The sequence below is a fragment of the Pavona decussata genome, unplaced genomic scaffold, assembly GCF_977016875.1.
Source record: "Pavona decussata unplaced genomic scaffold, jaPavDecu1.1 SCAFFOLD_12, whole genome shotgun sequence".
In the NCBI taxonomy this organism is placed as follows: Eukaryota; Metazoa; Cnidaria; class Anthozoa; order Scleractinia; family Agariciidae; genus Pavona; species Pavona decussata.
This window is the reverse complement of record NW_028145435.1, coordinates 1137432-1208705: the sequence shown is the minus strand read 5'-3', so window position 1 is coordinate 1208705 and position 71274 is coordinate 1137432. Positions and strand designations below refer to the sequence as shown.

The window sequence follows — 71274 nt, the reverse complement described above, 5'->3', positions numbered from 1 at the left end:
TCAACCAATCGTTCAAATAACCAAGCTCGACTCGTCAGAGTAAACAAGGTAAACAAGCAGCCATATCGTAGCTGCAAACACAACTTATTAATGACCAATTTATGCTGGCAATAATTATTGTTGCATCTGCATTTTCGTGCTCAAGGCGCGGAAAGAAGTTTCAAGATTCTCTAATAGGGAATTTTACGGAAATGATAAAGATTTCCACGATATACCGGGAACTTCTCGGTTATATAAATTATTGTGAGCATCAGTCACTTTTGTTAATAGTAAACAATTTAAATTTTATTCACACGGCGTCTGCGGCAAGTTTACAGAAAGTCGTACGTCCGATTCTACAAGGCGAATAAAGATGGTTTAACCAGCAAAAAAGTATTCTGTTGAAGCCCGTGTGTTGAAGGCACAATTTGTGGAAACGATTTCCACGATGTGTCGGTTGCAGTTACTGCGAGTGTATTTGTCAGCTTTTTGGTATAAGACTTTCACAGGCTGGCGCGTGCTTTATTTACATGTCGCTCTTAACACGTTTGTAAAAACGTCATCTCCACACATAAAGATGACTGAACAAGCAAAATTCCCTTCTTTTGAGCGCACAGATTGTGAAAAAGCATCAAGGCATTTCTTGGCTGTAATTCTTTTTGCACGCGAGGTCTAGCGAGGGTTCGAGTTATCACCGAGTCGACTGTAGTCGACCTCTTTTTTTAGTCGTCTGAAGTGCTTAGAAGCATCTTCCAAAATTGACGAGGCCAGTTGAACTTCTTCTTGGTTTTCGGAACTGTTTACATAGCCAAGTCGTTGAAGTGACTGCCTTGTGTAGGGGCTAGTGATGAGAGAAGCAACGACAGCAACCTTTTTCCTTAGACTGCGTGGAAGACTTTTTTTGTGGCATCGATAGCTCGTTTACGTGCTGTTCGGCTCTCAAATGCTTCTCAAACATTAGGTGAAACAGGAATGCTTGTGGACAATGTCTTTTTTTTTCTCGTTTTCATGCTCTCTGATGTGCCTTATAAAGCCACCAATTCGGTTTTGGAACTTCGCTTCCGCCGCTTTGTTCATCATCGATACGTGGCCGCTTTCTCCTTCGTTGTTCTTTTCTCTCCTAAAATCTTATCCTTGTTCTTCAAGTAGAATCGTGCATTTCTCTCTTTTTTCTTTTGTTTTTTTCCTCTCAAGCAATTCACTCAGTCGTTCAGCTCCAGTTTTTCCCATGTTGAATATTCCAAGGCAAGGTAACAAATACACATGTATGCGAACTCGAGGTATAATATTTATTTTTCTCAGCTAAGAACCCACGCTTATGTATTGTTGCACCTCTACTAGTTCACTGGTGCACCGTTCAGTGCACTGGTGCACTTCAATTGGCATGTGGTGCACTTTCAAGATGGCTGTGTTGAATATTTCAAATTCTTTATTTCTTGTGTCGTAAAGGGAAGACCATGAAAAGCTTTTAAGAGGAAGGGAAACTCCGTTTAACATGCAATACGGAAATATATTTTCCCTTGGCTTTTCAACTAAACTGTGTGCTACGAGAAATGAATAGTGATTATGCGTCCGCCATATTGGGCAAAGGTAAGTCATCATGTACACATTAATAACTTTACAGAAACTCTTGCTGAAGCTGAACAGAGATGGAAAGAAAAGTTTTTCTCATGTGCAAGTCGAAATGAGAAAACAACTGATGAAATATTTGCTGAAAGATGTTTGGGGCAACAACTTTTCGAACTGGACAGTGTAAATGTTACGTTCAAGAGTTCGAAGGACATAATTTCGCAACTTTATTTCTTACTATTGCCATTTAGTGTTCCACAAATGTTGCTGATATGTCAAAAACAGTATAATAATTGTACTTTCCTCGCACTGTTATTCAAACTGTTGTGCACATTGTTATATTAAAGGTGAAAAGTATGTCTTAATTCAAACGACTCTTGTACTGTAACTGAACACCATACGCATAGCCAGTAAGCATCCTTCAGATTGACAGAAGCCTTAGTAGTTAGGGTGGTGAATATAGCCCTGGGCCAATCAGAGAGCAGTATTTGGGGTTGAACAGAGTCCTCGACCAACCAGATGGTTTTAGCAGTGGGTTTTAAAGATGGCGGACCCCCGTTGGGTGTGGTCGTTGTTTTTTTTGGGAGACACACCCCGTGACACATGAAACGGAGCCATTTTTGGTAATGCAATCACGCTTTTATTGAAAAAATAGGAAAAAAGGTTACATTTTTAATTCTTCAATTTCTTTGTAGTAAACATAAGGAAAAAAAGGTTACATTGCTGTTTGTTGCGAATGGTCGTGCACTAAACACCCTTGACCACCTTCGAAAATGTGACAGACACAGGTGGGACTTGGAGGTTCGTAGTTTTCTATAATGTTTTCAAAGTCCACCCCCGAGGAATAGCCGTAAGGGTATGAAATAAATGTGGCTGGATTTACAACACGTTTGTCGAAAACTAACCCATATTTTCTCGTGCGTGGGATCACACGTAGTTCCTTTGTTGTGGGGTGACGGGTGAAGAAGTAGGGGTTGATTACGTCAACTCTGTGCCCCTCTTCTTGAGGGTTGGTGATTTCTTGGATTACGTTTTCTTTTAGAATCGGATAATTTAGCTGAGCCGATCCTCTCATGGTGCTCAATGTGAAACCACGCACTTTGCATTCCTGTTTGCCACTCGCCGTCTCATAACCATAATTCTTCGGTCCTCCAGAGGAGAAATCGATTATGTAATCGTCTGCTTCTAGCTGGTTGGTCAGGTCTCCTAGGTAATCTCCGATGGCCAATTTGGGTTCTGAGGGGTGTTGACGGTAGATTACGTAGTCGGTGTCGAAGTACATGACTTGTGAACCGAGGGATTTTAAGTACGAGTAGAGTTTTAACCTCGCGTGACATGTGGTGAAGGATGCGACAAAGATGTTGGTTTTGCCGTTTTCCAATGATTCATCTTCGGACGATTTGAAGACTACTTCAGTCGATCTTCATTGCAAATACGCACCGAGGTGATGTTTACGAGGGGGTTGAGGATGAGACTGTAGAGCTCTTCAGGAGATGTCACGACCTGAGTTGACGCTTTGTTTAGGTTTTCAGCAAATTTACCTCAGAAGGAATTCAACATCAGTTTGGCTGTGGCTTTGCGGCCAGGGTTTTTAGTGATGAGGTCGGGATCGAGGTCAATGCCTTCGCGAACGGTGTAGTTGGCCACGTAAAGTCGTTTTTGTTGATCGGTTGTTGCCCAGGCTGGATAGCCGCTCGATTCTGTTTTTATTTTGAGCCACGTGTTGACATAGTCTTTGAAAAGACCAGCTCTTTGTTGACTGTCTGGAAAATGCCATATCTCGTGGATTTTGCGCACGATGTAGCCTTGAGATATGGCTTCCATCAGTTCGGGGGTGCACCATGTTCCCGTCAGTTGTCGTTCTTCTACACTGTGTTTACACACGAATGATCTTTTCAGAAGAGTCTTCCCCATTTCTGTCTCGACACAAGTACGGCATAGGGGGAAGGTGAGTTTACCCCCCTGTCGTAGCGGCAGGACGGGGTGGAAGAGTTCGTAGGGCGGGAGGATGGTGACTTTGGCGATGCCGAAATAGTCGCTGATGTTTGCGTTTTCGAGTCCTGCAGTGAGGATGGGTGGGTGGTCAGTGAGATAAACTTGGTACTTGTTTACCCACGGGTATAACGAAGTGACATCTTGGTAGTGAATTTTTTCACCTTCTTCGACATGGTGGTGTTGTTGTACTGCATTGGTTCTCCCCCCGAAGAAAGCATCTCTTGGGTTCAATGGGGTGGTGAATTGCTTGTTTTTTAGGAATGCTTGAATGGCTGGAACGTTTTGGGTTAGCTTTTTCCACCCACACTCCCACATGGTGACGAGATGGTAGCCAGCAACTTGAATCTTTTCTTCTTTCTTTTTGGTTGCCACGTAGGCATCATGAAAGGAGAGCTCAGGACGTTTTTTGCTGCACGAGTGACGGTTGTCGGGGAAACAGAAACGACAACCATGGAAGAAACACCCATTGAATTCATAGACCGTGTTGGTGGTGATGTCAAACCCGTCAACGAGATAGCCAGCGATACGGTATTCACCTCCATTGTATGCATGGCGTATTCGATCTGCGTTGGCTCCGACGGAGTGGGCACCTAATTCTTCATTTTTCCACGCCAACCATTGACAAGCTTGAAAGGACTGGAGAGTTTGACAACCTTTCCACCCACGGGGCGGTTCAATAGCGATGGTGTTGGGTTGTAGCCATTTCTTGCGCCAGTAGCGGTTGCAGGCCGAGGCGATGGTGATGCATTTTTCTATGGGGTCAAAGTCGGCTTGCTGTTTGAATTCGGCAATGAATGTGCGACATCCTGCTTTGAGAAGTTTCACATCTGAGGCACAGTAGGCTTTCATTTCTTCGACCAGATTGAAATGATAATTGTTGGCTACTTTGTTGGCATGCCAGCGTAAGAAGTCGTCACGTTTTTTGGGTGACATCCCTTTCGGATCGTAAAATGAAACGTCAGGCATGACACCTTCATAGGCTTGATTTTCTATCTTGTTGAAAAGATGGGGAAAGTAGCCCTTGTGGAGTTCGGTCATTCCAAAGGTGGTGGGAAAGGCTGACAGCGGGAATGGAAGAAAACAGAGGGAGTCTTTGAAGGTCAATCTGTCAGATTGGAACGAGAAGATTTTGACCCCAAGGACGACCTGTCTCTCGACTTCACGATGATTGTCATATCAATGTTTTAGCAAAAACATGCCATCGTAACCTTTGAGGTTGTGGAAAAAAATGATCACATTTCTGTCAACCCCTTCTGAGTCGACAGCTAAATCTTCCATTGCTCTGAAAAAGTCGGCAGTACAATCAGGCCCATACAGGAGGTGACATTCGTCTGATTCGTTCGTTTCATAGCCTAGTAGAATGGGGGTCTGGACACCATCACGGTCGGTGACCGACTCGTAATCTGCAAAAACCAACAGGGGAGGTTCGCGCTCAATTACTACATAGCCATCGTCGTTTTCTTCTTCCATTACCACGTGATGTTCTTCCACCTCGCTTGCTGGTATCTTTTTTGTCTTGGGAAAATCATCTTTGGGAACGATTTGGATGTGACACACATGTTCCTCAATATTGACATGTTTTTCACAGATACTGCATTCAGCCCACCCACATTTGTGTTTGCGTCCTTTGGGTCGACCGTTGGGTTTGTAGATGATGGTGTAGGTTTTGCAACACGATGGACAGACAGTTGATTTGCTTTTTCTTTACGTGGTTGGCGAGACGATGATCTCCGAAGAATTTGCGCTGACAGATGTCACAGCGAATGGTTGGCACAGGGAAGGAACCGTTGGGGGAGATTTCTTTTGCATATAGAAAATCTTCACACCCATCAGAGCTGTAACAACTTCGACATAGTTGCTTGTCACACGGGTGGTGTGGATAATCTTCCGTGTTGTAACCTTTATTGCAATGGTGGCAAAAGTAGTTACGATTGAGAAAAGCACCATAAGAAGTGCACCCATCGAAATGATCTCCATCTTGAATTAATAGAATGCGTTTTCTACACTCGACCGGACCGGCATTAATAACCATGTGAGGACGTCCCACTTTCAACACTTTGATTTGGTAATCGACCAAAAAATCTTGAAATTTGACGATGTCTTCCAATGAACACGGCCCTTCAGCCACACCCGCATCAGCGTGGAGTTGTTTGGCTAGGGTTTTCTGGATGGGTCGCCCTTCTCTCAACTGGCGGTAACTGACTTCGGGAAAGATTCCATCCTGCTCATCCACCCACGTTTTCATGGTTACGATGGCACGTGCACAACACAAATCATCTTTGTTTTTTACGGTGATACGGCTGCGTTTGGTGATTTCACGAACGGCTGCTTTTATTGGATCGTATTTGCATTTACCTCTACCGGCAGGTGGCATACGAATGGTGGTGACATCCATACTGAAATCCCCATCAGGGTCAAACGATTGGTTGGAATTGAGCTGCCTTGCCAACTGTTGCAGATAGGTGTTGAATCGGTCACTACTTTCCTCTGCTTCTTGAACAGTGAACTGGGCTGATTGAAAACAATGATTATTGGCAGCTGAAAAAGCATCAGATTGTAATGTAAAATGGATGCGATCGATGGGTGAGAGTGATTCATTGGCGATGGCATGGCGCAAGGCCCGGTGAATGGCGTCAGTTAATTCTCTACCAAGATCATCTCCTCTAACGGGATCACGCAATTGACGCGAAATAGCACGAAAATGATGTCGTTCGACAATGTTACGCCACCCTCTAGGCTGTTGAACTTGTAAATTGAAATGGAAGAGACCCTGTGCAGCTCCACCTTGCTGAATCGGTTGACCACCCGTTATATCGACGTCATGACACCATTCATCATCCTCACCCGACCACACACAGTCATCGTCACAAGCGGTCAAGAGATCATCGTCATCATCATCGTCGGACCAAACATATCCACCATCTTGCTGGGTCATGGTTGAGATGAGACTTTTTTGGTTTGACGGTCTGAATATATAGTATTTTTTCCCGCGCTTTTTAAAAAAATTAGAGGGGAGGGAATACCCCCCATCCCCCCACAAGTCAGACCCAGGCTTACTCAACCGTTTGTTCCTATATAAAGAGGGAAGGAATTCTGGTAACGACCAACTATAACATGGCTTCCACCAAGAAGAGAGTTGCAGAAGAAGTGAGTGAGGACGTGAAAAAAGTCAAACCGGAGTTTGCCTGGGACTTGCTACCCGAGAAAGTTCGACAAAATATTCTTGGTATTGACCGATCTACTAAAAAACGACCCAACGTGTTTAAGGATCCTGTCGATTTGACAATGTATGACGACAAGATTAATGCACTTCGAAATGGTGTGGATTCGTATTGGTTTTGGTTGCCAGATGAAATGCAAGAACGGATTTTGGATTGTAGGGCACGTGTGAAACATAAGGAACTTTTTTCAGTTGTACTTAGGGATTTGATGTCCTTTGGAGCCTGTTCGTGTTCAAATAACATCAATTGTAAGGAACACCATGCCAGAAGTGTGTTGATTAATTGGCGTTACAAGGTGAGCTTTGGAAATTTTAATAACATTTATTAAATTTTTTGGTTCTGAAATAAATTAATTTTCAAAAATTGTAGGTTCCTTTTGCTGATGAAAGACTATTACCTCGGACCCCATTGTGGAGAAAGCGTGGAACATTAACCATGAGTTTGCGGTGGTCGGAATTTGTTTCGAAAGAGAGATCGAGGGAGAGTGTGAGGGAGATGATGAAGTGTTGGTGGTCAGAAACATATTATCAGGGATGGAATGGTAAAACATGGGATTTGTGGACACCTTGCGGTAGACCAAATAGATTTCATACAGATTTTGTTTTAAATCATCTGGTAGCCGTTGCCAATGATCGTTATAACATTTTTTTTTAGGTACCTCCTCCCCAGATAGTCCGGATATTGAACAACTTTTGTCGGTGTTTTTTAGATTGAGAGAATGTTCAGAAACCAGAGGGACGTTCGTATTGCTATAAAGAAAATTGGTGGATTTGATAGACAATCTTATTCACAAAAGTGGTGGGAGGAAACTCTTGCGTTATCTGAGAGTAACAGCCACGAAGAAAGAGAGAAAATCATCTACCTCTTTAATCTGAGGAAAAAAATGGAAGAGCAATTTGGATTGACAGTGAATCGATGCTTGTGCTGTAAAAAGAAAAGACAAAAACTTTTTAGACCGCCAAAGAAATGTTGTAAGCCTAAATTTAATCTCACTTGTACTCCTTTAGCTGCAAGAGGTTGGTACGATCGAGAGGAGGATAGTTTTTTAGATGAAGGTTTAAAACGTGTATATTTAGATGGAAGTTAAAAATAAAATTTTTTGAAATTTTTGTTGTAGATTGATATTCAATGGTATCAGGAAGCTAAAGATAGTCGCATATCGTCAAGAGCGTTTGCAGGGACAGAATGTGTGGAGAGAAATAACGATAGATATGATGATTATGATTATTATTTTGATAGCGACTACGACAGCGATGATGATGAATTAGATCATATCTGGGTTGAATTATCAAATATTTGGACTGATATAACCAAATGTCTGTGTTGCGGAAATGTGGATTTTTAGACTTTTTTTTTTTTTTTTAGGTGAGGGAAATACTTTTGTATTTTTTACCAAATGGTGCTGATCGTCGTTTTTATGGAGGTCTTATTAGTGCTTTAAGACGAGGAAATCGTTTGAGAACAAAACAGATTGTGTGGTGTGGTCAAAGGAGAAGATCTCGTTTATTGTCTTGTTGGGATAGGGAATGTAGTTTTGATGGGGTGGTGTCTACTTCAGAATGGACGGTCGTATGTCCTTGTTGTTTAAGAGAGTCATTTATATGTTTTAACAATTTTTTATAGATCAGTGGTTTATATGCAGATGGAATTGATTTGGATCAGAAATTGAATTTTGCGAGAGTTTTTGCTGGAAAAGTGCGTGGATTTAATTTGATGCTTCGTTGGTTTTCAACAGCTGATTGGGCAACCGAGTGGTTTTAGTTAGAGGAGAGAGATAGGGTGGTTGAAATAGATGACATTTTAGAGTGTATGTTTGTCAATCCGAGATGTAGTTGCTGTAATTTATATTCATCTGGACGGTGTTTTTTATAAGGTTGAAGTCAGAGAGGATTATTGACTGTCCCTTGGTAGAATCACTAGCGGACGTGAAATGGCAGACGAATTACTTACGGAAGCGTATTATTGGAAGATTGTGGATGAAATCTGCGAACCAACTTATCAAACACGCATGCAAAGACGTTTTGACGACATTTTAGATTCGGATGCATATTTGATTGAAAACAGAAATAGTTTGTGGAGTTGTGGTAACGCATCGATTTTCTTTTAGACGTATTATCTGCAGAAGATAGGAATTAAAAAATCATCACCGGTGGATGAGGGACGGATGAGAGGAGCGAGAAAAGCATCTCACCAGTTTTACATGAAACTACCCAAAGGAGAAAAAACACAAAAATGGATTGATCTTGAAAAGGAATTTAAAGATATTTATCAGAAAAAACATCTAGACCTAATTACCAACGAATTAGTGGAGTAACGTAGTTTTTTTTTTTTAGACCCACTACCTCCAACATATAGGAACTTTAGAGCAAACCCAGGTGGATGAGGGGCGTGTGAGAGGAGGGGCAAAAGCATTTGACCATTTTTTAAAGACATTGCCAAGAGGATATAAAAAACGAAAATGGTTAGATCTTGAAAAGGAATTTATAGATATTAAGTATCAAAGCCACCTCGAGCAACTTGGCCAACAATTTTTGACGTTGGCGCCTATTTAAAATAGTGATTTTTTTATTTTGAAAGGTTTGGGAGATGAAACGATACTACGAGTTTGTCAGTTCTTCATCACTAGCTTATCCTATCATCCCCAAAACTCTTAGTTTGAGGGTGATGGGAGGTCATGAGTCATTTTGGAAAAGTTACGAGGCAATGTGGCATCAAGGTCAAGAATATGAAAATTTTCTGGAATTGCAGGCCGAATTAGGAGAAATGTACTTAAAAATAATGGAAAGTGTGCCGTGTTTTTGTCGAAGGTATCGTTATTATGTTCATTCTCAATTTGTAAAAAATTGAGGTTGTTTTGGACTTGTATTGTAGGTAGAGCATCACAAAGGATTTGGACTGTTGGACAATTCACGGAGAGTGGGCTGTAGACGTCAAATTGAAAAAATGTTCAATTATATTGTGGCGGAGACGACCGACTGTCGATCATATCATCGATATTTTATGTTAAGATGTGAATCAGGGAGAAGGCAAACTTTCAATCGGTCGTATTAAAGGGTTTTGTAAAGCTGCGAGTAAAGTGTATTTTTATATCAGAGACACATATGAACCTTATACACGATATGTAGCATTGTGTGAAGAGATGTCTAACATCAATCGTTTAATCGAACCTCTTTGTTGATTTTTAGGTGAAGGTCATCATTCTCTACGATAAAAAAAAAAGGACGACGAAAAAAACACCGATCGATCGCAAGATTGCTCGCGGCGGGGCTGATGCAATCGATAGACAAATTAGATTGATGAGTTTAGAACGGGGGAGTGAACGTTACCTGAAAATCCGCGATGAGGTGTTTGCTATATACAAAGATGTAATGGTAGAATGTGATTTTTGTAAATCTTTATTATCACGTTAAAAATAAAAAGCTGTTTTACAAATTGAGTTTTTGTTTGGCTGACATGATATGTTTTACAAGTTTCTCAGTCAATGTCTTTTTTCCTGGGAATGCCTTAATACTATCCACCATCTTTTTGTCTGCTACATGTTTATCCTTCAATGATTTGGCCTGACTGTAATTGATGTCGTGTTGTTTTGCCACTCGATCCAACCTGTTGATGCCGGGATCCCCACGTGCTAACCTTTTTTCGAGGTGGGTGCCTGGTCCAGCATATTGGTAGCCGGGTATGTGAAATTCAACCCCCGTCTTTGAAATCATCTTCTGAATGTCAAATCCTCCTCCATGTTGTTTATTGACGGCTCGTCGGCTTTTTGCCTTTGCTTTTCCTTTTTGAACGCCTCGGCCTGTCCGTTTCTTCCCATTCTTCTTGGATGTGGTGGCGCTGTTTCTTTTTCCCCTCGTACCAATCGGTCCACCCGCTTTCGGTTTTCGTTTTCGGCTCATCGTCGCCCGAAGAATCAAAGGTGGGAGATCCTTGGTGTTTACCACCCGTAAGGTAACTGGCTGCCCCTTTCAAGGCACCCTTTTTTAAGGCTTGTTTGAACCCTCCTTTCTTTTTGGGTGGTGTGGGAGGTGCCGGTCCGCCCGGTGGTGCCGACGCTGGTCTCTTGGGTCTTTTGATAGCTGGGACGGGGATTTTAGATGGAACCGTCGGTGTGGGGGGTAATTTACGTTTTGGAGGGCTGTTCGCATTCTTTTCCACCATCTTTAAAATTTTTTTCAAAGTGTTCTCAATGGGTGAATTCAACATAGCATCTTGATCGTCGTCCATCTGTTGAACATTACTCGAAGGAGCTGACGAACCAGTATGAATGCGACGGGTAAGCTTTCGTAGCTGCTTTGCACGTGGTTTCGTCATTGTTAAAGCCATTGAATCGGGAATAGACGCATCCTGAAGGATCAGTTGACGCTCGGCTGCTACTCTCCCCGCCTTGTTGAGGAGAGCACTTTCGGTGATCTTTCCTTTGAATTGCCCCACCAATTTGTCGTATTCTTTGGTGGGCACCATCATGATTTCTTTAGCCATAATGCTTTTCCAAAAGTGTTTCGTAACAGCGTTGCCAGTAGTTCACTTTTTGTTCTAAATCCTCGACTCGTTTGTGCCAACTCGTGTGTACTCGACGACACTTTTCACACCTGTCTTCGACCGCCCCTTTCTGGGCCAGTAGGTGAAGAGATTGACATTCTACACAGAGTTGACCATATTTTAAAGCTTGATATTCCTTGAGTAACTCCTGGTATGACTTTTGCCAAAAATGACTTCTGCGTTTGTCTGCATCACATGCTAGGTTTTGTCTTTGAAGTTGATCGACGAGTCTGCGCTGTCCAAGTTTGCGGAGCGCATTTTTATGACGTTTGAGTTTCACCCTAGTCTTTTCCTTGATGGGAATGTGTCTCTTCAATAGGTTCAACGACATTTCACTCAACGCGTTGATTTGATCAGCGTTGGTATGTTGGATCAGAGCTTCTCGTTTGTGGCGTGTGGCCGAGTTTAGCACCTTCTGCAGGAAAGGCCGTTGTCGTTTCAAGGTCTTCATGATGTTAAAAATGTTTCTTTTTCAATCCTCTATCTGTTTTATACGTTTGAAGGGTGATCCCACACCTTTCGCCGTCTCAAATAACGAAAACACAGTATCTCTTGACTGGGGGATGTTGCGAAGCAAGCTTAACAGGGTGGTGCGTTTGTTCAGCGATCTGGCCTTGTGTTTAAGAAGATCCACAACGGGTATCTTCCCCCACGGTAACCTCCAGAAAAGACTTCTCAGGGTTGCCTTGTTGTTGAGGATGGCTTTCATAGGAGGATGACGCTTTCTTTTCTTGGATGCTTTTTTTTTCTTGGAAGTCTTTTTTCTCGGACGTCTTTTTAACTCCGCCGTAGCGTGGCCTGTTAAATTCTTTTTCTAATTGTTGGGCAGTCCCCATAAAATGTTTTTGTCCCGCAGTAAGACCTTGCGAACCATCATCCTGAAGAGGTGGATCGTTTTGTGGGGGTGTTGTCAACGTGGCAAAACTGACTCGTCTGGACATCGTGCGTCAAATGAAGAGAAAGTGTATTTACCTTCTCCTTTTGTCCATTTTTTTCAAGGCTTTTGAAACCCCATAACTTGCTCCTGCACTAGCTGCTCCCATTGCACCAGCTTTCAAAAGCGCCAATCCTGCCGGAATGGCTGCGGCGAGTAAAGGGATGGCACCCCCTTTCTGACCTCTCTTCTTTGTCCTTTTCTGGGTCCTTTTCTTTGTCCTTTTCTGGGTCCTTTTCTGACGCCCCATGATGGTGTAAATGGTCCAAATGATAAATGGCGAGTTCTCTTATACTATGTGGTAGTTGTCGTTGATTCCTTTCAGGCCGCAGTAATAAAGCTAGGAGCCGGACCAGACAAAAACATGGAAGCGCCTGCGGCAATTTTGTCAGTCAATGTGGGTTTGCGTCTATACAGTGCTCCCCCTTTCTGTTTTCTTGGTCTTTTTGCTCGCCTTTTTGTACTTTTTGTCCGCCTTTTCGTCTGTCCGCTCTTTTTTTTCCTTATCGTTACTAGGTGCGCACACTGGTTGATCTGCGACTGACGACTGGTCTACCCCCATCTTTAAAGGTGGTGGTGATGGTGTTGGTAGTTGTTACACTGGCAATATGACGTCCGAGTGCTTCTTGAGAATGACGCGTGGTTTCCATTTCCAACTGACGTTGCAATTCTTGCTGATTCATGCGATGGGACAGGCGGTTGTTTCTACGTGTTCGTCCATTAGGTCATGCTCTCGATGTGGATGCTGCACCAACCACTCTCGGTGTGGATGCTGCACCAACCGTCCGTCTTCGTCGGGTGGTGGTGGTTCGACGGCGGGGTTGTTTGCCTACAGACGTGGTACGAGAGATGGTACGGGAAGAAACGGAAGGTAATCTTTTTCCCGCTGAGACCGCCGGTCGTTTTCCTGCCGCTTCCGCACGACGACGTTCATTGTTTCTTGCGTCCGTTACTGTTCTCGTAACCGTCGGTGTCGTTGCAACACCCACACCTGAGGAGCTTGGTGCTGTAACTGTCTGTTGAGAAGGAGGAGGAGGAGCAGCGGGTGGGTTTCACACACCTACTCCAGAAGGTCCGGGTAGGGGTGAGCGACGACTCGTTCCAGTTGTATTACCAACCCCAACACCCCCCAAATCGATATCTGTCAAACTTGTAAAATCACCAAAATTCACTCCATCAAAGTCATCATCCTGATCCGAGGCCATTCTGTCCAAATCTTTTGTGAAAAATTTTCAAAAAAAACTTTTCACTGTCGCTACTAAGGTGTTTGGCCAGCGTGAGTGCAGACAGATCCACTGAATGAAATTTGTCAGTGAGGACTTCATCTTTAAAAGACTTCACCACATCAGTGACTTCCTCAAACGTACGACACTGGACCACTTGCTCTAACGCTAGACGAAGATACTTGTTGGGGTCTCCCCACTTTTGAATAAATCGACACAACTCCAAAAAAGTGGCAAACTGAGCATCTCCCATCGTCTCCAGACAATTTGTCTTGGCGATATGATCGGCCAACTTCATCACTTTATCAAAATGGTGGCGGTTTCCACCCTTTACCCACATTTCTTCCACTTCTCTGAGGGAGGGAGCGTTGTAGGCAGCATACTCGAGTTCATCATAACGGGGTGCATCCATCATTTGCAACTTTGGACCCCACTGCCAAAGGATGTCCTTGCAAAGAACTTTGAAAATTTCAAAACGTTTACCCAACCTTGTCTGTCTTGGCATGTTCATGGTTGTCATCTTTGTGTAAATGGTACTCCTGACGGTGGAGGTGGTTTTTATATGGGTGATGTGGCGGATGGCGACCAATCACCAAACGTTGAATGACCTTCACCAAAAGCAGACAAAAACAAAACAAAGTTTCCCACAGAGTTCTCTTTTTCGAAAAAAGCAGTAACTGGACCAGTTTCTTCGAAAGCATCTTGAAGGATATTGGTGTCGCCACACGGTTTTCTAGTCAATTTTATACATGCGGGTGTGTCCCTCTTTATCCAATATGTAACTCACCAATGGTTTCTCATCATCAGAGCTGGGGTGGAGGTCCAAAACGAGATAACCATAAGGTCGTTTTGTAGCGATTTTGAATGCATCCATGGCGTTTCTGAAATTATCGGGAAATGCTTGTAACATGATGGCACGCACCCCCGTCTTGTCTCTTGGGTTCTTGAAAATCACCACATAATGAGCGTTGCGGCTAATGGTTTTAGAATACTTTCCACCGGGGAACAAATCTTGACACAGGTAGATGGTTGTGATGTTACGGTGGTGTGAATGTCTGGTGAATATATCCACCACCGCCTTGTCATCCCCTGCTTCAGCCATCATATCATCCATCACCAAAATTCCACCCTTTGGAAACCATTTGTCGAGGTCTGATTCCTTGGAAACTCCTTTATGAAAAACCACCCCTTTCTTTTTCATGGAGTCAAATAAGGGTTGATAAGAACCATAACAATAATGGATAGTGGAAGGTTTTTCGGTGAAAAGGTGTAGGTTGTTGGTGACCAATTCTTGAACCAACCTTGTTTTACCAGACCCAGAAGGTCCAGCCACCATGATGTTGGTTGGTGAATTAAACTTGAACGGTGTATTTGACATGACTGAACTTCACACAATGAGTTAACACCATTTCAAGCAACAATTTTATTGAGTTTGTCTCGATTACCATACATTTCACTACAAGTAAAAGCGGCATCTAAAATTAAAGTATGTAAAAAAATCAGACAAAACTAGACAACTCGATAAAACATCAGTCACTTTATGAGATGTCTAACTCCTCCTTTAGAACGAGACGTCCCTTGAACAATTCGTTGTGGGGTGGGCCCGTCTACAACATCAGTCAGGGTGGCTTGTTTCTGCCAGCGTCGTTCCTTCTTGATGAGGTCTACCACAAACTGTCCCGCTTTCATATCGTTTAAGACATAATTACTCGTGAATCGTTTTTCAAACTGTTCCATGGTCTGATTTTGTGATTTGGCCACCAAAAACATGAGTAATCACCACAACTCTGATCATAGAAGGATTGTACACTCTTTTTATTGCGTGTCAACCTGGTGAATTGATCCAACCATTCGACCAGAGGGTCTGTAGTTTCATACAGTTCCAAGTCGAGGGCAAAACTATCAAAAAGTTCACACGTGTTGCGGTCAATCCACACACCCAACCAATGTCTCCCAGCCATGTCGGACGGGTTGGTGTTGACAATGAATCCGCGAGGATGTTTGACTGTCGAGGGGTTTGGAAGTGCGTCACAAGCATAAGTACCACCAAAGAATGATGCCAGTGTGGGGTGGTGAAATGCCAGTTGGTCCAGTTGGTCTGTATTCAAAATGACTTTTTCCATGTCTTTTTTCTTCAGCGGACAGTGGGAGTGTCATACAGGTTGTACAAAACTGCTCTATTGCTGTCAATCTCCAACAAGCCCTCAAACTCTCCGTACACCACCACTGTTACGTTTGTACCAGGATTTCCTCCAAATCTCAACACGTAGCGAAGCTCTCCGCTCAGCTTGGGGTTCAGCACAGAACTGTGCAAAAATCCGTTGGCCGTGTTATCAAATGCATACAAGGTGCAGCTCTTGCCTTGTCCCCATTCTTCAGGCTGAAGCATGTTGCTCTTTCCTTTCTTCATACAGCCGGTGGCTTCCAGGAAGCGTGAATACCCTAGTATATCTTTTGTTGCATTGTCGCGAACCAATTCCAACGGTTGATATGGATAACCCTCTCCGCGGACCAGCTGGTGGATGGAGGACAAGTTGAACTTTCGGAATGCAAATGGTTGAGCACCATACCCCCCATTGAATCCATCAGAGGCAACCAACCCAATCACTACCATGTGGGGAATTCTACTGTTGAATGGGTTGTTAATCTCCAACGTCCTGTCGTTCTGGCCCAAAACGTAAGTTCTTATCTCACCTCTCACAGTAGGGTAAGACACTGGGGTCCGTCCATTTTGCTTCAGGGCCAATTCTCTTTCTATGGAGGGTTTTAGGGCTACTGTGCACAGCATAAACTTAACTTTGATATCTTCTGAAGTGAGTCTCAGGGCAGTGGCACCAGTATGACGCATCACAAAAAGCTAGGATTGTGGAAAGCGATCCTGAATGTCATGGGAACTTGAGGTACCAACAGTTTGGACATGTTAAAAACGTCATTGTGAGGTTTGAAAATGTAGGTCTTCTTCACCGCTCTGATCGTGCCAAGTTCCTTTCGGTAATCACTTATGTAGTCCTTGTGTTTTTGTGGGAGTGCCGTGTAATTGGTATGAGGACCAGCTGCATCCATCTGATTTGCAGTCAAGGTTAGAGGAATGTCCAGACCGTTGATCCATCCTTCTTGCTTCAGCAATGTTTTTCCATCTTCAGGATCATAATGCATCACTTTCTCAAAAAAAGCCTGGTAAGGGTAAGTGTCTGTTTGGGGGCTGATGAGTGTGTCTCCCAGGCTCACGTTAAATTGTTTGATCATGGTGTGACACATCTGGTTAGTCGGTAGTAGTGTCGACGTGGCATAGGCATCCAAATCGGTCCCGTCAGCTTTTTTCAATTCCAGCTCGATTTCAAAATGACTCCGACTCAAATCACAATATCCCGATTGAGCTTCCACCCGAATGTCCACTGGGTTGATACCGGTGGTAAACGGTTGGATGGGGATCAACTTTCTGTTCAACAGGCTGACATCAGTGGAAGGAATGGAAAACAAATCCAACATGGCATTCCTGACGGGTCTAGACCCTGCAATAGGTGTAGCAACACTCATCTTCTTTTTTGCGTGCGTCTTCGACGGTTTCCTTTACCAACTGATGACTTTCTACCAACACCTCCTCCTTTTTGCTTTTTCGCCAAGCGTTCTCTCAAATATTTCGCCAATTCTGCACCTGGGGGTTCTGGCAAACCATAAAATATCGAACCTCCTCGTTGGGTGTGATTGGGACGCCTCGAATAGACACGCGGCCTACTCGCCAAAAATATCATTGCTTTTCCTTCTGGTCTTGGCATGAAGACTGTCCAAAGATTCGACTGCCTTCCTTTTCACAACCTTTTTCACACCCGAAGCGGCTCCACTCTTTGCTCCCTCTATTGCCCCTGAAATGCTCGGCAAACCCCATCGTCCACCTCTTTTAAACCCTTTCTTGGCTCCAGCCTTGGCACCACTCACAGCCCCCTCTTTAACATCGTCCAAAAAGTCCGTAAAAAGTCAGCTTAATCCTCCAGCACCGGATTGACTCACTGTAACGACAGGAGTGTGATAACGGGTGAGACCGCTTCCAATCATGGCGAGATATGACCCCTTTACTTGGTTGTAACCCCCATTTATTGTATTGGTCTTTCTGTGTGGCAATGTAGCGAACTCTCCAGACAACGTGCCGAGGTCCATCTCTACCACTTCCACTGTATTGGTCCTCATGGGAAACCATTGATAATGTGTCGGCTCCACCAATTGGCGTGAGTCGTGTTTTTCATGCTCTATAAAAATTTCCCGCAACACTTAATGTTTTTGCTCCCCCATGAGACTCGATTGTACCAAACTACTGTAGACAAGTAAGGAGCGGTCCTTGATGGTGGTGGCGCGGGTAAAAGCCTCGTTGATTCCCGTGAAGTGCCAATCATATTTTCTGCTAAACACGACCATTCCACCCGCCACTGTGATCACCTGACTCCCGTTTCCAAATTCGCTCGCCATTGATCGGTGAAAACCCCGAAAGTTATCTCTTTCAAGCACATTGAACAGTGTGCAATTTGGGCCCAATTTGTAATATGAATTGCCTATATCTATCAGAAACCCCATCTTCAGACACAGCTGTAGATTCAGCTGTTCACAGATGTAGCTGTTCACACCACTTCCGCTTCGTGAATAAAAATGTAACTCGGCTTTATTATTTTGCATTTCGACATCCAGCCTTGGTGAAAAATCCTCATACGCTCTTATTTCACCTGTCACACCCGGTAACAGGGCAATCAAGTTGATTTCATAGTCAATCAATGCTTGAACTTGACCTGACAGTCTCTGGAAAAATCCCATTCCAGTTTCAATGGGACCTCCCGCAAAAAAATCACCAGCAGTCACGGATTTCGTCTTATAGGTGATACTATCTTTCTGTGGCATCTGGCAAACTCCGAATTTAATGTTGAAAATTTCGTCATCGGCTGTCAAACCAAAACTCTCCACTCCAAAATGTTGGTTTGGTGTTGAAGCAGAAATCAAGGCAACTTCAAAGCGTTGAGTAGGGGGTAGTTGGATGGGTTCCTTTAGACATACTTTAAATTTGCTGTTGGTGTTATGTGGAAAGTCGTTGGTCGGATCACTTATCAGCGTCATCTGCATGTTGTTGGCTTCATTCATTTTTTCTTCTTTTCGCTAACCAAAGATACGATGTCTTTCTTGTCCACCCAACTGTCGTACTTTTGCGGCCAACCCTTCCAACGGATAAACGCTTTGTTTCCTCGCCGTCTCAGAATTTTCTCCACGCGAAACAAGTTGTCGTCCCGGACATAAACTTTCTGAAGATCTTCTTCGTAAAACGTTCCTTTAATAGGTGTGCCATCCCATTCCACAACCTTGTAAGTGTTCACCGGACCAGGCTCCACACATTCCACCAAAAACACCTCTTCTGTCCAACCTGGCAAATAACTTTTTTTGAACTGGCGAAACTTTTGGTTAAGTCGAACACGATCGCCTTTTCTGAATTTGGCCTTGTTCCGTTTGCCGTTGACGTACGCACCGTAAAGTCGATTCCACACTTCGGCGGTGTTACTCCCATCAACTTTCTTCGGTGAAGTCCCTATGCTGCGGTGATACGTTTTATTGTAACCATTCATGAGAGCAGGGACGGCCTTGACAAAGGACAGGGTGTTGTAAGTCGTAAAATAACGATACAAACGTTGCTTGAAAGTACGGTTGAATCGTTCGACGACACTTGCTTTGGTATCACTGGCCGTGGAAAAGTGGTGGATGTTGTGCTTTTTTAACATCTCTCGAAACATGCCATTGTAAAACTCTTTACCGTCGTCGGTCTGTAACTTTTTGGGTGTCCTGTGACCTTTCAAGATGTTGGGAAATGCCTCGGTGACCGCTTTACCCGTCTTAGATTTCAACGGTGCCACCCAAGCAAACTTCGAAAAGACATCGATGACACACAAGAAATACTTGATACCCCGATTCCATCGTGACAATGTTTGCACTTCCACTAAATCCGCTGCCCACTGTTCATCTGGTTCAAACACTATCACCGGTTTCGTGGGAAAGCATCTTCTTACCGGTTTGTGAAGTATATAGCCCAGATCGTGTTTCAAAACCGCACGGGCCCTTTTAACCGACACTCCCTGAGCTTTCGCAAAGCGTTCAACCCCTCCAAGACTACCAGGTTGAGAAGGGTTGCCATATTTCAATTTCAGTTCAAGACTGCTGATGCGAGCCTTCCTCACCCGTCCTCGTTTTTTATGAGTTGGTTTTCTCATCGAGCTTCAAATACCTCCACATTCAGACACCTAGACTCCAAAAAATGAGTTGTCCTAACAGGTAGTGGTCTAATAAAACACACTCGATTCAGTCATGGCTTTTATTTTTTCATAAAAACATCTAAATACTTTCAACAATAAATTTTTTTTTCAAAAACAATATTAAAAGTGTTAACCATCACAAAGGTGGCTTTTCAGTTCGTTCTCATTATCAAATATTTGTCCGCATTCAAGAGAGAGTCCGGCAGCCATTCTCTTCACCCACTGCTCTCTCTTGCGTTCCTCTCGTCTAAGCTTCCATTTTTCAATACCGCGGTCGATGTCCAACACCACTTTCTCTGTATCCTTTTTTTTCTCCATCGCGGTGGTAAATCGTTCGGACTCCAAAAACTCATCCAACGTTTCAATCTTGGTCTTCCAATACTTCACTGCATCAACTCTCCAAGTACTTGTTATTATACACACGTTTGCGCAACCATCCAAACCCCCACACAAACAGCCACGGGTTGGAGTTGGCTCCCCTGTTCTCAGGAGGTGGTGGAATCTCTTTGGGAGGTGGAGGGGGAGGATTTTTAAGCACCTCTTCATCATCTTGCAGCACCTTGGTGACATATTTATCATATGAGGTCAACACCCAGTTCTTATATTTAAACAAATTCATCAGAGTGTCGTCAAACAGATATTTTAGCTCCATCGTGCCACCCGGTGTCATTAGACGTGATCCGACAACAGCACTCTTTGGCACCAACAAAGGTTTCGAATCCCCCATCGGTACAAATCGAAAAGGGCTGGTGGCTGGGGGGGCGTACTCGACTTCTTCTGGATCCAATCGAAACCACTTTTCTTCCTCCAAATCATAAAAGAATAGTTCTTTCCACTCGTCTGTCTCCCTGTGTTTTCGGTTATGATGAACAGTCATTTGCACCGTCCAACCGGTACCCCCTAAAACGGTACCAACACAGACCCCCCTGTCAAATTTTCCAAAAGCACACACAGTTTCAGCATCCTTAATGATGTCATAATTTCGACAAAGTAGCTTCGCTGTGTGAGTGGGTTCTTCATGGGGGACTTGAGTGATGCATCGCGGTATGTTGCAGTGGAGTGACCTCCCGGCTTCTATCCCGGCTTCACCTTACAGGTAAGTCTCGTTTAATTATTAAATTCTATCTCGTCCCCAGTCCTAGTCACTCCGTAGTCACATGAGACTTCAAAGCCCTGCAGTCGCAAGTAGTGAGCGGAGTATAACCCACACGTGTTATGGTGGTCAAAGTTTAATGTAAACAACAATAGAAGTCCTTATGTACACACAAAGGATACACTATACAACCTGAATCTCGTTTCGGCTATATGATTCTAGGATAACATGTCCATAATTGTCACTCAGAGGTAGCTTGTTATAAAATTTTGCAAAGGTAGAGGCATTGGTCCAGCCAGCGGCTTTGAGTACCTGTGCTAGGCTAAGACCAGCCTTGTTAACAGAGTATGACGTTGAAGCAGCTCGTGTGCTGTGTGTCGCAAAGGAAGTTACAGTTATGCCAGCATTAGCGAGGGTCGATTTGACCCACCTTGCGACAGTGTCTTTGCTGACAGCCCTATGAGGTTTTCGAAAACTGATTAAGAGTTTCGATTCAGCCTTATCTCGAAGTGGTTCTGTTATGGATATATATTGTCTTATTGTCTCAACAACACAAAGGCTTTTGTCCTGATACGCTACAAGTTCAAGGTAATGTCTGCATTAGGCTAAGGTCTAATTTGTGGAGCGTTTGGCATCGCTGTCCTGTGAGAATTGCGAGTAGGGTCGCCAGTTTCAAGGAAAGCTGTTTCAGGTCCAGAGAAGTGACTGGAGCTAGAGTCTTAAGGTGTGACAGCACCTTCTCAACCTCCCAAATGTGAGTGTACTTGGGGAGTGCTGGCTTGAGTTGAAAAACACCTCTGATGAATCGACAGACAAGTGGATGTTCTCCGAAGCTGACGTTGTCGTTAATTTCCATCACTGCTGATAACGCTGATGGCGCTGTGTTGATGGCGCTATACCCGAGGCCTGAGTTGAATAAGGAAGTAAGGAATTCTATGCCATCTTGGATGGTAGCTTCTGAGGGGGAAATTTTGTTTTTCCCACAGAAGAGCTCCCATTTTCCAAGGAAGGTTTTTTGACTGCTTAAGTGTCCCTTGCCGCCAAGATGCCATGATGACGTCCTGTGCTGCCGTGGATACTCCGGTGTTGTTTAACTGTTTCCGGATAAGTGGCACACTAGTAAGCGTAGTCGAGCATAGAGGGGATGCCGCAATCTGGGGTCTCTGGGAAGAGTCAGTAGGTCCTTTCGTGGCGTTAGCTCTATTGGTTTTTGGCGTAGCATGTTCATGGCCTTGGGGTACCATGATTGGGTTGGCCAGTTGGGCAGGACAAATATCCCCTCCCCATTGTCTGCTATTATTTTCTTGAGTACTGCTGGTATGATGCCAAAAGGTGGGAAGGCATAGAATCTTAAATTATGCCAGTTGATAGTGAATGCGTCAATTGCTTCTGCTGTGGGGTCACGCTTGAACGAGCAATAGCGCGGGAATTGGTGGTTGACCCTAGATGCAAACAGGTCAATTTCTGGGAGAAAATGTAAGTGCTCTAAGGCAGTTTGGAGGGATATGGGGTCTAGTTTCCACTCAGCGGGCCCCGCTGTTTTCCGAGATTCATAATCAGCGACAATGTTCTTTTTCCCTGGGATGTGTGCTGCACTGATCCAGATGCCCCGTGGTATGCACCATTCCCAAATTTCTTTTGTGAGTGTGTGACATAAGTCTGAGTGGCTAGTGCCCATGTGATTGATTGCAGAGACAGCTGTTGTGTTATTGACCATGAGCTGTACATGCTCCTCCTTAGAGTTTTTGGCAAATGTCTTTAGGGCAAAAACGGCGGCTAGTAGTTCTAAATAGTTTATATGGTTCTGCGTTTCCCTTGCCGACCAGGTGCCCCCTGTCGAAATATCGCTACAAACTATTCCCCAGCCGATGTGGGAAGCGTCACTGGTTATAATAAGGGTGGGCGGTGGGTGTGAGATTTGATTAAACGATGATAAGATGTTATTCACCCACCAGTTCAGCTCGTCCTTAGCATGCTGAGAAAGGGTCATAGATCTATCAAATCTCCCTTTATTTACACGTAGAGCGATCGTTTTATCTTTCTCTAAGGCCCTGTAGAACAGGGGCCCGTGCATTACCCCAGGGAATGTAGAAACAATTTTCCCAATCACCTGTGCCACCTCTCTGATACTGTATTTTTCCCTTTCTAACAGGGCTTGGCAGTCCTGTTGGACTGATGTGGCTTTTTCAACAGTCAAGCAAATGGTCATAGTGACTGTGTTGATAAAAAACCCGAAAACGATCAATACCTGAGAAGGGATAAACACTGACTTATCAGGATGAATAACAAACCCTAATGGGTCTAGTTGGGAGATGGTATCATTTACATTATGGACACAATTGGTGTAGGTTTTGCCTTGGAGGATAAGGTCATCAATATAATTAGGTGATATGTGACCCAATCTATGAAGAGCCGTCATAGGCGGTTTCATTATCTTTGTAAATTTTCTAGCACAACATGACAACCCATTTGGTAAGCAGGTGAATTGATAAAGGCGACCACGCCACAGGAATCTAAGGTATTTCCGATCATCTCGCGCGACAGGGACGGAGTAATAGGCGTCTTTTAAGTCCAGAGAGGCTAGGAAGCAATCTTTCTCAATGAGATTGAGGACAGTTTTAAGCGTATCCATTTTAAAATGCTGGTATGGAATACACTTGTTAAATTGTTTAAGATTTAGTATAATGCGATAACTGCCGTCTTTTTTTGGCCGAGTAAAGATACTGGATAAAATTTCACCAGTGCAGTAAGTCGCGGGTTCAAGTACCCCCTTTGAGAACATCTTACTTATCTCAGTGTCAATTGCAGCCATGTGTGGAATGTTGTTTTTGAGACCAGGCAAGTGTTGTTCAGGTGCATAAGCACAAGGTATGTGGACACCAGAGATGTCCCCTAAGATTTCCTTATCAGTAGTTAATTGCTTCCAAGCCTCAATGGAATTTCCTAATCCACCGGCTTGATAAACTTCACAGCGCCAGTGATAATATTCTCTTAAGCTCGGAACAAAATCTTCAAATTTGCTTACCGTTTGCTTAATTCGTGCGAGCTCTGCAAACACTTCTTGTTGCTGTCCTTCCAGGGCCAGTGTTGTTGTTTTTTCCGGTGGAATGGGCGTTGGCCCCTCCCTAAAAAAGGGCGGGAATTGTCTCTCATCTTGTGAGTTGAGTCGAGCTAATTAAAGTGGCCATAACGGCCCGCAGTTCTGGGCTGAGGTTTGGTGGTAGAGCTTAGCTTCCTCGCAAGTTTGCTTGCATCCTGAGCGTCACGGGCTCTGTTCTCTGCGCAATAAGGAGAGCTCATTGGCAGCATGACCAAGCAACCCTACGGCATCAATGTTATGTGTAACCAATGCTTTTTTGACAGAATCTGTTAGACCAGAGGTTGTTTTCAAAATTGAGTCACCCGATTGAAGGATGGCAATAGTCGCTCTTTGTAGTGATTGTTGTATGTTTGTTATGTGCAGGTCTGTGCTCCTTTTGTGGGCTTTCATTTGCACCCAGATTTCTGGGTTAACACGGGGAATTATCATTGCCGTGCAGTTTGCAGGAGTCAGGTGTTTCGAGATTAGCTCTTTGAGCTTATCTGGCGCCATCTTGCGGCCCCATCGCTTGTTTGCTATTCTTGGTTTTCACCCACGTGACCTCCGCCTTGACGATGGTTGCTATCCGCCATGTTGGTGCCCAAACAAACGCGCTCAATAGATACATCACAGTGAGAAAGAAAGCGTGGCAATGGTGCTTTGCATTGTTTTTGGTTGTGGAAGTCGAAGTGACCGAGATAAAGGGATTGGATATTATCGAATACCTTCAGTGGCAACCAACAAAGGAGAATTTGAAGAAGAACTGACTACAGAGCGGAGAGAAAAATGGATAAAAGCGATCAGTCGCGGAGACACGGCTTCGAAAAAGGTGCTCACAAGCGAACGGGTATGTGGCAAGCATTTTGTTTCTGGGAAGCCAGCTCTTTCCTGGGATAAGCACAACGTTGATTGGGTGCCCACATTGCAACTGGGCAAGAAAAATTATAGTCCTCAATTAGACCATGAAGCGAACGCAGAGAGAGCTGAAAGGGCAAAGAAACGACAGAAACTTGCGGTCGAACGACAAGAACGCGAAGTGGCAGAGAAACGTCGAAAGCTCCTAGAAAGCAGCCTTCCTTCTATTCCTGTTGCTCAGATCGACTTTAGTCAGCCAAGTACTTCGACAGAAGAAGAGGGAAATCGAAACGAAGGGAATGAGGAGGCTTTTTCTTCTGATCTGGCGGCCATAGCAATTAGCGAAGGTGAAGAAATCGAACCGGAAACTGTTAAAGTCGACGCCGAGTGCCAAACCACCGAGTTTGACTACATGTTTCAAACAACTAAATATCAAGCCCCAAATAAGGATTTCTTTGACACTGACAATAAAATTCGCTTTTACACTGGGTTACCGTCTATGGAAGTACTAATGGTTGTTTTCGAGCACGTCTCCCCACATGTTACACGACAAACACAGTCGCTCAGCAGATTTCAAGAGTTCATCATTGTACTTATGAAACTAAGATTAAATGTACCGTTGCAGGATCTTGCATACCGGTTTGTTGTGTCAGTGTCAACAATTTCCAGAATATTTTCCCACTGGATTCTTTTGATGGACACAAGGTTATTTCCCTTTGTGTACTGGCCAGACAGGGACCAACTGTGGAGAAGAATGCCACAGTGCTTCCAGTATGCATTCGGAAAGAAAACAACTGTTGTGATCGACTGCTTTGAAGTGTTTATTGAGAAACCTTCAAACTTGCTAGCCAGGGCACAGACATTTTCAAGTTACAAACATCATAACACAATCAAAATTCTTGTAGGCATAACACCACAAGGAACTATTTCATTTGTGTCTGAAGCCTGGGGAGGTCGTGTCTCAGACAAATTTTTAACTGAGAACTGTGGCTTCCTGGACAAACTGATTCCTGGAGACATGGTGATGGCGGATCGAGGATTCACCATCACTGAGAGTGTTGGACTGAGAAATGCTAAACTAGTTATACCAGCTTTCACAAAGGGCAAATCTCAGCTCAACCCAGTGGATGTGGAGCAGACAAGAGGCATTGCGAATGTGCGGATTCATGTTGAACGTGTTATTGGACTGCTTCGACGGAAGTTCACTATACTGGAAGGCACCTTGCCAACTGACTTTCTAATATGTAGTCATGAAAACTCTGACAGGCATACTGCATTGGTGGATCATATGATAAGAGTTTGTGCAGCTCTTGTTAATTTTTGTCCTCCAATTGTACCATTTGATTAGATCAACTTCACATTTATATACCTTAACCCTTTCACTCCCAAGAGTGCCAAATATCAAAATGCAAGAAAATTCCACATTCCATTTTGTACAATATTGGAAAACAAATGGTACCGTGCAAAAGTACCGCTGAAGAGGTTTCATTTGAATAGTCACACCGTAGGATTTCGTCCACAGACTAAAAAGTTAGAACTTTAAAATTACAGGTCTCCATAATTGACTCTGGGAGTGAAAGTGCTAAGTCTTGGGTGTTTAATTTATTTCAGGGGATAGATAATATAATTTTAAGTTAATTTGACAACCATGAAAGGGCAATTGCAATAGTTAACAGCTTAGGCCTCTAAGAAAACAGATCTGTAATGCAATGGCCTCTGTGTTTACATCAAAAGGTCAGTTCAACCTCGTGCATATGACATGTGGTGTCATTATAGGCTAATCACAATACAGCAAGCATGCATCGTCAATCAAGACGGTGGGCTTCATTCACATTCTCTGTGTACACTTCATAATTCTCTTAACCTTTCCAAAGATTGGTCCAAACATTGTCTTGTCTGCATATTTGCAACATAGTAATTTATTATAGTACAGAATACAGATTTTATTCAAAGTAATTAATCTACCTTGTGACTTTCTACATAGTGCCATCAATGTCACGAGAAATGATTATTACTTGTGCCATTATTTATTTTGGCCCACTTGTTATGTGATGTTAACCCTGGTAGAGGGTCTTTGTTCCCATTGAGACTTTGTTACAAATATTATAAAATTTGGGAGGGGATGAAGTGCTCCAGCTATCTTGATAGACTCAGACCCCAGGATAGCTCTGTTAATATGGTAACAATGAGTGTATAGTTGGTTGATGATCAGTCTTTTCGAGAGGATAAAGACCTCTCCGGGCCTGGGGATTTAGACCCCATGTGAGGCCAGGGCCTGGGAATTAGGACCCCACAGATGGGAATAAAGCCTCCCAGTGGCCTGGGGATGAGGACCCCATGTGAGGCTTAGCACTCTCGGTTCCAAGCCTGATGACCTGTATGATCCTTAAAGATGGATGTGTATCGAAAACTCGAGTACTTCATCCCCTACCCCTTTTCCCACATATTCGTTGTTATGTTGTTATTTCATGGGTTGGGAACATTAAAGAAAAATTATACGCAAATCTCAAAGTAGCGAAAATTTGTAAGAGATCTTTTTTGAAAGGGGAGGGATGGCTTAATAAATTTCTTTTTCTAAAGAGGGGTGGCTTAATTAGAGGATTGGTATGATTTGTAAAGGAAATATATAAGCTCATTTATATCATGCCTCCGGCTACTGGATATTCTAAGTTTACAACAGTGTTCACTTCCCATGTAAAAAAAATGTAATGACCTCTGCCCTTTTAAATGTCCATTCCCCTTTTACGTTTAGGTATAATATTTTCTTTGAATTCTGCTTTTGCAAACATTGTTACATCTGTAATGGTATGACTTTGTGTTCTTCGGCAAAGGAAATACAGGTGTCCCACACTTACTGACATGCAGTGCATGGGTGGTGGGAATGTGTGGTTCCAGAAAATATTCATTCCCACCCCATGGAAGGTCGTTGGAAATTCCAAGAGGAAGGGGGTCTCAACAACCAAAATTTATAAGGGAAAGTATGAACCTTAATTGGAAATTCCAAAGGGGGGGGGGGGGGAGGTCTCAAAAGAAAAGAATCTTCCATCGGGGAGGTGTGGATATTATCTGGAACCACACAATGGCTGCCTAATATTTTATGTGAAGGCTTTGTCTGAATTGCTTTAAATCAAAGCCACAGAATCAAAAATTGAAATGCCTGAAAATGATAAAATACAAAATTACAGTCTGACAATTTTCCATGTTCCATTTACTGTTGTAAAATAGTCATCTGTTTTTAAAATGAAGGAAACAAGCTGATTCTGCCATTTCTTAGACATGTTGCTAAATGAGGTCTCATACCTTGCACATCAAAGTTTATAAATGTGGGGTCTACTCCAAACACTAAACAGGTGGCAAATGCAACTGCAAAAACCCCACAGTCACTCCCATTGCTTTGTTGCTGCACTGGCTTTGGGTCAAGGGCAATCAAACGTCCCCCTATCAAATCATTTGTTTGTTCCTCAACTTCTTGAATTATGACTGAGTCATGATAGAGGCTATCAAAAAGGTTTACATATCCAGGCACACACCCAATTGAGCTCACACACACCCAATGATCATTCCCAGTGTGCAAAATTTGAACAAATTCACCACTAACAACATCAAAATTTCTAACAGGGCCAAGCGTTGGTCGCTGAAAACCTGCGATTGCCGGATTCCCAGCCTGTAATAAAACATGAGCTCGTTGGATGATATCACAGTCTAGCCATCCAGTAGGGTTATTAATTAATTCAAAATGGTCGTCTGTTAGATTTGCCAATGCACTGGTCTTATCAGTTTCACCCTGGGTGACTTTTGTTATAACGACATCACTTTCATCCTCACTACTGGAGGAATCTGACAAAGAAGAACAAGTGGTAGAGGTGGTTGTAGCTTGGGCAGGGGCAACCTTTTTGCAGGCAGGGCATTTCCAGGTAGTTCTGTGATTGTTTGGCATTCGCTTCAAATCAAGACAAGCAAGGTGGAAGTACTTTCCATTTTTGCAGCTTTCTCCATGGCACTCAACTAACTTGTCGGTGGGGGTAGGCTTTGCCTTGCAAATACAAATACTATCACATTTCATTGCTGCATGATCTGACACAACAGTAGGTCGTGAGGATTTTCTGGTATTCCTTTTCCTCTTGAACTGAGGAAGTCTGGAACAGTGAGGGCAGTACCAGGTCTTTGGCATTCCGATGGAAGTGAGAGACAGACAAGACGGATGAAACCTTTGATAAGGGCAGTCCTTGTTACAACATAAAATGCTGTCCTCGTCTCTTTCTACGCGACAAAAACAAATAGCATCCTTGCTTGGTAGTGTAGGTGGTACTGTGCACCTTCGGGTATACCACCGTCCCAAAATCTCTGGGAGAATGCATATTCTCCAGAATAATTCTAGTTTAGGCAAAACAAAGTTCCAGTGCTGCACATCTGGATATATACGCTGCACAAATAAATGAATGTTTTTTGCCTTATCAATGGCACACACAACAAAGTCAACATATTGCAGATTTGGGACTGAGAAAAGCTGCTGCTGTACTTGATAGTAGTACCTGTCACTTTTTTTCAGCTGTAAATTCCCATCAACTTTTTCCAGGCAGGAATTTTTATGTTTAGCATAGTCCTCAAAGTTGCCATCAACAATGACTATTGGACATTTAACTTCTCCACCTCCACTTCCACAGCAGTCACAGGACACAAGAATATCAGGGGTGGCATGAAGAAATGAATTCTCTTTGTTGATGAATGAACCACACTTCTTGACCTCTAAATTCACATGACGTGTTCTCATGGATGCTTCATATGCCTTTATGGCATCACTTTCGTGCTTTTGGCCATACCTTGTAGCTTTGGTGTTGACTTTATAGAGGCCTGGGTAACAAATTGTCTTAATCAAAGACTGGGAGGGCTGGGCAAGGTTTGTGTGAAAGGCTGAAAAGCACTGAGATGCACCAATTCTGCCTGCACGATGTCTATAAAAACCAGAACCACTTGCTTGAGCACGTGTGCTGATTTCTACCTTGCTAATGTGTTCTTCAGGAACACCCAGTGATACTCCAACACACATTTTGATTAATTCCGGGTAGTCCAGCTTGAGATTTTCCGTTCCAAACAAGTCAGGAATAATTGGCAGTGTGCGGCTATCATCAATAAATTGGTCGGCATGGGGATCGATTAGGCTAAGTGCTACAGCTTTGATTTTGCAAGCGTTAAGTTTGGCATAGACTTCCTGCATTTCTCCATATGATGGAATGGCGTTGGACGCAAACTGGGTTTGATCGCACCGTTCTTCTGTTTTGCTTCCTTCCCCAGTATTTTGATGTAATGTCTCGATTTTCTGTTCCAGCGCGCTTTTGAGTTTTTTAGCTGATGAAAAGTTTATGTCCCTAACCTTTGCATACGGTACTTCGTTGACATATGTTGGTAAAATCCACGTGCATTTCGTTTGTGTACAGGCGAGCTTTCCATGAATCTGTGTCACAGCTTCGATGTAAAACATCACGCTCGCTACATGAGAACAGGATTCAGCCAGTCCTGCCTTGCAGCCTAAGCAATGCGCGGAGATAATGGTGCCGTCCTTTTCTACAATCATCCAAATGTTCACAAGGGGATCGTTCATTCGCTGTGAATGTCTCACCTTGGCCACAACAACAATCTTGCCCGCGATTTCTTTCCCTTGAACTGACGCAACAAAACCAGAAACCATTTGGTTGTACGCCTCCAAACTTTTGAAGGGCTTAAATTGCTTATTTGTGTAGTAACTCGTCTCCAAAACTAGATAGGATAGCAAGTCCGAGACCTCTATAGGAGGCAAACATTCTGAGCTGAACTGCTCGCTCGGTATGGCCGCTGGATCTACGCCAACCACAGAAATTTTCTTTAAATAGCGTACTCGGACGTCGCTTTCGAGATTTTTTGCATAGGATGAAAGCACTGGTATCTCATCTTGTGGTTTTGGGTCGCTTTCTTGGGAAATATCCATTAGAAAGATGAATTACTCGAAGACTTTGAACGTGAGCGCTTAGAAATGGCATAGATTTGCATACAATTTCACACCGCACATGGGCACCAACATGGCGGAAACCTAATTTGCATAATCTAATGACGTCAGCTGAAAACCGAGAATATCAGCCAGTTTAGGCTGTAGGTTTTCACCGGTGGCTTCACTCGAATCGAGGATACTCTCAATATCTGCGAGAAATTTATCAGTGGCTGAGGCCTCCGCAGAATTAGGAGGAGTGGGTGTTGGGTCAACTAACTCCTCAATATCGTCTTCTAAGTTGTCGCTAGCTGTGAGGCTTACTGAGTCATCCTCATCTGTCGACTCCGTTCTGGCCCTTTTACGTGGTCTTTCGTCTGTAGCCGAGATAGAGCCCGAGTCCCCTATTGGGGCTGTTCTTTTCGTATTTTCACTGCCCGGTGGGCATCTTTCTTGATAAAGTAGCTCCAAAAGGTGAGCCATACTGGTCATGTTGTTATTGAGGCTAGTGAGCGTGGTTTGAAGCTCATTATTTGTCGCGACTGTGGTCGTGCCTGAGGTGCCCGGTGGGCTATTGATACTTGTAGTTGCGTTGTCCGGTGGACCGTCGCTATTGGCGTTTGTTGCGTTTGCCGCCATTAGTTTTGGCGGGAACCTCAGTGAATGCTGAAAGAAAACAGGGAAACACAAAGGGAAATCTTACCACAGAAGGATAGTCCGGTTCCGTTTACTCGCTTCCCTGTCGGCAGCCTACCGCTGATGTCGTTCTTTGGATAGATGTGTATTTTATTCGTGGAGTGAAGAATTGTACGTCCGATCGACTGAAAGATACGTTTGCAACTGACTGACTGATCGCATGCGCATGCTCTCTCATGTGACTACGGAGTGACTAGGACTGGGGACGAGATAGAATTAAAAAGTTCAGCCTCCTTTTTCAGATTGTTCCAGTGAAATAATTTATTCAAAATGGCGACTAAAATGGGAAAAAATGGATCTTTTACATACATTCTTGTTCAAATTTTCACATTTGTATATTGGAAAAGTAAATGGAAATTCTGCGAAGTATTTAGACTGTCAAGTACAAAAACCTAAAAAAACTTTCTCTGGTCTGGTTATATTTGACAAATAGGGAACATAATCAAACAATAAATATGGTGTACAAATTCTCAAGTTTTAACTCTGTCTTCATTCAATTCCTCTGAGTCATTGCACATGTTCTATGTAAAGTGTAAAGTTCTGACAAAGAAAATAGTTCTGTTTGAGAGAAAGAACTCATTTGGGGCTATTCAGTGCCAAACTAGCATGATAAAGATCATGGCACTTGTCACGACACAGCTGCACCCTGCACCTAAGGCATCCAAATACAGTCTCTGTTCTAACTTTTTTGCTTGGACCCATGCACATTGATGGCATCTTCCTCTCTTTAGTGACACATTGACTGATATCATGGCCAGGTGAACGAACAAGAGGCAAAGGGACAGCAAATGGTGGCCCTGTGGGTATTCTGTTTTTGAAGGTGCCACAAAGGGATTTCACCAGACGTGATGAAAACTCCTTTTGATGCAAACGACGAGAAGGATCTTCCTCCATAGGTCCACTGTTCTATTTCTGATAACATTGTTGATACATTATAAAAGAATGACCCTGTAAATGTCCAACAAATGTAAAAAAATGTGCACCCACCATCGCCTAGACTTGCGATCAATGGCATCTTACTTTTTTAATTGGTCATCTTTTTCAATGGCTCCCATATTGTTGTTGTAGTCTTTGATTACTGGTGGTGCAGTTATGGCATGAACGGAGCCATCCTTTTGTCTCCTTCCTACGGTATCCTACGCTCTGGATGAATGAACATCAGAAATAAAGGATACATCTTCTGTATCCTTCTGGATAGTGACAGTAATGCCATCACTGCTTGCTGAATGGTAATCACCTCTCTTAAGATTCTTTAGGAGGGCCTTGGCTTTTAGGGCTGGGGGTATCCTTTCTGTTTGGCCTAAGAGTTCCCACAGAGTAGGTGCCAAAGCCATGAAGCTTCTTGCATAATGCAACACTGCTGAAGAAGTTGTTCATCTAAATGACATGGTTTCAGTTGTCAAGAAGGGGGTGGCACAGATCAAGAACGACTCTGGAACTCAATCCGTCTTAAGTTGCTCCTGCTTTTTTGCCTGCATAAATCTGGAAGGCCCACAAGTATGCATAGTAAGAACAGCCAAGGCACTGGAGTTTAGATTCTCTTTTGATTGGCTTTGCTGGCATATACTGCTTTATGGGGTTGCGTCCTTTCCCCTTTACCATAGCTTCATCCACACTGACATTGTGACTTAAACTGAAATTGTCCTTGAAGGATATTGTGAGAATATCCATAATGGGTCTGACTTTGTACAGTTTATCAACATCTCAGGCACTTCTTTGAGGAGCTCTTTCATTATCTGCTAGGTGTAAATAAGACCACAAGGCCCAGAACCTGTCTTTGGTAAAAAAAAATTAGCAAAGGCTGGGCAAGCAACCACCCAGTCTGAGCTCCAGATGTCATTGATTTCACCAACCTTGTTGATTGAGCTTCCAAAGAGAAAGCCAATGAAACAACGCATTCCTTCCCTAGTAGTATCATTCCAGTTATTTACATTCTTCTGGCTCACGTATCTATTTGTCTCTGTCATCAACAAATCCCACAGCTCATTGGTAAACTATGCATCAAAGAAAGCAACAGGTAAGAAATCCACCTCAAAGTCAAATGTTGGACCATGTTCAGGGCTTCTAAATTCAGGGTACTGAACCACAAACCTTTTGTTAGTTGCACTACACTTGATAGGTGGGTTTTGCTAAGCAGCTCTTTGTTGTTGGTGGCATCTTCCACCCAATACTTGATGTGCTGGAGCTTTCGAGGTGCTTGCTTGTTCATGTTGTTCATAACCATGTGGTGCTGCAGTACTTTCTGACTCTGAATCGCTGCCTGAATCTTCACCCAAATAATCAGACCAACTTGACAAGAAATTGACGCGTTATCCGGTGTTTCAAAGATTATTTGATGTATTTCGGCCTTGTCATCAATACAATCCGCCATTTTTAAAGCTCTTGCGAACAACAACAAAAAAAAACTCAGGAAATTTGGTCTAATATGCCAGATACTCAGTGAAAGTGAAGTGAGTGCGTAAACATCTTAAGTAAAGTAAAGTAAAACCTTTATTAAAGTGTCGATGTATTTAGCCTAGGTAGACTAATTGAGGACACTAATAAAATACTAGTAAAAGTTAGATATTTAGAATGAAGTGATTAAAATTAACGAATATGGGAGATCCTGTATAACTTACGTACATGATAAAATTAAAATTTAAAAAGTAAAATGATTCTATTGACTACAAAGATTACAGCAATTGCTGTTATTAATTAAAATGTCAGCAAGGTTCAGTTTTCTTATTTTGTTTATAAAAACAGGTAAACTGGGAGAATCTCTTTGATTGTCGGTAAGGTTTGACCATAAGAATGGCCCGAGATATCTAACAGAGTGCTTGCCATAATGTGTAGTTTCAAAATGCGGTAATACAAAGTCACTATTCCTTAGTGAGTGTGTAGAGTGGACAAATAGTTGAGAAACACAGTCAGGTACAAGACCATGTTTGACTTTGACTTTGACAAATTAAGTGTCTTTTGACAAAGTATGGGGCCTACATGAGCCTTTATTTACAGGAAAGTGAAGAATATGAACACAGAAACGAGCCAATAAGAGAAAGGCAATTGGGATTCAAAGCAGAAGTCATATCACTCTTATGGTCAATGATCTTTTGAAATACTTAATTCAGGAAATAAGCACTTATCTTTAGGAACTATTTTGTATGCCCCATTCGACATGCCAACATAAATTTTATGCAACATTATTTCTTGAATTGCGGAAATCCTGTGAAGCCACACTCTAGAATAAACCCTGGTTTCTGACACAACAAATTAAATGTAGGCATTCATATCTCATGATCCTAGAACTCAACTCATTTATTGGTATGGCAGTGACATCTCACGATTTACTTGGATATTCTGTTGTTTGCTCACGTTGCAAATTATATAACTAGTATATTATTACAATTATAGTTTAAGTATTATAGGTATTGTAAATATGGTAAGTCCTGTTGCTGTTTATTGTGCCTTATGTGTGTGACGTGGATCTCTCCCTTGTGAGGCACGATTTAAAAGGGGACTGTACAAAACCCTTCCCGCAAACCCACTAAGTAATACAAGACTAAGTAATACAACAAATTTAATTAATTTAGTATACATAAACGCTTAGTAAACACAATAAACGGTAACGTAAAAAAAAAACTTTCTTAACCTAATTAATTATCTTAAACTAAATTACTTATTTCAGTTCAGTTCAGTTCAGTCCTTCCTTGTTCTTGAAGTCGTCTCCAGGCACAAACAAATTGCTACTTCAACCACTCGCATAAACAAACCGCACCAACAACCGTTCACACAAACCTCTGCTTCTTCTCTTCTGGCGCCTTTTCTCTTCTTTGTTCCCGTCTTGTTTGACTCCGCCGCACTCAGTTTTAATTTCTATGCACACGCCTTGAAATCTTGTTCACTCGCCGCCGCTGACAAAAGGGTTTATGTCAAGGAAAACACGGCCGGCTCCTGCCAATGGCTCTTGACAGTGACTTGAAGAATTTTGCCTTCGACCTTGCAATACAAACTTTTTTGCTTCTCCTTACTTCTTCTTACTTCTCTGTCCTTTTTCTCCTTCCAAGATTAACAACCAACTACACAACAACAACCTTGACCTCTATTTAAATACTGTACACAATTACGACATTACAAAGAAGATTCCAGAAAACGCTAACTACAAGGTATACAATAAATGCTGATTACACAATAAGATACAAAATATACGGTAACGGGAATAATAATAGTTAGTTAGATTACATTGAAATTTACAATACTACACACCATTTTCTAAAACAATAACTACTAATATACTAGTGACATTTTTTGACTGATAAAAATACGACGAATTAAGACTACAAATAATTAACAATAAACCTAACGAATTTAGATAATGAAAAAGAAACGACTAAATTTCTACATGCAAACACGAAACATGAAAATGCAAACATGAAATGAAAACAACAAAAACATGAATAATATGAATTTTGGGACAATGTGTGTGTTCAGTCTCTGAATCCAGCGTTTCCTGTCTTTGCCTTTTCTAACGTCTCAGATGTGTTAACGTCATCATCACTTTTCCTATCAGATGAGATATTTTCTGCTGTTTCCTTCAGACTTTGGATATGTTACTCGGTCCTCTTTGTGCACTACGTTGCCTTTCCAAAATTTTCTTCACCAAAACCTGAAACAGTTCCTTTGGCCCTATGCGCATCTTCAATAGGGTGATTTTCTTCATCTCTTTCCCATCTGCAGTCAGTTTGCCAGTTGGCACATAGTCATACCTCTTCCATTTGACTTCATGATTGCCAACACCTTCTTTTTCCCCCGCAGCAAAACCAATTTGTGGACTCCATTGTCCTTACACTCCCTTTTCAGACATCTTAATTTGTGGTACTTTTCGTCTCCAGGTGTCAGGCAAAGAGTTTGTTCAATGGCACTTCCAACAGAGGTATATACTTCCAATTCATCTGTTTTCTCTGAACTCGCATCAGTGACTTTTTTCCTGAACTTCATGCAATCTTTGAAGACTATTTGTAGCTCAACATGCAGGCGACACATGCGAATCTGTCTATCCTGTTCTCTTGCACCCTTAACAGAAAAGGGCTTCAGGTTTTCAAATTTTTGCCGAGATATCTTTATTTCTGGATGTATGGATGTGAACTCTACGCAGGCTTCCGTTTGGTTTTTTTCACGCATGTTTCGGAGGTTCAACCCACGTTTTCACTCCAACGCATTTTCTGACCAAGTCTTTCTTGTTTTCTATCGGTCTACTTGCCTCTAATTTCCAATAATCATAAACAACTTCTTTGGTTTCTTCTGTGACTGCATCTCGCCTGGTTTTTCTTTGGTTGCAAGCTATCTTGGTTCTTCACCTTGCAAGATTCTTTTGCGTTTCTCAATTCCTGAGTTGATGCTTCTTCTATCTAAGGCTTTCAGCTTTGAAAGAGTCTTGGCTTGTACATTTTTAACATTGTGTCAAAAAGAAAGCGATTTTGCTACCTCAAGTGCAGCCCTTCCTTTGTTTGACTTGTCTTTTTTGATGGCTGTAAGGCCCTCAGAGAGATCATTAGCAAGCGCTTTTAGCGCAACAACTTCTTTTTCCTCTTCTGGCATTTTGATGTCTGCATTTTTCGAAAACTTTCCTTGTCCATAGATTTTCTGTTGTAACTTGGATTGCAATGGCGTTACGTTGTGATTTATACTGATAGGAGAATTAGCTTATATAGTAGTAGTAGTAAAATCGTTTATTGAAAAAAAAAACACCTCACAGTCTTAAGACTGAATTACGTGTATAATTAACAAAACAAAATCTATAATTAAATTAATTACAAAGGTCTATGATAATAAAAATCTAATGGAATCACAAATCACTCAGAATGACCTTATGGTAAGAAAATATACATACATATAAGAGTGTCTTCACTCTGAATGCATAATAAGCATTTGTTGAAGGCCAGAACTATTACGCCACCTTTACAGCTCACCTTTGCTCTTCAGAGGTAATTCTTTTTTGAATTCTGCATATTTTGTGCTGAGAATCTCCATAATTTTTATAACAAAGGACTTTTTATGGTCCAAAACACTTTGACGTCACAATGAAATATCCATTTTTTTCGACTTCTTCGACATCCTTTCTGTACTGGAACTTGTCATTGGGACGCAGGTCAAGAAATCTTACAACTAAATTTCCATCATGGGTGAACTTTGTTATTCTTCCAATGTAGAATTTGTTGGAGAAATGTACCCGCAACCCACTGCTCCAGTTCCATTTCACAGTCAGTCCGAGGAAATCCATTGTGTCAATGATATGGACAACAAATGCAAGGAACGTTGGTGTACTCAATTGTTATCTTTCAATAATAATAATAATAATAAAAATAATAATAATAATAATAATAATAATAATAATAATAATAATAATAATAGTTTATTGGAATCCCTCTCGCAGCCTAAAAGGCTGAATTACAAGGATGGTCAGTTACAATAGTACAAGACACTACGGTGTGAAGACATTCAGATAAATAGTTATATAAGTATGATTAAAGCACAAATAACAGAGAAAACATAACAGAGAAAAGGATTACAACTGGTCTTGATACTTAATGGTGCAGAAATCTGCGAACCGCTTTGTCTTGGGGACAAAGCGCACCGGAACACGTTCGCCTGATCGGAGGCAGTACGGCCTGTCAATTGACACGCGAGGAATTAATGGCTTAAGGACAGGAGATGACAGGAAATCACGCTTGATAAAATTTATGCAAGCTTCTTCCCTTCTCTGGAAAAGGGCAGTGATGTCAGATTGAATTAGGGCTTCGTCATAGTGACAATTCGGTAGAATGATGCGTAGGGCCCTTTTTTGTACAGATTCTATAGCGTCATCTAAGTATTTTGGCAGAGCTGCCCACACAGTGCAGGCATATTCTAGTACAGATCGTACAATGCTACAGTACACTTGCACTAGCTGCTTGATAGTGAGGCCACTCTTCTTAACCGCGCGCAGTGTGTACAAACGCTTGTTGTCCTTTTTGACTATATGCTCTATGTGTACGTTCCATGAAAGATCTTCAGAGATATAGACAGCTAAGAGCTTATAGGTCACAACCCTTTCAATGACAGAACCCCCAACGGTAAGGGGGCCAGGGGGGAATGGGCTATACTGCATAAAGTTAATGATCATTTCTTTGCATTTCTTAGAATTAAGTATCATGCCTCTTAAGGAAGCATATGTATAGATATCGGATACTGTAAATGGTAGGTAAGATGGCGAGCACCTAGGGATGATTTCCATGGCAGTAGCATCGTCTACATACTTGACTCTGCTCTTACACTTAGCTGCCATTCCATTTACGAGGATGCAGAAGAGCAGGGGGGCGAGTTTGGTACCCTGAGGTGTCCCACCATTGAGCCCAACAGGGGGAGATAAGGAATTCCCAATCCTAACCCGCTGACTCCTATTTGTTAAGAAAGAAGCAATCCACCTGACAAGATGGGGGTCAACATCTAAGTTATTTAGTTCACTTAACATGATACTATATCATCTTCAGACTAAGGTGACAACAAGTAGCTATGATTTAAATACTGAAAGATGGTAAATTAGCAATTTAAAACATGCACATGAGAGATGGTAAATTTTCTCTTAAAATTATCAGCGGGTAATGGTTTTTTACAAAATTGTATGAGGAAAATAAATTTTGCACTTAATCAAAAATAGCATCTACATGTAATACCACAAAACCTAAGGAAGAAGCTTTTACAACTAGTGCGAGGAAAACAAAGACCATTGGAGCTGAACTACATCTTATGCCACCAACAACGCAACTGAAAAACCGGCACAACTGAATTTGCATGAGGAAAAACAGATAAATAACATTCTATGCAATAACAAAATATAACACTGATACCATGAAAAAAAGCAAGGAAGAGCAAATGATTATAAACAACATCCCATGTAACATGGGAAAAATATTCATGGGGAAAACAAACTAAAAATGAAATTTACATCCCATGGCACTAAAGAACAGACTACAAAAAACCTTTTGCCTTTCGAAGAACAAAAACCTGCATAAATCTGCAAAAACGTATTGCGCAAAGCACAACGCCTGAATAAAGAAAATAAGAACAGAACATAACTTGGAGTAAGACAATAAACAATGGAAAGTGCCAATAGTATGACAAGAGAACCTTGCAAATGGGAAGACAAAGCGAAAAGCTGAACACGTGCATGAACCAAGAAAGGTATGAAGAAATGAAAGAAAGTGTACCTCTTGGACTTGGGAAGGATGTTGGCGAATTTCTTAAACTGGGTCTGGAGGTTCAACAACAGCAGCTAAAGCAGCAGGATCCTGTGGGCGATGTGAAAAAAAAAATGATGAGAAAAACTTTGGACAATCTCGATCAATTCTTCCATTCTATGTACTATTTTGCAAGTTTCATTTGACCACACAGCAATAGACCCTAACAATGGTTCTATTTCTAGGGGAAGTTCAAACTACAGAGGGTGGTTGGACCGCCCAACTTGGGATTAATGGCCGAAATACTCTCTTTAAGCTGGATACTGGTTCTGCAGTCATAGCCATTGGTGCACATACCTCGTGGCTAAAAGATCAGAAGTTAGTCAAACCAAAACAAACCTTGTGAGGCCCTGGAAATATTCAAATCCCAGTCATTGGCATGTTTCAAGCCAACTTCTCTTACCGCCAGAGAAAGGTCACTGAACCGGTGTATGTCATACCAGACCAGTCTTGTCCACTACTAGCCAGAAAAGCCTGTGTTGCACTGGGGCTAATCAACCGTACTGATGAAGAAATTGCTGATACACAGCATGCTGATTTCAAAACCGAATTCTCCTCACTATTCAGTGCCCTGGGAAAGGTGAAGACTGAAGTTCACATATCGCTGCAACCTGAAACAAAGTCCTATTATGTTTACACACCAAGAAAAATCCCTTGTCCGCTATTGCCAAAGGTTAAACAAGAATTGGGCTTCATTCTTCAACAGGGAGTCATCTCACCAGTAACTGTACCAACTGCCTGGTGCTCTGCTCTCGTCCCAGTCCCCAAACCAAATGGCAATGTTAGACTCTGTGTTGATATAATTCAGTTAAACAAGGCAGTCCAGCGATAAATCCATCCGATGCCGTCAGTCGAGGAAAGTTTGCCAAGCTGGGAAAAAGTCGCTTCACCAAACTTGATGCTAAAGGTGGATTTTGGCAGCTCCCCCTTGATGAAGAGTCAAAACTGCTGAGTTCATTTGTAACACCCTTCGGTTGATACTGTTTTAACTGCCTTCCATTTGGCATAAGCTCTGCCTCAGAGATTTTCCAACATACAATGGTCTGAAATCGTTGAAGATGTTGATGGTGTAATATGCCAAATGGATAACATTCTCGTTCATGGAGCTGACCAAGAAGAACACGACAGACATGTTAGAGCTACACTGCATTGTCTGCAAGAGGCTGGTATAACCCTCAACATTGAGAAATGCCAGTTTTTCTAGACCTCTGTGAAATTCCTAGGCTCCATCATTGACAATCAGCTTCAGAAATTGAATCTTGCAAAAGAATGTAAATAGCTTGGACAAATAACGTGTAATGTGTAAAGTAATTATCTGGTAAAAGGCCACAAAGGGTTGGTAGGCTGTAATAAAGCAGAAATGAGCGTAGTTCACTTGCTTTCCAGTACTTCAAATAGTAGGCAATGGAAAGGGGAAGACGCTTATTTTCAGAAGGTGGCAAAATCTGGCTCAGCCTAAAATCAATGGTGTCTACTTAAGAGGATATGCTTAAGTTTTGCTTTGAGAAGTTTGAGCAAAACCACAAGGTTAAAAGTAGTTTCTGTACACCGAGAATGACTCTGTGCATGTAGTCAATTGCCATACACCTAATTAAGTCAAAATGCTGTAGCGAAGAAAGCCTTGATGGTCCTTCATCTCCATTGACAATATAGCATGTAACATTCAAAAATTCTTCGAGCACGGCCGATGAGTGCTTCGTTTTCGCATTGCAGATTACTGTTCAAATGGCACAACATTCAGATGTAAATCTTTAGCCGACAACGAAAATGATACAAAGCATAGAACATACCTTAATCACGTTCAAATAAACGTTAGATAAAGGTATTTGAAGATGGCGGCCATAACAGAAGTGCGTGAAGGAGCTAAGGGAAAAAGAAGCTTTGTTCGTGCCCCACCAACACCGGGGCGCACAAATACAAGCCTGAGCAAGAAACAGGCGAAAACGACAAGGGATAGGATGCAAAATCTCCAACCCGAGATTCTTGAAGCTCTTAGAAGTGTCTTGGATGAGAAGCTTGACAAATTTACCACTAGACTAAGCGCCATGATGGACGAGAAAATAGCGGACCTACAGGAGAAATTTGAGGGTGTACAGGAACAGCTGTTGCAGATGAAAGAAGACTTCAATGAGACCGTGAACGATGTTGAACATGATCTACGAAAAGACATTGATTCAACATGTGAGTATGCTGTCCGCAATGAACAGTATTCTCGTAAGGATAACATCAGACTGCTTGGCCTTGAAGAAGAACCAGACAAAAACCTAAAAGCTAAATTCATTACGTGTATGCAGGACAACCTTGGAGAGGAGGTTAAGCCAGAGGAAGTTAAAATCATACATAGAGTTGGTGTAAGAAGAGTAACTGATTGCAACGACCAAAGGTCAACTCAAACCCCAAAACCTCGAGTTGTCATCGCCAAACTAGTATCAAATAAAACAAAGATGTGTCTTCTTGTGAGGCGACGGCAGCTCAAGGGGAAAAAGCTGGTGTTACTGCAAGATATGGCCCATGACCTTGCTCAACGTTTGAAGAGGCTAAAGGAGAAGCGTTCAGTTGAAACTGCATGGTTTACAAATGGAAAAATTAAATATAAATTGAAGGATGATGCACGAGTGATGGAACTGAAAGGTTGGATTGAATTACATAACATTGAATAAAGAGTGTAAAGTAGATCAGATTTTATTGTAAATTATGAACTATAATACAATTCATTTGTTTTCATTGTAATAGACAAATAAGTGGAGAACAAAATTCTTGTGAAAAATGTGGTATAAACCTCCACGTTAATTGTTCGAATGTCTTAATTGATCAAGATGTAACCCGTGCTGGTTCACAACAATCAATACGGTTTACACAAATAGAAGATATTGAGTTCACTGATCTATTTACACTCGATACTAGACAACAAATATTTCAGAAAGATAATGATAGTTTAAAGAATTTAGTGTTCGATCCTTTTAATCAAAACTCAGGTATGTCAGACTTGAAAATATCATCAGTATCAAGGTATGATTGACAATATTGCGAAATGCGACTATTATCTTGAGGATAAGTTTAAAAGCGAAATTTCGGATAGTCTATCGGATAATTCCTACTTTTCTTTATATCATCAAAATGTACGAAGTTTGATGGGCAAAGTAGATGACTTGCAACAGTACCTCAAGGAATTAGCACATAAATTTTCAGTGATTGGTATTAGTGAAGCGTGGCTTAATAATGACAACGAATCACTTATCCATTTACCAGGTTACTCATTTGTTAATATTAACAGGAAAACAAAGTCTGGTGGAGGAGTAGGGATGTTTATATCTTCAGCTTTGACTTACCGTGTTCGAAATGACTTGAACTTACAAAAAGATGATGTCATAGAGAGTATTTTTATAGAGACATTCCTTAAGGAAAATGATAAAATTATAATAGGAATGATTTATAGACCACCCACCAATAATTTTAATGACTTTGAAACAGAATTGAAAACAATCCTTCACACAATGGATAAAGAAAACAAGACCTGTATATTAATGGGTGATTTTAATATTGATCTCTTAAAATATGGGAGCAATGAACATGCAAACAGATTTCTTAATCAAATGTATAGCTCGCAGTTTTATCCTGTCATTATCAGACCAACAAGAATAACAACTAACTCAGCAACAATAATTGATAACATATTTATTAATAACAGTTACTTAGACTGCTCAAGTGGTATTTTGATTAATGACCTCTCAGATCACTTACCTGTTTTTCAAATATTACCGAATTTAAATATACAAAAACCGAAAAAGAATTCTTTCAAGAGGAGAGAATTAACCAAGGCAAACATAGATAAGTTGCGTAACGAAATACATAATATAAGCTGGGAATATCTTAAGACAATCAATGATGTTGACGATGCTTATTCATATTTTCAGCAAACATTTCTATGCTTGTATAATACATGTATTCCTGAAAAGAATTATTCTAATAAAGAGTCTAAAACCAGCAGCAAACCTTGGATCACAAAAGGATTCATTAAATCTTTTAGAATTAAACACATGCTATACCAAAAACGTTTAAGCAACGTAAGTGAAGAAATGAAGGCAAAGTACAAATATTATTATAACAGGTTGAATAAGCTAAAAATTATTCTGAAAAAGAAATATTTTGAACGACAATTTGATACTACTAAAGGCAACATAAAACAGACGTGGAAACTAGTAAATGATGTACTCAACAGAAAGAAGAAAGAGACAGTTCATGTTACAGAATTTAAGAAAGATAATGAACTAGTTACTAAATAAATAAATAAATAACTTTAATAGTAACATCCTCGTGAGGTTTTTCAGGAACTATTTACAAACTATTTCCAATTTATAAAAGCAAAAATGACAATAAAAACTCGAGATCACAATTTATGCTGGTATTTTACTAAAATTTAAAGCTTATGAAGGAAATGTCTGCCTCAATAGTGTGTCTTTCAGGGTGCGTTTGAAAGATGCCAATGAGGCACTTTGCCTAAGTTCATTATGCAAGTTATTCCATATGTAGGCCCCTCTATAGGAAAATGTGCGCTGGCCTATAGCCGTTCTGTATAGCGGAATCTGCAAAGAGTTCCGTGTACGTGTGTTACGAGTATGTATATTTGAGCGCTTGGTAAACTTGCTCGTTAAGTATTGAGGCACAAGATCGTTCTGACATTTAAAGGTCAAAACGGAGTCTCTATAGAATAATTGTTCTTTAACAGGAAGCCAGTTTAGCTCTCGAAGCAAAGGTGTTACGTCGTCAAACTTCCTAGAGTTTGTTACGATCTTGCTGGCAAAATTCTGAATAGATTGTAATCTGTTTATATTCTGGAGTGTAGTATTAGACCATACAGATGAGCAGTAAAGCATCTTGCTAAAAACTAATGATGTTATTAACAACTCTAGTGTTTCCTTGTCGAAGCTCCTTTTGACTCTATTTATTTGGCAGAGCTTTGCGAAACAAGATGACACTACACATGAAATATGGTGATCGTAGGTCAGATGGGGGTCAAGAAAGACTCCCAAGTCCTTGGCAGAGTCTGTTGGCTTCAGTGTTTTACCTAAGAATACCACTCTAGGGTCTTCTGGTAACCTGCTTAACATCTGTCTGGTACCGAGGAAAAGGAGTTTAGTTTTATCGGGATTGATAAGTAGATGGTTCTCACAGCACCATTGAGCTACACTGTGAAGGTCTTGTTCGAGCTTTTCAATGGCAGCATCAACCTCAACGAGAGGAAATGACATGAATAGCTTTGAGTCATCCACATACGATTCTAGGTTGCAAAACGTCGGTGACGTGGGTAAATCGTTGAGATAAATGCAGAACAACAATGGTGATAGAATTGCGCCTTGAGGAACTCCGTGAGTTATAGGTAGAGTGTCAGAGTAGATGGAGCCAATTCTCACGTATTGCCTGTGACCAGTTAAATAGCTCTTGAACCATTTGACAGTAGAGGGTGAGGCTCCTAACATGGAGAGTTTGTGGAGCAACCTTGCATGGTCTATACTGTCGAAGGCTTTGGATAGATCTAATAGTACTAGTGCTGTTATCTGCTTTTTATCCATTGCTTCGAGTATCTTATCCGTGAGCAGGATGTTTAAGGTCTCTGTAGAATGAGCTTTTTTATTGCCGCTTTGGTGTGAGGTAAGGCGATTGTTTTTCGTGAGGTAGGCGCTAAACTGATTCAAAACAATCCTTTCGAGGACCTTTGAAGCTACGGCTAGCAGAGATAACGGCCTGTTGTTGGCAGCTTTTTCATGGTCACCGTCTTTAAGAATCGGAATCACCTCAGCCTCTTTCCAGTTGTCAGGAAATGAGCTAGTATGGATAGAACAATTGATGATGTCAGTAAGAGGGCCCAGTATGACAGGGAGACAGTCTTTTAGTACACGAGCGCTGATCTTATCCGGTCCCGGAGATTTATTCATTGGGAGAGATGTTACAATTCGGCGAACCTCTTCGAGTGACACTGTCCTTAAATTGAATAATTCCATAGAGGTAGTATCTATGCCAGTTTCGGTTGAAAAATCTCGGACTATGATGTTATGTTCTTCCCTCAGGCGCTGTACTGCGTCAGCGGCATTTAAGCCGAGTTTAGCAAAAACTGATTGAATTCCTAGGTTAAGACTGTCACATCCTTTGTAAAGGCTAGTCTCTGCTTATCTTTGGAGGGGATGGCGCGATTAATAATTTTCCAGAGTGAGCCAGAGTTGTTTTTATTAGCTGTGACCTCTTCAAAGGTGTGATCTCTTTCAGCCTCTTGTAGCTTTTTCTTGACCAAGTCCCGGGAATGTTTGAAATTTATCCACTCGGTGTCTTGGCGAGACTGTATGAATTGCTTCAGGAGGAGATCTTGCGATCTCATGAGATCCTTGATTTCCTGGTTCACAAAGGGCACGGTCTACTCCGAAGTTTAATTTGTTTCACGGGAGCGTGTAAGCTCAGGACAGACTGCAAAGTGTCATTTAAAATATTAAGCTTAGAGTCTACATCGGTTTGATCGAAGATAGTGAGCAGGGAGTCCACTTCATTAGCTAGATCCATGACAAAGAGATCCGCATTATACTTCCTGTAACTTCGAGTGGTTATGTACTGAGGAGTAGTCTTGGGTTTCTTAACCTTGAGCTTGACAAAGACAATTGAATGGTCACTAATTGGTCGATGTATTACACCGCTGTCTCGCACTGAATTGTTGGAGGAGACTAGGATAACGTCGAGCAGGGATTGAGTGGTCGATGTTATCCTGGTTGGTTTTGTAATGAGTTGTTTCAGGTTCATATCCGTATAGAATTTCTCCAGAGCTTTGAATTCAGGGCCTGTTTTCTTGAGGCCATCGCAGTTTAGATCGCCTATGATTGTGATCGGTTTGTCAAACAGCAGGGCTTGAATATAGTTGGGCTTAAGTACTTCTTCGAAGGAACTCAGAGGAGAGTCGTCGGGGCGATATGTAACGCAAATTATAGTTGATTTTAGTTTCTTGCACTGGACATTTATCCAAAGCTGATGGAAATTTCGCTCGGATATCGATGACAACTCCTTCAGTACAGATGATTTGAGATCTTTGCGGACATAGGCACCTACTCCGCCCGCCTCCTTTGTGAAGTCGATCTAACCTGTGTAATTTGTAACCCTCGATTTGTATCTCTGCTGAAGTGATGGTGGTATTGAGCCATGTTTCAGAGATTGTAATGATGCCGCTTTTCCTTTCAGATGCAAGTTGTCGTAGCTCAAGCAAGTGAGCGCGATTTTTTAGCGATCTAATATTCAAATGAAGGATTTCAAGCCCACCGGGCGCTTTGGAAGGTTGTTTGTTTTCTTTAACGCACTTTACTGAGCATAGGTTATGCAAATTAACTCCTCTCTCGCCAGGTTTTGTGTTGTCAGGTTTCCACTGAACATGAGAGATTGCAATATTATGTTTACGGTTTCAGACGGCCTGACCAGAGCGAACTCCTCGTGTTCTCAATATTCCATTGTTTTTCAGCAAATGGAAGGTTTCGTCTGGGATTTTAAATTGCCGTAACCGCAGTTGTAGTAGCTCAGATCTTGAATATTTAATGGCGTTTGAAGCGCGATTAGTCAAATTTCGGGAGCTGTTATCCGATGGCTGCAGATGGTTTATTTGAGAGTTTTCCAGCCTTTCAGGTCCTGGGTTGCATTGAATATCCATGTGGATCGTGAGGTCAATCCAGAATAACCGACCAGGAAGTATGAGCGCTGTGCTTCCATGTTTGCTGAGTTTTGAAATCGAGTAGTTGATTGCATGGACTGAAGACTCGATGCGCTTCAATGACGGCCTGAAAAGTGGGCCAGGAAAAGGAGGAAAATTCCGTGTACCAAGTGCATTGGATTCCCCATTGATACTCAATAGGTAGCAGAAGTTCTTATTGCTTTGCAACTTGGTAATGGGAGACTGAGACCTTGGAATAAGTTGATTAAAGACCCCAATAAGGTAGAGCAAATTCCAAAAGCGTGCTGCCATCTTGGCGCATTACGTTAAATACCAACAGGAAGGTAATCGTTAACATGTTCAATGATTATTTTGTTAACGTTGGAACGAACCTTGCTAAGAAGATAACAACCAATACTAATTTATCATTCAAAGATTACTTGAAGGGAAGTTTTATGGTTTCGATGCTGTTATCACCTGTTTGTGAACAGGAAATTAAGAGAGAATTAGAAAATCTTGACCCATCAAAAAGCTGCAGACATGATAATATCATGCCCCGGGTAGCTAAACTATTAGCATCAGAACTAAGTGTACTGTTATCATTCATTATAAATCTCACTTTTATTACTGGTAAGATACCTGTAGACTTAAAAACTTCGATTATTATTCCAGTATACAAGACAGGAGACAAATGTGAATTCACAAACTACAGACATATATCTTTGTTACCTTGTTTTTCTAAAGTATTAGAGAAAATGATGTACAAACGATTATTGAATTACTTAAACAAAATATGTGTACTCAGTAGTCACCAATATGGATTCAGGCCACTACTGTTTTTAATTTACATTAACGATATCTGTAATAGTTCGAACATATTATCTTTAGTTCTTTTTGCAGATGATACTAATTTGTTAATGTCTCATAAAAATCTGGGTACACTGATAGCCAAAATAAACGAAGAATTAGAAAAAGTAACCATTTGGCTTCAATTAAACAAATTATCACTCAATCTCACAAAAACTAACTTTATGCTATTTAAATCATCAAGGAAGAAAATGAATCATAAATTAAGAATTAAGGTAGAAGACCATTGTATTACTCAAGTACAACATACAAAATTTCTTGGAACAATAATTGATGAACAGTTGAAATGGACTGAACACATCAATTATGTAGCAAACAAAATATCAAGATGTACAGGAATATTCTGAAGGCAAGGCATTATATAACTAAATCTTTGCTGAAATCAATTTATTATGCTTTAATCTATCCCTATATTTATTATGGAAATATTGTTTGGGCTAATGCATACCCATCCCATCTAAACAGGATATATAAACTACAAAAGAAAATTGTACGGATAATGACTTTCAAACAATACAATTATAGCTTAAAACCATTATTTGATGAGTTTCAGATACTGAATGTATATCAAATTAATGATTAGACTATTGCCATATTAACAAGAAAATTCATAAATAATCAATTACCTACTTCTTTGAAGAACATTTTCAGGACTAATGAAGATGTGCATAATTATAATACACGATCAACCAAAAAATTACACAAGCCTTTAATCAAAGCAAATATAAGAAAATTTAGTATAAGCTATAAGGGAGTAGATGTATTCAATAACTTGCCAAGTGATCTTAAAAAAACCAGATGTCAATCAACTTTTAAACGAAAACTAAAAAACTTTATCCTCACAAATCAAGTATAGATACAAACAATTCTTGTATTTTTTACTCTTCGCTAATTAGGATTTTTTCTCTTGATCTCTTTGATGTTATTAGTATATTTTAGTTGTAGCTCGTTCCTTGCCCTATTATAGGAATTTATAATTTAATGTAGATTAAGATGATTTCATATATCGCCAGAGTTATTAGTAACAGTTAGTAAGGGGGGTCTCCTCGATAAGCCTTGAAAGGCTTCTGAGACTTCCTGCTCAATGCTGTTGCTTCAGTGATGAATGAAATATAGTAAAAGATGTTGATTTTGGGCAAACTAAATAAATAAAATAAAATAAAAAAAAACCATCTTGTTGCTGGAGTGTAGCTGCTCCAATTGCATCTTCTCGAACGCCTTGTGAAGTTCTTAGCAGTCCTTTAGGATTGTCATTTTGGTAGAGAAATGCCCTACTGTGTCCGCGAACGCCCCTTCGCACAATTTGTCCAGGCTGTAGAGATTTCCAGCAGCCGTTCTCTCCATTGTATTGCATACTATTACAAAGAAAGCACTGCGCTGGAAGATCACATGAGCAGGAGAGCAAAATTCCTTTGCACTGAAATTTTCCTCTCTCAGGCGATTCCATTTCAACACGCTTTTCAAGAAAAGCAAAGGAATGTGTGTACCGAACTGTGTACACAAAGTTAGCACTCAAACTTTGAGAGGAGATGTTGGATTAGTTGGCCATGTGCTTTTGTGAGCCACCATCTTGTGCATATCATGAATTGTATGCGGGATAAATCCTTGCTATTACAACGATCTGCCACTGTTCATTTTATTCAGGCTAGTAAGCACATTAACTGGAGACACTGTAAGACTTTTGAAGATATGCTGGCTTTTACAAACATTTTGCAGAAACTCTGCTCGACTTGTCAACCACTTTGAAGTATACAAAGTTTTTACCATCCTATAAGCCATTGACACCTGACCAAAATAGTTGCAGTCTAACCGTCTACCAGTTGCCATCATTGAGCAGCCTGTAGACAATCTGCCATCTGTAGTCATCAATTTTATGCTATAGGGTAAGACAAAGTAGATATATTTACTGACTTTATGCAGAATTGCGCAATTGACTTCATTTGCGGAGAGAACTATATTTGCACCCCAGTTAAGAGTTAAGGATCGCCAAGGAACTGGTCCCTTGCAAAATGACCATCAGTCTCAATTTATAGCTGCAGTCGGCTCGTTGGGATAAAATGCCTGGCACAGAAAAATTGATTGAATGTCTTGTTCTGTTATTGCTGACATTGTAGTGATGACATTTAAAAACTAATTAGGTGAAAGAAGTACAGTATTTCAGTTAAGACACACGTGTTGGAAAGCGATTTCCTTTCTTTCTGTAATGCACTCCATGATCTAAGAAAGAAAAGTGACTTTAACTAATGCCTGTCAGAGTCTAACCATATCCATGGTAATTTTTGGTTCAAGTATTAAGAAAACGAATCACAGTCTAAACGATTATCTTCATTACGAACACGTCAGTTCAGTGACGTCCCTTAAGCTCGCTCCTTTTAGTTAGGAAGTCCCTTGCAAGGAAATTGTGAAATTAATACAGAGCATAATGAATGTGAATAGGTCCAGTTTGCCTGTTAGATCTGAGATTGATGCAAACTTATCTTGAGTGCAAGTTACTTTCACAAGTGACAGTATATCTTGTACCGAACTACGTCGAAGAATTCTGGGCTTCTCCTCCCTGCCAGATCCACTTGGGAAATTGTACAGTTTTGCAAGTGTATGACCTAAGAAAGCAAGGAATTAACAAATGTTATCCTGTCTATAACTTTATTTAGTAAAATGTAACGAGATAAATTCCTGAATGACATTTTATTTATGGAAAGAAATGGGGGGGCTTGTAAAGTGCCGAATCGAGTACCGTGCCGAAAACAGTATGACGCATAAATTATGTCGAATTGCGAAATACCGGAATTGATGACCTTCTCGCCATAGGTCACGACAGCTACTATAAGCTTACGGCATTTTCTATTCAGGATGATATTTTAAGAAACTAAATTTAACCACAGCTCAACGCCATTTAGTAGTTTGATTAATACAGGAAAAAACGTCATTGCACATATTTTTACGTGGGCTTGCGATACAAAGACTAGAGCAGACATTTTACGGCAACAAAACAGTGTTTTATTTCTTAAATCTAACTGTAACAAATTCAAACTAAAGAAACCTTTCGTTCATTTGTCAGTCTCCTACTAAAATTAAAACTACAGAATGTAAGTCCTATCAGCAAAAGCCTGAGGTATACTAGGTCGAAAACTTTAATCTTAACAGCACAAGAGTCAAAAACCAGAAGACACGTAGGAACTGACAGGCAGACTGATCAGACAATTTGTCACGTTATTCTGCTACTGTTTTATCTTTTCTCATCGAATCTGACTTCTACAACGCACATTCATAATGAATGATTTAACTTGTCGTTCCTATGAAAATCTTATGAAAGGCAAAACAAATAGCAATGATAACGCCATTTTGCGAGAAATTAGTGGTCTGAAATTTGTAATGAATTTCCAGTTGTATTGAAATGAATCTAACCAAATAGAAAATACGCTATATTGCTTTTTATTTTTGAGTGTTCAGTCTGCTCATCTTTCCTCTTCTAGAACCCTAGAAAGTTCTTTAGAAATATCGAGAACTAAATCAGTTGTCAGTTCCCGATCGTTCTCGGCGAGTATGCGGTCATAGCGGGAAAAAAATTTGTCTGGATGCCAGAAGAGGACAAGGTCCTTGATCCTTTTCCGTTTGGTTGCCTTGTCCTCCCCTGACAGCATGACGGCAACCATATCTTGTGCTGTTCCATCGCATGGCCATGGCACATCACCAAAATTGATTTTGAGCGGCGTGTTCTGAAGGAAGTCCTTCACTTTCACGTCATATGCTGCGCGAGCCTGCACATGTGCCATGGACGGTACTCTTGCTCTTGGAAGAAGTTCGTACCACTTCTCATAGTACAGGGTATTTAACGGCTGGTCATGTCCAAACGCTAGACCCGTAGCAGTCTCATAACCGCAGTTTTCTCGCTCCATGATTAAAATTGTAACTGCTTCCTCGGCAAGGACCTCCATTATATAGCTGCAGAAAGAAACAATTGTATTAGTTTTGAAGACAACCTATGGGTTACCTAAAATACCATAAGCCACACCGGGAAACTATGTGAAAAGGAAAGTGGTGGCTACGGCTAGATCAATAATTATGGACTTACTATTTCCCTTCCAAGCCGTACGGGTCCATTGAAGGTGGAAGATCGATGTAAAACGTTGGTGGCAGCCACAGGGTCCTGTAAAATTGGAAAAATGACATTCCATACATAATTGAACTAGCATTGCTGATTTAAGTTACGGGGACTGGAAATGTAAGTGAGGTACATACCCAGGCTTCTGCGATGTTCGCTTGGTGAACATGTCCTCTATTTTGTCAATGACTGCCATCTTCAACTGAAAATTTTAAATAAAAAGGTAGGAACCAGAATTACCAGAATTGAATTTTTTTTGTTTTGTTTTTTGTTGCTTTTGCTTATTTGTCATAGCCCTTTCTCTTCTTGACGTCTGTAAATTTCAACAGCTAATGTAGTCGTACTAGTACCTTTTTTTTCTATACAGTTACCGTTACAACGGTAAGATTCGTTTTTGACATGAAACAGCTAAGAAAAAGTTGAAAACAATACCATAGTTTTTGGAAGTTAATTGTTGCGAAAAAAGCTTTGCCTTGTGAATGACCGATAAAGTAAAGCGTCTTTTTTTTCAGTTTGTTAACTAGAGTGATTTTCACAACGTACTCTTATCTCAACTGTACTGTAGGGTGACTGAATTAATATCTGATTTGCCTCGCGGTGCTTTGGGCATAGTCCGCGCATCTTGGCTCGCTTACCTCTATGTAATAATCCAATCCAAAGTATTTTATTCCAAATTCAAACATCTGATGTTTGTGGAAATTTCTCCTTGATAAATTAAGGAACGCCTGGTGCCTCTGGTACCTTTCCTTTGGTCGTGTGGTAGAACTAGTGAGCAAGAGGATTAGATTAGTCTGAATTCAGCTATGGGATGTACAGTATGCAACTCATAATGAAGGGAAATTCGTGATGCAAAACGACCTGGCTTTATCATTAATTCCAAATACTCTGGAACTCCGCCATACGAATACTCTTATAAATAAAATTAAACACATTTAACATCAGTCTTAAGTCCAGTCATCCCCTAATTTTCACCACCTTTTTGGATCCTTGTGGTTATCCTATTAAGTTAAAAATGACCAGTCGAATAGCCAGTGGGCCCGTTTCTATTGTGATCAACTTTTCAAGTTATTGCATAGTTCAGTAAAGTCTTGATGTGACACTTTGCTGTTAGGGTCACATCAACAGGGTTCCAATGGTTCTCATGGACATATTGATTACAGTACGTGTCAGATATTTCTATTGGACTATGCAAGGTTAACTGCTCCGTTTCTTTTTGCCTAGAACGGTTTTCCATAATGAGGAAATGATTTTTTAAAAATTTATCACCTTGTTTCTTACCATAATTTACGATCATATCTAAAATGACAATGGTAGTATTTAATTATTTACTTACCGTGGAGTCGATGCTATTTCAACGAGTTGTGGTCTCATTGATTCCACCTAATAGGCACAAATAGGGATGATTAGAACTTGCGACGTCCTCTATTTTTTTTTTGTTGGTAGTCATAAGAAAGTACACATCAAGGATCCTAATGGTGTCCTAAACTGCTTATCGACAAAATAGACACTAAGCAGTTCTAATTACATGTGTTGATATAGGCTTCTGCAGTAGTTCCTTACTTTTTTCATAAGCTCCTCTATCGTCTCCGTTGGCTTTCCTCCAACAGCCGTGTCCTCCAGGTTGTTCATATATTCAAGGAATTTTGCCCTTATGAAGATATAAGAATACTATTTCTTTAGTTCTCCTTTCTTACGAAGTGCTGTACAACATTACCCAAGGTAGAATACGTAAAGTAAAACAATACATACCTTTGCTCTTTGTCAATCTGTTTCTTGCTTTTCTTTCTTGTGGGCGTTTTTGTTGTTTCAGTTGCAGTTTTCTTTCTCTTGGATGGCCCCTTTGACCCAGCAGCAACCTACAAAAAGAGTAATGTAGCGCCCACGTTACACCACCAGTTTCTTTTTGATCTTGTAAAATTTTCACATTTCTTTAGCTCTTTCCTTTTGCGAGGAAGTTTTTTCCCAGCAGTGGGCTTCTGCTCCTTCGTGATTTTCTCCTTATCAATCGCAATAAGTCGCTCCTGGCTTACTGGGGGGAGCTTTAGGGGCTCCAATTCTTCTGCATTTGCTTCCAACTCAACTATATCTGCAACATCTTCATGTTCCGTTTCAGCGGGGCCATGGCATTTCTCATTTCTAAAATACGCAAATTTATCGAATTGAGCGGTTTTTTTATTGAAAATATAAAGGAAGACAACAATCACCCTACAATAACGTACCTTGTCTGCATTGACACTTCCACTTTTACGATATTTGATGCAATCCAGCGATGAATTGTGGGCATGTCGTTCTGAAAGGAATTGGCACCAAGTCCGTTAAGTGAATACTTGCCGCCTCGCCGAAACGTTTCATGCATCTCAGCAAGTCATTTGCCTCAAAGAATAACTTACCACAGTGAAGTCAAACTTGATGTTCCTCACTTTATATATAGCATACTGAAATAAAGTATGAAATGTTTGTCATGAATGGCAAATATCTTAGCAGTTGGCTAGTAGAAAACTAAGATGCACCCTTCGGCAGAGACAAAGAGGATAATTACCATTAAGCTGAATATTCCACAGTCATTTCCGTATGTCTGTAGAGGAATGACCTGAAAGGAAACCATGTTATCTTAGTGTTAGCTAGTGTATTAAACATGGAAACTAATTCGTACCTCCAACGAGGAGTGGGGTGGGGAGTTAGTGTCCCATTACGTTTTAAGAGAACGTGGAATATGTCCGAGAGTTAAGTAGATTTTCTCAGAGTACAATGGTATATTTTTACATATTTTTTTAATTACTGGTCCTTATATTTTTGTAAAAACAATGTTTTACTCTAATTATTCTGCTTTCTTTGAGTCAAGCTCCTTTTAAACCGTATGATTGTGGATGTCTTTCATACAGTGAAGATACTGCCAATAACGACTAATGGAACAAGGGGCTTATATGAAAAAAAAAATTCTTTCGTTTCGGTGGCTTGCAAAAAGAAACGTTTGTTTGCATTGCCCACGTCTAAAATTTCCTTTCCAAGGTTTTCTTTTCATTTTTCCCACTGCTAATCAATAAACACTTGAAGGTATTGTATATATGTGTATCTTCCCTCACCCCTTCATCGGTAGGTCTTGCTACCTTCCAATTTGTTGGATCAGCGTCCGTTCTTAGCTCATGTGCTGCCATCCAAAAAATGTGCCTTAAAAAAACATAGCTTTGTTATTTTCATCTTAATCACTTCGAGTTAAATAGTGTTTACGGTTTTTTTCCTTGTAAAACAATCTTACTTGATAGCTGTTATATCTTCTTTGGCCTGGTTGTTCTTTTGGTTCATGGAATCGTACCAATAAATTGTACTTTCGGGAACGTGTATCACCTAAATTGGCAAAATAATGGAAGTTGTGATATTTTTTCATTAGGAATCATAACATTGTAAATTTATCTTTGATTAATATTCAGCTGGGATCATCTTGAAAGATCTCCGGCTGCGAATCAGTGTTATTTCTCAATTCAGATTGTTTGTTATTTTTTATTACCATTGTATGTTATATTTTTAATTTATGTACTTTGCGTGTATAATGTAAATATTTAACTAATACCTACCGCAATTGTCCAATGTCCTGGAGCGTGAACTGGGATGATAATCCACTCGCTCTCAAAGGGGTTAATCTGCGTGAAGGATCGAAAGTTAGTTTCCTATTTGTAGAGGGTTTAAACCTCAACCTATCAGGTGGAATTCAATGACTTCTTACCTTCATGAACCAGCGGCCCATGTGCCCTTGTATGAATCCGTCGCGTCGAAACTTCGGCAGGAGATGAGAGGAATAGCACGCCAAAGTAGCTCCCTTCGAAATAAATTTGTTTTCGTGTTAATTTTGTCCTCAATTTCAGTACATGTTAATGGAAAAAAACATTATGTGATAAGTAGAGTAAAGAGGACATTTATCAATTGCATGGGCAATGTGCGTCGTTGTGGAGCATTTAATAATTATCCCATTAAATCACCTACTTTACCTCTGCAGCCATTTCTTCTGCAAAAAATGCGAGTGATGAGTTTATAACCTGAAAAAATACATAATGAGACATTTGTCAATTCTAATATCTCTTAATTACTGCACTCAAAAGTAAAATGATGTAACTAAAATGAGGTAACTAAAATGAGGTAGCACCAGATTTAATTTACGCTGAGAAAACCGGTTCGACACTTAACGTTAGAGTATGCTCTTGTGGAGCAGTTTTTAACTTTCTATCACAAACCTTGTCATTCAAATCTTCTCCTGGTAAAAGAGACTTAATATCGGCAAGGCTCAAGCCACACTGGAGCGTTCGCTCTTGCGTATCACCATCCATTGCCTCTGCGAACAACTGGTTCACCTATGGAAAAGGGAGTTGGAACGATGGCATAAGAAGCACGTTTCCTAAATCTTTAAAATCATTCCACTCCTACTCACCTGATTTATCGTTTTAGTTTCACACCGTTTCCAAAAAGGGAGATCTCTTTCCTCTCCTGGAAAGAAGGAAGACAAAGAAGAGAATGAGTCTATCTGTCTCGAAAAGGAAATATAAGGAAGTTCATTATATCCGCAGCTTGTAAACAACAGTTACCTTCACAGTGCTTGCAGATGAAAGAAGTGTCAGCCTGGCCCTCAAATCCTACGCAGGCAGTGTGGAACACTTTTTGACAACCAGGATATTTTAACTGACACTTAACTGTGTCATCTCTGCATAAAAAAAGAGGACACACCATTTAATGTCACTGATTCTTGTAGTAACAATCAGAAAAACAGAAATGATATATTAACTACCTCTTTGTTGCAGGTAAACCACAGATACAAAAGCTATGCGGTAAACCTTTCACTTCTTCTTTATCCTTCGGAGAAAAAGAAAATACAATTTTTGGAATATATTAAAATAATGCTATTTGTTTTTAGTACTCTATTCGGCACGCACTAGAATACAAACATATTCAGCTTATTTTTTCATCAAAATGACTGCCGACTGTAGTGTTAACTTAGTCTCTATCTCGTACTCTATTCGGCACGCACTAGAATACAAAAATATACCGCATATTTTTCATCAAAATGACTGCCGACAGTCTAGTTAACTTATTCCATATCTCGTACTCTATTCGGCACGCACTAGAATACAAACATATACAGCATATTTTGTTATAAAAATGACTGCAGACTGTTGAGTTAACTTAGTCTCTATCTCGTACTCTATTCGGCACGCACTAGAATTCAAACATATTCAGCTTATTTTTTCATCAAAATGACTGCAGACTGTAGTGTTAACTTAGTCTCTATCTTGTACTCTATTCGGCAGGCACTAGAATACAAAACTATACCGGATATCTTTCATCAAAAGGACTGCCGACAGTCTAGTTAACTTATTCCATATCTCGTACTCTATTCGGCAGGCACTAGAATACAAAACTATACCGGATATCTTTCATCAAAAGGACTGCCGACAGTCTAGTTAACTTATTCCATATCTCGTACTCTATTCGGCACGCACTAGAATACAAAAACATACTGCATATTTTTCATCAAAATGACTGCCGACTGTAGTGTTAACTTAGTCTCTATCTCGTACTCTATTCAGCACGCACTAGAATACAAACATATACAGCATATTTTTTTTTATAAAAATGACTGCAGACTGTTGAGTTAACTTAGTCTTTAGTACTCTATTCAGCACGCACTAGAATACAAACATATTCAGCATGTTTTTCATCAAAATGACTGCCGACTGTAGTGTTAACTTAGTCTCTATCTTGTACTCTATTCGGCAGGCACTAGAATACAAAACTATACCCCATATTTTTCATCAAAATGACTGCCGACAGTCTAGTTAACTTATTCCATATCTCGTACTCTATTCGGCACGCACTAGAATACAAACATATTCAGCATATTTTTCATCGAAATGACTGCCGACTGTTTAGTTAACTTAGTCTCTATCTCGTACTCTATTCGGCACGCACTAGCTAGAATGCAAACATATTCAGCATATTTTTTATCAAAATGACTGCAGACTATTAAGTTAACTTAGTCTCTATCTCGTACTCTATTCGGCACGCACTAGAATACAAACATATTCAGCAAATTTTTCATCAAAATGACTGACGACTGTTGAGTTAACTTAGTCTCTATCTCGTACTCTATTCGGCACGCACTAGAATACAAACATATTCAGCATATTTTTTATCAAAATGACTGCCGACTGTTAAGTTAACTTAGTCTTTAGTACTCTATTCGGCACACACTAGAATACAAACATATTCAGCTTATTTTTTCATCAAAATGACTGCCGACTGTAGTGTTAACTTAGTCTCTATCTCGTACTCTATTCGGCACGCACTAGAATACAAAAATATATCGCATATTTTTCATCAAAATGACTGCCGACAGTCTAGTTAACTTATTCCATATCTCGTACTCTATTCGGCACGCACTAGAATACAAACATATACAGCATATTTTGTTATAAAAATGACTGCAGACTGGTGAGTTAACTTAGTCTCTATCTCGTACTCTATTCGGCACGCACTAGAATACAAACATATTCAGCTTATTTTTTCATCAAAATGACTGCAGACTGTAGTGTTAACTTAGTCTCTATCTTGTACTCTATTCGGCAGGCACTAGAATACAAAACTATACCGGATATCTTTCATCAAAAGGACTGCCGACAGTCTAGTTAACTTATTCCATATCTCGTACTCTATTCGGCACGCACTAGAATACAAAAACATACTGCATATTTTTCATCAAAATGACTGCCGGCTGTAGTGTTAACTTAGTCTCTATCTCGTACTTTATTCAGCACGCACTAGAATACAAACATATACAGCATATTTTTTTTTATAAAAATGACTGCAGACTGTTGAGTTAACTTAGTCTTTAGTACTCTATTCAGCACGCACTAGAATACAAACATATTCAGCATGTTTTTCATCAAAATGACTGCCGACTGTAGTGTTAACTTAGTCTCTATCTTGTACTCTATTCGGCAGGCACTAGAATACAAAACTATACCGCATATTTTTCATCAAAATGACTGCCGACAGTCTAGTTAACTTATTCCATATCTCGTACTCTATTCGGCACGCACTAGAATACAAACATATTCAGCATATTTTTCATCGAAATGACTGCAGACTGTTGAGTTAACTTAGTCTCTCTCGTACTCTATTCGGCACGCACTAGAATACAAACATATTCAGCTTATTTTTTCATCAAAATGACTGCCGACTGTAGTGTTAACTTAGTCTCTATCTCGTACTCTATTCGGCACGCACTAGAATACAAAAATATACCGCATATTTTTTATCAAAATGACTGCCGACAGTCTAGTTAACTTATTCCATATCTCGTACTCTATTCGGCACACACTAGAATACAAACATATACAGCATATTTTTCATAAAACTGACTGCCGACTGTAGTGTTAACTTAGTCTCTATCTCGTACTCTATTCGGTATGCATAACTTAGTCTCTATCTCGTACTCTATTCGGGACGCACTAGAATACAAACATATACAACACATTTTTCATAAAAATGACTGCCGACTGTAGTGTTAACTTAGTCTCTATCTCGTACTCTATTCAGCACGCACTAGAATACAAACATATTCAGTTTATTTTTCATAAAAATGATTGCCGACTGTTGAATTAACTTATTCTTAGTCTCGTCAGTCTATTCGGCACGCACTAGAATACCGACATATACCGCAGTGGTTTTTTTTTTTTTGGAACCGAATAATCGGACTGTTAAGTTAGCTAACTCGTAACCTCGTTCTCTATTGTACTGGCACTACAATACTTTTAAGTCGTTTTTTTTTTTTAAATTGGACTATGTAGAGTAATCTTAGTCTCAAGAGTACATATTTTGTTCTTTTTCTGATTAATTTGGAATACTTTTCTGATTAATTTGGAATACTTTTTTTTCATTCAGACATGTGAAGCTCCTTAACAATGACGATAGCGTACTTATATCAAAAATATTATAGGAGTAATACCATGTAAGTATTATAGCTTGAACGAAAAAAAAAAACATTTATGACCCTTTTTGATATTTTTTATATCAATCCTATCCGATAACATTTTCGCATCAGCAAGGAAATTTTCGTATAGCTTAAACTTACCTGATGTCGTAGTCGTAGACCTCTCGTTACTCATGATTCACTTGTAAACTGAAGGCTTGTAAATTTGAAGGTTTCTGACGTTTGACGTTTCTTGGTCTTTCTTAATTGGGATGTACAAGTGATAGTTACATGCTTGTATATATACACAGAAGGTGAAACGTACACCTGGGCGTACAACACGTTTACGGATTTGTGTTAAGGAAACGAGTCACATGCTTTAGCAAGGACTGACTGAGGCGTGTTGCATATGCGTGACATGTTTGTTACATGTACGTGATGCATTAAAAATGTTTCCCTGTCTTGATTGGGATATTTCAAATTGTGATTGTAAAGGTCAAACTTTTGTCACAACAAAAACGTACGTTTTGTTTAGAATTTTTTTTTAAGAATAAAGTTAAACATGTGAGTAGCGCTAAGCAAACTTTTGGCTTTATTTTTGCTTACCTCACGAGGGATTTGATTGACAAGTGCTAGTTACATAATTGTATATCTACACAGAATCAGAAAGTTAAACGTACAACACGTTTTCGGATTTGCGTTAAGGAAACGAGTTACGTGCTTGAGCAAGGCGTGACTGAGGCGTGTACCATATGCGTGACATGCTGTTACATGAACGTGACGTATTAATCTGGGGGGTCAAAACGTGACCCTGAAAGATTGATCAATTGCATATCGTGTGACCGGCGTGATGAGAGAAATATTATCCGCGTCATTTCGGCCTGTCTTAAATGAAAAGCCCTTTTAAACCATGTTAGACTATGGTGTAAAGGTACACAGAAAACCACGAAGTATGATATTTTGGTTTACTAGGGCTTTAATTCAATTATCCTGTCGCCGGAACTATTTACGTGCATAAGGGAATGAAATTTAGTAATCTGACTCTGTTAATACTTAGATAGCTTGTGTTAGCGTGAAACAGATAGGTCTAGATACTTGATGACATGCTTAATGAGGGGATATTACACAATGCATAAATTTGTCATAATTTATGCGTCATACTGTTTTCGGCACGGTACTCGATTCGGCACTTTACAGGGCTCCCATATGAAAGAAGTAAGTCGATATGCTTGTCATCTCTTAGAAGTCTAAATGACGGATTATAATAAATGATCACTTTAGATTTTCAAGACAAGTCGAATGCAAATACTTTTATTATGCTATTGGAAGGAAAGCAACAAGCACTCTCATAGTTATTGTGGTCTAGGCATTTCAACGTCGCTGTTACCATTTAGGTCACCATAGCTCTTATGTATTGGTCGGTCTGTTTTGAAATCGTGCCTTCAAGGGATCAAATAAAGTTTGATTCATACCCAAAGCTGTTGCCTCCATTGGGGGTTTTATCACCGTCTTTTTCAGATGGAAGTCCCTGGTTATACGATAAATTGTCCATGGTTCTTTTGTAAAACTAAAAATGATGAGCAAGTACCAGAAATTGCAATAAACTTCAGTTTGTCTAAGGTGATTATTATTGGTGGCGGTTATGTTTAGGTTAAGTATCTGAGCCCGTAGTTCCCCTTAAGTATACTTATGCCTAGTATCCAATGATATTGCTGGGTAGCCTAACAGGGGAACACTCATTTCTTGTATGCTGAAATGTCAAGCTGTAACCAATTGCAATAAGCAGACATTGCAAAAAAGTGCATCGGTTGATAAATAACTATGACAGTTTTTTCTTTGTTACATGACCGATAGTTAAGACTGAACATAGAAGAACACAGTAGTCTTACCGTAAAATGACCAACATTTAGATGCCCCCTTTTCCCTTGCATATACCTTATGTTTACCAATTTTCAAAAAAATCGATTCTGCATGTGCAAAGTAGTATGAATGCAATGTGTATGTCAGCTACTTACCTTTTTGCACCAGGCCTTTCCAACTATTCGCAGTGATTACGAACTTGCCCTGCAATTGTAAAAGAAAGCTATTAAACTACTTTTACTTGCCGCTCATGAGGTGAGGCAACATTGACTGTTACAGTCATTTTATACTTGCATTTTTGTTAGCCAGTTTTTCTAATACTGCCATATACGAATTGATAACCTGTTATATTAAAGGAGACTATTAGAAACTGACAAAGATAAAAGGGAGTAAATTTGTTCTGCATTTGTTGCTTAAAAGCGAAACCAAAAATTTAGAGAGTGAATCCTGCTCCATTCATATTTGGTGTATGGCAGATAACTGTGCATCAGCAGTTTCTTATCAGTAAAATCCGACTTACTGAATCATTTAGCCATGCACTTTTCCAAGTTGTCGATGGCCCAAATAGAGACAGCATGTCCGGCATCCCTAATTGCATGAATTGGTATCCTTCCAAGTAACAACAGTTGGGAAAGTGCGGTAAGGGGTGGAAGTGTCATTCCATATGGCTTGAACCTGACGAGAAGGAAATTTTGCCAGATTGTTTAAGTGTGAAACTGTGGTAATACGTTTAAAATTACATAGTAATCAAAAAGGAAGTCGAGATGACTACAGTATTAGGGCTGAATTCCTTTTTGTTTAGTTCTCTTTGGGTGGCCAATCCTTGGTAACTCCAGGGTACCACACTTGTTTGGCTTGTTATGTCAGCTATCAAGTTATGGTAATTACCTGACAAATCTTTAGTCTTTTTACTAGTGCCTCTTTGCACTCGGGAAATGCTTCTTGGACTTCCCGTATTCTGGGGAATGTTAGCCTGTTTGTAATAGCTTTCTCGGCTTCTAGGTCAGTGATGAACACCAGTTTGGACAGAAAAATTGGGACCTACCAACTTGTCGTTCACTTCAAGAAGCAGTGTTTGATTCAGGTTGGCTTTTGTCAACGATAGCTCATCTTGCAACCTGATTACCTGAAAATATGAAAGGTGGAGCAGTCGAAAGGGTTAATGTTTTTCTCTCAAGAAAATCAATGGAAACATAATGTGAAGTATTTTTATGCAAAACACCTGCGATTTTTTAGAGTTTCTTCTGCTTGCGGGATTGCATGTCGTCAATTACAAATTCTCTTACTTTGCAAAAGAGCTTTGGGAATTAAGAAAACAAAGTTAACAAACAAACAATGTTAATTTCCAGTCAAATGCCTTCCACGTCAATGATACCGAATGACCCCCCCCCCCCTAACAAAAGTTGTATTTTAGATATTGAGTGTTTGAAATATCAAAAATCGTACTAAAAATAGCTGCCACTTTCAAAACAAAACAAATCAAATGTATCAAATATTTTCCTGTTTTTTCCAATGATTTTAACATGAGATTCTTTTATTTTCCAATGATTTTTTTTAACAAATCGTTTATTAAACATGACTTTTAAATCAAGTAGTAGTTCTCTTACATCGTCTCCATCTCTTACACTTTGTCACTGTTGTTTGACTCATTGTCATTACCCTTGTAGAAATCACCGTTTTCACATTCATCACCAGCCAAAATACAGAAATAATGCAGTACAGCGCAGGTTATAATTATTTTGAACACAAAAGCGATATCTCTTTCCTCTATAACATCTAGTATCCTCCAGCGGCTTTTCAAGATGCCAAAAGTGCACTCAACCACGACTCTTGCGGAGGACAATTCCTTATTGAATCTTATTTTCGCTGGGTCTCTCGTGCCCTCAGGGTATGGTTTTTGCAGCCAAGGGGAAAGTGGGTATGCACTATTACCCACCAGGTAGGGTTGTATCTCTTAGGTTCTGATGAGGTGCATTGGTCCAGCTGAAAGGATATCCCCATTTTCAGCTTTTTGATAAATACTGCTATTTCAGAGCACTCGAGCATCATGTAAACTCCCGGGAAACGCAGCTGCGACATCAATAAATAACTTCTTCCCATTCACTACGGTCTGTACCACAACATCTTGTTCCTGGTATCTGCTGAAATAATCAACAGCACTCTCCCTCGGTGCTCTGATTTTTATATGAGAGCCGTCGATTGCTCTGGCAATATGTGGTAGCATTGACAAATGTTGAAGGTTGCAATTGAAGCTGCTGTTTCATCTACTGTCAGTGGGAGTTAAATGAAGTCGTTTCTGATGTCATAGAGTGCACCAACAACGACTCTGAATGCTTCATGGACGGTAGTTTTTCCGATATTCATTGCCAGGGCTGTATTATCTTAAGATCCAACATGTCCTATCCGATATAATCCAGTGGCCAAGACTTTCTCAGGGGGTATACAATCTCTAAAGCAAGTGTTCTCCCTCTGAATATAACCACTTAAGAGCCTCAGTAAATCGTCAAATGACTCTCTACCCATTCGCATATTTCTACGGAACAAGGTCTCAGAAAAATGGAACTGGTGCAGATGGATTTCGAACCAAGATTCTGCAGGGCGAGGAATTCTCCAGTACAGGTGAAAATGACGGCGATGGCGGTGTCTTCTCAGCTAAATTAAAACCTCCAAAATCCATAACAGGCGAATCCTAGCAACCAAAACTATAACTAATTGTTGATGTAGCAAGATCAGGTTTTGCATGAAAAGCAGAAGGCAAAAAGCACCATAATAACATTTCGCGGGAGCATTTTTCATTCACAAACTTCAACTGGAAACTTTGTGCAAAAACAGACATTAACAGACAAGACGCCGTGACAACTTGATGGTAAATTGATTGACATCTGTTACTAAAAAAATTCGCATCTTCATGTGCGAACAGGATTACAAAAAAAAATTGGGGATTACAAAATTTTCATTTTCTTTGCAAGCGCTAAACTCAAATTTTCGTCTTAGGGCGAACATGGCCATATGCAAGAAAAAAATGCAGGTTATGATTTGGCTTTTCTTCCATTTAATATTGCAGAAACTTTAAAAAGAATGGTGTTGTGTTGTCTTTTTTGCGACAGAGAAATCATTAAGTGATTACGGTTTTCTGCGGGAATTTCAGATTGTCACACCCACCCATTAATTCTCTGCTTAATTTATTTGATAAATAAGTACGTAAATTATGATCATCCGGGTGAGTGTAGTCCTGAGAAGGACTGTTTGTGGTGACTTTGACTGATGTTTCGACAACCTGAGCGGAAGTCATCTTCAGAGTCAAGTGAATTGTGGAACGTCAGTAGGTGGTATATACGTCTCTGGTTGTTAACCTGATTGGTCAACGAAGTCCAGATGTTATTGGTCGTTTGTCAATAAGCCGTGATATTATTGGCTGTGAAGACTGTAAAAAGTGATTGGTGCGTTTCGATCCGTCTTTTGTTAGTCAAAAAGTCCGTGGGTCTATTGTTAGTAAAATGTATTGTTTGTCTGTTTTGTTGTTGTCGGCAATGAGTCGTTTGTATGGTGCAGGTAGTTGTAGGCAACGGTTGAGTGGCGTTTGTTCTAAGTTAGTAAACCAGCTTTCCAGAGTGAGTCGTTGATAGTAATTTGTACAGTAGGTAATGCACTTGGCAGAGTCCCAGTCGATTCTGTGGTTCGTTTGTAAATGGTGCTCAGCAATGTGATTGTTGATATCACCATTTCTAGTTGCTCGTTTGTGTTCATTTAAATGACGACTGACTGAACACAAACGAGCAACTAGAAATGGTGATATCAACAATTACATTGCTGAGCACCATTTACAAACGAAAGTGTCGGACCCATACAATATAAACGACAAAAAGGCCGAAAAAGATAATACTTTCAAAGCAGCGATCCTCATCAACACAGTCATATTTGCTTTTTTTAAGGATTCTTCTACATAAACCATATGAATACTAAGTAGTAGGCTTAATTGTTTTTTCGTGATCATAGAATTTTCAAGCGGTGCTGAGGCATTATTTGTGACCTAGTAAATCTTTCCAAAATGCTTAAACTTAAATAAACTATCTGCATCCTTTAAAGGGTTCTAAATCATCATCGCACTTGCCTTAAACATTATGATTTGTGATGGCTAAAGTAACTTATTGTTATCATATTTGATGTCTTCGTCTTCAATGATTGGAAAAATAAGGGTGTAGCTTACTCGTAAAAGCAAAACATGAAAACAGGGAAAATATCTCACAATCACACGTATTTCACCTTTTTTAAAAACGTTTACAACAGCAACCTTGCATTTGTCACATTGTTTGTACCAGACATGGGGACACGTTCTATTTAACAGTTTTGATCAACAAGTCTTAGCCCGGGCTCTTGGGTGTGGTTTGGCTTTTAGGAACTGATCCAGATCATTTTCGTAGAATTATCCTTGATTACTCGGATCATGGTGCACCGTAGAATACTTGCAGAGCTACAGAGAGGATTCTTCTGTTCATTTGATGTACTATGACTTAGTGATCTTGGATAATTGGTCTTCTTAAAAGAAACAAGATCCATAGCCTGCATAGCTGGCGGTATTGTGGGCATGTGTGAAATTAAGTTTGGTTTCGGAGCCGCGAGAAGTCCCCCTCCCCATTCTCCTAGCAGCTCCACCAGCCCCTACGATACCGTCAGCTAGGCACGCTACAAGATCCGTTGTTGCACTTACACTTCTTCCAGAGAAACTCATAGGTTTCCTAGCACAAAAACTAAAGGATCCTCTTCAGGTAAGAAAAAAATGTGCAAACTATTGACAGCAGTTTCCCAGCAATACCTTACAGACTGTTCCTCTCTATGCAACAAGATACTCTGGAATTATGAAACATCAATAATTAGGAGCTGCAAAGTCATTCTTTGTGCCAAAAATGACTCTTTATTGCCGAGGCGTTTACATTATTCCATTACGAAATCTTGAGTCAACAAAGGCAGCACGAATTCGACTTTGCCTGCTAAACCCTATACCGGCCTTAAACTAATTCAGGTTCAGCTAGCAGTAAATTTATCCTGGGAATATCTTCATCAAACTTACCACGTATATTTAAGAATCCCACAGCTAAACAAAGCAAAGCCGGTACGCCAGTAGCCGAAAACATGACGCAAGGAGGAGACGCTAGTGATTAGTCTTCACATGTAATGTCATCTTTCATGAGCTTTACTGGTACTTAATCAATGTACAAACTTGTAATTCCGAAGGTTTTCATCTTTAAAGGCATGTAAACCTCCAAAAGGTGAATTTTTGTGGGCACATAGTTATAAAGTACACATTTTCAGTATGATGAATCTATAACTCTTTTCTAAAGTGAGCCCGTTTTCAGTTGGAAAAGGCCGCTGCAAATTCAAAGCGCCCGCCATTTTACGCCGTGTTTTCCGTGATGTCACGAGTGGATCTCTGCCGACAGGAATTAAACATTCTACCTTCCTGACCATTTGTAATGCGCATGTGTCTACATAAATGTCAGCAAATATTCTTTTATTCTCTTATTCCAATATGGTAAAGCACTGTGTCGTCCTGTTTTGTGGCATTCAAACAAAACTGGATATTCCACGTGTAAGTTTCCAAGAGACTTTGGTTAAGGCGACATCCCGCTTCAAGTCTTGAAGCGGGATGATTTTATAGAGCTAAGAAAACATTCAGTAATTTGTGGCACTCATTTCCCATTGGACTGCTTTGAGGGTGTATATATATGAGAAATGGGTTTTAAAAAGTAGACGGATTTAATTCCCAGTGCTGTACCGACAATTCAACAAACACCACAGCAGAAAGCCTTGTCAGAAATGCGTAAGCGAACAATGGAAAGTGATGAGACAGGGCAGACGGCTGGGAAATCTAGTAAGAGGTCACGAGAGAGCAGAGCTATTTTAAAATTTTGCAGTCGCTTCGGAATAACACCAAGACAGTAAGAGACGCTTGTAAATTGTTCTTGTATTTATGAATAGACACATTCACATTTATTGTTTTTTTGACATGCATCTCTTTAATGTGTTGACATACTGAAGAAACCTGCAAGTTGAAATAAAGTTCAAAATCGGCATATAAAATCGGGGCAATCTGTTATAAATTTAAAAAAGAGGTTTTATTCGTTTTTTTGTATGTTTGGTGGCGTTAACTCCGTGTACAAAGAACCAAAATCCCCAAGAAATGTACTCTGTATTTTGTTGACCTCACAGGACAGGAGCGCATCCATCACATTTCTGCTGAGATAGCCTCAACACCAACGAACGAGTTGTCTGTAGGCAATGTAACGAAATTTCCTAAGAGAGACAAAAGGAATAACTGATAACTGTGCGATTCCCTATTAACTCTGTGATTTTACAGTGCATTGTTCACAGAGAAAGATGATGTGATAAGTGTACAAAGTAAACAAATTCATGTCCTGTGCGATTGTCTGTGCCATGCTTTTGACAGAATGCGTAATACGCAGTTTTAAGAACCCAGACATCAAGGCAATTGGACCGAAATCCTGGATGCTTGGTTATTCAGTGCATTTGCACTGCTGGTTTCTGGTCTTCTACCTTTCACCAAATTTGACTGATTTCTACACAGCAAACGCTCTCATGAGTCGTTGGTTCGCACCTTATTATAACAAGAGAAAAACAGCAGCATTAATAAGTAAGATTCACGGTAACCTTTAGTCTAAAAACTGAAAATCTGTCTTTCAAAGGCTTAACAATTATATCAATGTGAGTGAATCACAACACGAAACATTTACCAGTCTGTCTTCTTCGTTTGATTCAGGCTGCATGTCATGCGGAACTCTGCGTGGCTCAAAGCGAAATGGACGAGCTCTGACATCCACGCCAGTTTCTGACAGTTTACCAACATCACTGTCGTACAAATTACATTCATACGAGCTGTTTTCATTGGATAAAATCTCCTCCGAACAGCTACTATTTTCTCCTGTTGCCATGATAATTACAGGGGTATTCTCAATTGCCCAATGTTTGTGTTCAACTGCTGACGTCACAAACACTCGCCAATTTTTTTTAACTGGAAGTGGACTTCCCACAGTAAATGTCATTTTTCTCCTTAAATATTTGGAATTGGCAAAAATAAGTTGTAAAACTGTTTTTAGCACCACTTTTTACATAAGATGGGATAAACTTGTGTTTGGGGGTTTACATGCCCTTCAAGGGGTCTTAGATTTGTATTACGATAACTAAGACAGGGTCTTAGCTGTTACTTGTCTTAGGTCTTAGTTTTCGTCACAACCCAATTGTGAAATGATAGGTTCATAGCAAGCAGAATGATCGATGCATGCAACATTGTGAACTAATTATGTGAGAAATAAGTACCCCTGAAAAACCTTGTTCCATTTTCTCAGCAAAAACGGTCGTTGTCTTGAGTGGTTTTCTGGTTGGTAGTGATGAACTTGGTGCCAGACGAATACAGCCTGGCAGATAAATATAGCATGCAGCGTTCTTGTGTAATTTTTCAGGAAATTTGTGACATTGTAGAGTGATAAAGATCTTGAAATGTCCAAGGTGTTGCTGGTAAGATCTTGCCGGCAAGATTTGGAAAATTCAAGACCTTGCAACTCGAAGGCCTTAACTCTCCACTGCTAAGTCACAGTTGCTAACTTACTGCCTTGTCTAACCCATTAGATTTGCATGTTACATGTACATTTCACATGTATGCCGTAAACACCCCAATACACCCCCTTTACCTACCCCTACCCAAATTATAAGCAAAGGGAAAATCAGAGTAGACAAATTTTTAAAGATTTAAATTATGTAGAATTCTCTCTCTTGATGTTGACAATAAAAAATGGTAATAGGTAGTATGCATTGCGTACCTTAACGAGGTCTGCTGGTGTTTTTTCTTGGTCTAAGAAAATCATTGCAGGCACCCGTTGAATTCCACCAATTTCTTATTTGAGAATGTTTTTGAAGCTCTTTCTTTTTTCCATCAGTCTCGAGGCCTGGGCTCTGCATTCACTCCTGAACTCCTCCAATCAAAGGCCTTTAAATGGTTTCAAACCAACATTCCCTTTATTGTTTTTTTCCAGCAGGCCCCTGTTGGACTTTCTTTAATTGTTTTGAGAGAGTAAGGTGAGGTCTTGAAAGAGCAACTGGTAGATTGTTGTACTTCCTTGCATCACCACTACAACTGGCACATCCACCATTTCCACCTTTCTGTTCTCTCGTCTCACGTTGCTGGTGGGGTCATCACTAAAAAAAAAAGCACACTTTCGTTGACCTCAACACCATTTGATGTCGTGCTTTTAGTGACCAGACACTGTAAACAGGCCTTTCTGGTGTTGTGTAGGCTAATTGATCAACTTTAGAAGAACCACACCTGCCCATAATATAGACAAGAGGTTTTTTAACTACAGAGTTTTTCAACTGCAGACTGCACTTGAACGTTTCCTTTGCCCATAGCCTTCATTTCTTCATTGGCATAATATAGCACCTCATTATACACTGAACTATCAATAGAAGGTGACCATGGCTGAGAAGGTTTCAGTTGCCACTTCAAATCATGAGGTGCCTCTTTCTTTCCATTGCTTTTAATCTCTCCTTACTCTTGACTTCACTTTCTTCCCCTCACTGGCCCTGTGTTTGCATCCTCACCAAGCTGCAAACCTCTGGATCTAACAACAACAATTGTCATTGCAGGTATAGTATTCAACATTTTGGACTCGTAGTAAACCCAGTAATTTATGCTCTTTACGGATGCGTGTCCCTATTTCTAGGAAAGGAATCTTACGGACAGATACCGTAAACCTTTCAGTCTTGAGTGTGCCTTTCTTTGTCAGCAACGCCTTCTTGAGTGTTTGGAGGACAATCATTGGAATTTTAAAATAAAGCCATTTACCGAATCTTGCAAAAGAAATAAAGGGGAATCTAACCGGAAAAGGTTTGACAAGTTCTTCCTTTACGTATGCAAATACTATTAAAATCGTACAGCTGTAAAACTCTATAAAAAATTCCACGCAATTGTCAGTGTCCAAATTTGTGCCACTTTACCTAATTCCGGTTCTCGGCCTCAGCGCGCCGCAGGTTGGAATCCCATGACGAGAAACTTTTCGTTTTTCTAGGCAAAATAGCAGAGATCGATCTCTAATTTTGGTAAATATATTTAATTTGGGTCATAACCTTTCT

At 40.5% G+C, this 71274-nt stretch overlaps 5 protein-coding genes and 2 pseudogenes across 6 annotated transcripts; 2 read left to right on the top strand and 5 right to left on the bottom strand.

Annotated features, from left to right (window-relative positions):
* Window positions 1-5140: 5140 nt before the first annotated feature.
* LOC146487971 (uncharacterized) lies at window positions 5141-6478 on the bottom strand. The gene has a single exon (XM_085124925.1). The coding sequence runs from the start codon at window positions 6476-6478 to the stop codon at window positions 5141-5143; it is 1338 nt and encodes a 445-aa protein (XP_084981051.1).
* Window positions 6479-6657: 179 nt separating this feature from the next.
* On the top strand, window positions 6658-10184 carry LOC146487970 (uncharacterized). 2 transcript variants are annotated; one of them, XM_085124938.1, is made up of 2 exons: window positions 6658-7059; window positions 9950-10184. In XM_085124938.1, exons 1-2 carry the CDS (start codon window positions 6658-6660, stop codon window positions 10172-10174), a joined length of 627 nt encoding a protein of 208 aa, XP_084981064.1. In that variant the 3' UTR covers window positions 10175-10184. The 2 variants fall into 2 exon arrangements, with proteins under 2 accessions (XP_084981064.1, XP_084981070.1); XM_085124944.1 differs by lacking the exon at window positions 9950-10184 and adding an exon at window positions 7419-7508.
* Window positions 10185-24328: 14144 nt separating this feature from the next.
* LOC146487969 (uncharacterized) lies at window positions 24329-27734 on the top strand. Its single transcript, XM_085124327.1, has one exon. The coding sequence runs from the start codon at window positions 24563-24565 to the stop codon at window positions 26111-26113; it is 1551 nt and encodes a 516-aa protein (XP_084980453.1). The 5' UTR covers window positions 24329-24562; the 3' UTR covers window positions 26114-27734.
* A 76-nt stretch (window positions 27735-27810) lies between these two features.
* On the bottom strand, window positions 27811-30808 carry LOC146487968 (uncharacterized). The gene has a single exon (XM_085124317.1). It carries the CDS (start codon window positions 30725-30727, stop codon window positions 28001-28003), a length of 2727 nt encoding a protein of 908 aa, XP_084980443.1. The 5' UTR covers window positions 30728-30808; the 3' UTR covers window positions 27811-28000.
* An 8157-nt stretch (window positions 30809-38965) lies between these two features.
* Window positions 38966-49751, bottom strand: LOC146487967 (uncharacterized; annotated as a pseudogene).
* Window positions 49752-51188: 1437 nt separating this feature from the next.
* Window positions 51189-57156, bottom strand: LOC146487966 (uncharacterized). Its single transcript, XM_085124913.1, has 20 exons — window positions 57091-57156; window positions 56891-57006; window positions 56737-56792; window positions 56543-56659; window positions 56300-56347; window positions 56038-56130; window positions 55889-55954; window positions 55573-55661; window positions 55400-55484; window positions 54856-54906; window positions 54707-54751; window positions 54536-54606; window positions 54253-54452; window positions 54066-54174; window positions 53877-53964; window positions 53650-53696; window positions 52952-53081; window positions 52454-52518; window positions 52287-52361; window positions 51189-52156 (listed from the first exon to the last, which is right to left on the bottom strand). Exons 4-20 carry the CDS (start codon window positions 56633-56635, stop codon window positions 51670-51672), a joined length of 1842 nt encoding a protein of 613 aa, XP_084981039.1. The 5' UTR covers window positions 56636-56659; window positions 56737-56792; window positions 56891-57006; window positions 57091-57156; the 3' UTR covers window positions 51189-51669.
* An 11090-nt stretch (window positions 57157-68246) lies between these two features.
* LOC146487965 (uncharacterized) lies at window positions 68247-69080 on the bottom strand (annotated as a pseudogene).
* Window positions 69081-71274: the final 2194 nt, after the last annotated feature.

What these genes read in the sequence shown, in the direction of transcription:
- LOC146487969 (XM_085124327.1), top strand. Translation starts at nt 24,563, where the DNA reads ATGGTGCTTTGCATTGTTTTTGGTTGTGGAAGTCGAAGTGACCGAGAT.
- LOC146487968 (XM_085124317.1), bottom strand. Translation starts at nt 30,727, where the DNA reads ATGGATATTTCCCAAGAAAGCGACCCAAAACCACAAGATGAGATACCA.
- LOC146487971 (XM_085124925.1), bottom strand. Translation starts at nt 6,478, where the DNA reads ATGACCCAGCAAGATGGTGGATATGTTTGGTCCGACGATGATGATGAC.
- LOC146487966 (XM_085124913.1), bottom strand. Translation starts at nt 56,635, where the DNA reads ATGGATGGTGATACGCAAGAGCGAACGCTCCAGTGTGGCTTGAGCCTT. An exon ending in TGGGCCGCTGGTTCATGAAG is followed by an intron (nt 55,955 to 56,037) that starts GTAAGAAGTCAT and finishes TCCTTCACGCAG; the next exon opens with ATTAACCCCTTTGAGAGCGA. An exon ending in CGAACATCGCAGAAGCCTGG is followed by an intron (nt 52,362 to 52,453) that starts GTATGTACCTCA and finishes CCAATTTTACAG; the next exon opens with GACCCTGTGGCTGCCACCAA.
- LOC146487970 (XM_085124938.1), top strand. Translation starts at nt 6,658, where the DNA reads ATGGCTTCCACCAAGAAGAGAGTTGCAGAAGAAGTGAGTGAGGACGTG. An exon ending in TGATTAATTGGCGTTACAAG is followed by an intron (nt 7,060 to 9,949) that starts GTGAGCTTTGGA and finishes GTTGATTTTTAG; the next exon opens with GTGAAGGTCATCATTCTCTA.